Here is a 72,089-nt window from a genome sequence, read left to right on the forward strand (position 1 = left end):
CACTGCTATAGACTGAATATGTGTCTTCCCAAATTCATACATTAAAGCCCTAATCCCCAAAGTAATGGAATTTGCAAGTGGAGCCCTTTGGAAGGTAATTAGGTCACAAGGGTGTAGCCCTCATGAACGGGATTAGTGCCCTTATAAAAGAGACTGAGGAAAGATGATCTCTCTCCACCCCAAGTGGAGACACAGCAAGAAGTCAGCTGTCTGCAAACCAGAAAGAAGGCTCTCACTAGACATCAAATCTGCTGGCACCTCAATGGTGGGACTTATCATCCTACAGAACTATGAGAAAAGTTTGTTGTTTTAGCCACCCAGTCTATGATATTCTGGTATAGCAACCTAGGCTAAGGCAGACAGATTGTAGACACAGACACATACATGCTTTTCTTAAGAAATTACAAAGGTCCAAAAATATATCTACTAATTTTTTAAATGTTTATTTTATTATTTTTTAGAGATTTATTTATTTGAGAGGGAAATGGAGAGTCTCCCAAGCAGGCCCTGCACTGAGCGTGGAGCCCAACACGGGGCTCGATCTCACAACACTAAGATCCAAAACCAAGAGTCAGACACTCCACCAAATGCATCACCCAGGTGCCCCTCAGATGTTTATTTTAAAAGTGAAATTCATGTTGCACAAACACATCAACATCCTAAACACAATAATGGTACTCTAAAGTCATTAAAAAGCCTGAAGAAATAAAACTTCCATCCCATTTCACTTATGACTCTTTTCAGCACATAGATTGGTTAAAATCTATGATAAAAATAACAAAAAATAAGTAAAGATAAATAGGGAGCAAAAAAAATTATCCAAAGTTTGCCAAAGTATTGCCTTATTTATTTGACCTCCTCCTTTCTCTTCCATAGAAATACTTACACCCTTTGGGGATTCCGTTACAGGAATTTTCTTAGGCCTTACAAATTCTTTAACTCCTTAGCAACACGATTTACATCTTCAGTTTGTCTATGCTTCTGTTCACACTTTGAACTCGGGAAGTCTCAGCTATTATATGTTTAAGTAGGACATCTTTAGGCATCTATGGACTGTAATCAAATGGCTTTGTAATGAAGTACTGTATTCTCACCGCCAGAAGACCAGTCCTGGAGGCAGGAATAGTTGGTGGCCACTGAATATTAAGTCTATTCATAGATGCAAAACACAATGACCAAGAGCCCTAAGAGGTTTCCCGGAATATAAACATTCCCTTTTCACTCCCTTGTAAAACATACAAAATATTTTAAAGAACTTGGGACTTACCCTCAAATAAACCTTCCGGAACCTCCTCCTGAGTCATTTTCAGCTCTGAGTACTGAAGGTGAGCCTTCAGACCATTCCATCTAAAGGGCTTCCATGGTATGCTTTTCAATGAGTAGAATAATACTTGATCTATGTAGAATTCTAAGTAATTTGAAAATAAATTCAGTACTCTGACTCCAAACTAAAGTGCTAAACTACTAAGATGATTCTAAGTGTTTTCAGCCGAAAACAGGTATTAATTTTGACTTTGAGAGTTCAATGCCTAAAAACAACTAATAACCAATACTAAACTATGCTAAATATTGAGAACATTCACCACAGCCACCTAAATATCCAGATAAGGGGACAGGATAATACCTATTACTAGTTACCATTTCCCATAGTCTTTCTAAACAAATAAAAATAACCTTTTTATTATTATATTACTCTAGTTAACAAAAATAAAAACCAAATATTGTTATATTGAGATAAAGCAGGGAGGATCTAGAAATGTGGTTCTTTTTCTTGTCTCTCCCTAACTCAAAGACAATGTAGGAAGATAGAATAGATGCAGATTTATCTGATTGATGTGAGAAGAATTTAAATGCTGTAGGTAAAATACTTAGGGTAGAGGTGACAGAGCTAGAATATTTAAAACATTCATCTCAAGATACATATTTAGTTTCTAAAATAATAGGCTCATCCTTGAATTTATATTAATATGTGATGGTATTTTGCCTACATAGTGTATAGCTAAGATGCAGCAATACTAATACATATAAAACATCCCATTTTTATGAAAGAAATTATTTCATGTACTTTGAATATGCTTTATAGTGTTCTAACATAAGTGATAAAATTTTTTCTTATACTACCAACTTGTCTTTATTTTGGAATAAAATAATTTCTGAAAGAAGAAAATCTGCATAAGTTCTCTTCCTTATTTTCAGTTAAAAAATTTTGCCCAATTTTTCTAAATTAAACCAAAAACTATGTGAGTTTATGTTTCAAAAACATTTTAGTAAATAAAAAGTTATTTACCCATTTCTGTCATTCAAATGTACTATTCAGAAGAATTTTGCAAAGCTTTAACATGATCCAGAATAAGATTAAGAGCAAAAAAGAAGTATAATCTTTAATTCTGGGGAGAAAAAGTTTATAACTGCTCAAAGAATTTTCTTTTTCAAAATTACGTATATGTTCAGTTATAATAAAATATTCACCTGTGTTAAGTTATATCGTGATAGTTAGCACTCTTATTATTTGAAGGAGTATTTGTTCACATTTATTTATATTACCCTGACAAAATGGTAGTTCTATAATTTAATAAAACACTGAAGTTCAAAAGTTGGGATAAATACAAAAATATATCACTTGATATCTTAGGTGTGCATCTTCCTTTATGATAACAAATACCAGGCCAGGGACTAATTTAACCTTGGATATGTAATACTTGTTAACACTCAAATGGGTTTGAAAATATAAACATCTCTGCTCCAGCATAAGCTTGAGGGGAGGATGCAAATATGTGCAAATGAGTAGTAGAAGGGAATGATTTTTATTATGGAAAGATGGGAAAAGGAATGGATCCCTTTTTTAAAAGGAACAGATCACATTTATTAAACAATTCCTTTATAAACTTTAGATCTTAGACCTAGTCGCAAAGAAATTTTGGAATTATATTCAACAGTCTTACTTCTTTTTGTTTAACATCTAGATACTAAGTCACCCAATTTAATCATCTTTAAGGGAACAATAAGGAACCAAATCTACAAACAGATGGGAGTATTCTGATGCAGACTACCTGCAGTCTAACTCTATCACTTCACTGGCCAGTCAAACCATAAAAGAGAATTTAAGCTAACTCAAATATTAGGGAAAAGCTGGGGGAGGGGAGAGCCTAAAACATGTCAAATATGCTTTCTAAGAAATTATGCCTCACTGCATAAGTTAAACATGAGAATTTCTACCTCAGTAAATTTCTCATACAAAAATAACGTAACACTTATATATGTTTTAGTATATAAAAGGACATAATAGAAAAGTAGAGATTTGGTGTGTTTCTTAAATCTTATTTACCAGGAGTTCTAAAAATGAAATTATCACCCTGAATCAGAAATACTATCATTTTAAATTTCACTACATAGGTTTCTCAATAGCTCACCAAAACAAATACCAATAATTCCCCTCACAAAAGCACAAACACATAGGACCAGTAAGTTGGAAAGCTGAAAAATATTAACTTCAAGGAGTTCATTTTAATTATGAAAAGCACTGCACTTCTAGAAACTGGTGATACTGAAACAAAATACCAATATCCATGACCAATATGTAAACTTATAATGATCCAGGCAAAATGTGCATCTCGCTGGTTAAGCAGAAATACTTCTTTTTACAAATGTCTGAAAAACAATGCTTAAAATTATACAAGGTTTGAGAAACCTAATTTAACAAAGTTTTCATGAAAAGAGAAAACACCAAAGTTGGTAATAGTAAAAGTCTTTTGGCTTTCTACAAATGATAGCTTCAGAGCCACAGACCTTTGAAAGCACAGAGTATTTTTCTAGGAAAAATAGAATGATTGTATGCTGTGTTTCCTCTACAATCTTATGTATTCGAGTCGCTCCCAGACCCTGGCTCACTGTTATCCGCACCATCACTTTCTTTGTCCCAGTCTTTCATGGACGCTCCCATCATGAAATCATCACGTAAGATTGTCCATCCAGGGCCCTCTTCTGATTTCATTTCAGTCTGAGGACAATTACAGAAAAAAACATCAAAAGGCAATTTAATCATAAGGAAATAAAAAAGCCCAAGCTACAAAACAAACTTATCAACACTTAGTTTCATAAAAGGAATGAAAACAAGATAAATCATAGTTTAATTTATACACTATGATATAGGCACAAATATGTATTAGAGCTATATGTTAATAAACTACTTTTAACCCCATAAAAGAATCATGGAAGCAAAAGAAAAAAAAATTTTTTTTTTTTGGCAGGGGGAGGGAATATAGTAAAGTCTAGGTTTGCTATCAATTTTCAAAATCTGGAAATCAATACAGACTTAAATATAACATTTAGTGATGATTTATTAGAAAAATTCTGGCAAATTATTTTAAAACAAGTAAATATTTAACAAAGGCTTATCACACAAAATAAAAGAGAGAAAAGGAGACTAACTTGGTACTGTGCTAGGTTTTTATAGATGTTATCTCATTTCACATTTGATAAAAATGTGAACCAAATGTTCTTTATTTAGGTTATGATCTCACTGCCTGACCTAATCATGTAATCAAAAGACTAAGCACATGTTAAAACGATAAATAACTGAAGGAGGCAATAAACATACTAGGTAGTCAATTCATTTTGCTTATCTATAGGATTTACATAAAACTATATGACAGCCTAAGAATTACAGCCTTGCATTTCATGGTACAACAGCACCACCTTGTGGTATTAAGTAATACAATATATGCAGAACTCTTAAGCTCCGGGATTTCTTTCCTTCATTCCACAAATATGAGAACTGTGTATCAAGCACGGTTCTTAGTGTTGGAAATACATTCATGAACAAAACAAAGTCCCTGTCTTCCTGGAGCTAACAGTCTATGCCTTCCTATTTATATCGTTCATAAAAGACAATGTTGGAAAACTCCCTAATTATGCAAGAACCCATGATATTTGGCCAGAAAAGTGTTATCTTTATGGGAACTATTAACCATATAAAAAGCAATTTTAAAGAGAAAAGATATTAAAGACATTTTCTAAGTTACAAGAGATTATTTATCTAATTCTGCTGAAGGTACCTTTTATTTTTAAAAAACATAGCCCTGAAACAGTCATTCCATTTAGAAAAAAAAGGACACTACTACAAAACAGAAAAAATATCCCCTTGGATTACCCCTGTCTTCCTGGGATCAAAGAATCAAGCAAAGCTTGTACCTAAATATAATCTAAAGACTGGAGAGTATATAAATGTGAGCAAAGATTTCAGAATTGACTTAAGTCAAACAGCACACTTTGTACTATAATTTAACCAACGTGAAGAAAGAAAAAATATCTGTTAGTTAAAAACCAACAGTAAAACAATTGCAAAGCTTCTCATCAGCCACACTGATATGGGAGTAAGCAAGTAAGAAGGGAATTTATAACTCTCCTCATGGAGTATGCTAACACCTTCTCCCCTCATTTCTACACTATCAAACCTACCTTCCTAAAACTATTCTTGCTTCTGTTAGATTTAGTTACGTAACTGGATAAAAGGCTGTTTTCTTTGATTCAACTCAAGTTTTCTTTGCCAATCTCCTCACCTTAAGTAAGAGAACCACTTAGATGCAATAATGAAAACACCTCTCCTGCCAAATTAATCAAAGTTTTCAAGTAAATTCTAAAAAGTGTATGCTTCCTGGTATAGTCATATGCAAGTTACTGACTAGTAAAGACTTAACCCTGACATTAATGTTTGTGTTTACATATGAATATGCACAATCTCAGTGGTAAGCTTCCATGTTCAGACACCTGCACCCAAAGCGCTATCAACATGCCGCCAACCACAAGAAGGCAGACCTCTCATGCCTGAGCTCAATGCAGACTGTTTCCACATGAGAGCACATCCTGACAGCCCACTTCTGCGGGACTCTGAGTTACTCCTTTACCAGGCAGCACCAAAAGAAAGGAGGGAGGGAAGAAGGGTAGAACAGGAACAAAGCCTTCAACAGGTAGTTCAGAAAGAAAGAAAAGATCCATAGTGGACCAAAGAAAAGGACTCATTAATTAAAATGTTGAGACCAACTGCCCGGCCCGCTTGTCTTGAAAGACAATTATGATGTTTACATGTTTAGTATCTCAGGCAAAGAGAAGCATCTCTCAACGGTCTGATTTGAAGAGTAACAATGAAGTAAAGCTTTGTTGGGGGATTCTGGTGGTACCATTTTTGTTTTTTCAGCAATCGACTGTCTGTATCAGTAATTTTCCAAGTGTGGTCCCCAGACCAGCAGCGCGAGCGTTAGTATCACTTGTTAGAAAATGAAAATCTCAGGCCCCATTCCAGACCTCCTAAATCAGAAACGCTGGGGGCTAGAGCCCAGAAATCTCTTTTAATAAGCCATCCAGTGCTTCTCATACTGGCCGCAGCCTGAGAACCACCAGTCTATAAAAGAACAAATATTTCTTAGTGAGTTTCATTCACTGCTACAAGACCAAGTACACATTATGGCTGAGAGAGGAAAGATTTTAGATTCTGGAAATCCAATGTTAAGACACCTCACGGGATGTTTTATCAATTGCCATCATCCAAGCTCTCACATTACAGTGGTATTTTTTTTAATTTTTTAAAATTTTATTATGTTATGTTAATCACCATACATTAGTAGTGTTCCATGATTCATTGTTTGCGTATAACACCCAGTGCTCCATGCAGAATGTGCCCTCTTTAATACCCCATCACCAGACTAACCCATCCTCCCACCCCCTCCCCTCTAGAACCCTCAGTTTGTTTCTCAGAGTCCATCGTCTCTCATGGTTCATCTCCCCCTCTGATTTCCCCCCCTTCACTTCTCCCTTCCTACTATCTTCTTTTTTTTTAAACATAAAATGTATTATTTGTTTCAGAGGTACAGGTCTGTGATTCAACAATCTTACACAATTCACCATAGCACATACCCTCCCCAATGTCTATCACCCAGCCACCCCATCCCTCCCACCCCCCACCACTCCAGCAACCCTCAGTTTGTTTCCTGAGATTAAGATACAGTGGTATTTTTATACTGTGAAGCAACAATATGGAGATTAAAAAACAATAGAAAACTTAGTACAAACAAGTATGGGTTAATATATTTTAAAAACAGGTATTTTTTATAATATTTGTCCTGATGGCAGCTCAAGAAAAACTCTGTTTTAAAGGCAACAGGATGACCCTTTACGTTCTATGCCTACACTTGCTAAAGAAATACACAGCCAAAAAAAAAGGCGGGGGGAAGGGGGAGAGTGCACATAAGGTGGCAGTTTGAACATAAACAACTAGTCTTGCTCAACTGCAAAACTCAATAAAACAACAGAAAAGTGACTTATTATTTTAAAGATATAATCCACAAGGAAAAGATCCAACATCAACAGTGTGGAAGCAAGATGGACTAGAAGAGATTGTCTTGGCAAACCCGAGAAAGCTGACTCCTAAGACTGCAACTGTCAAGCTGTAACCAACCCAATTTACACGGCAGAATCTTCAAGAAACCAACCAACAAACCAAACCCCCAGGAACTAGCATTCACTGGGTACTTTTGGAAGTGAGGGTAGGAATAGAAGGATCAAAATAAAGAGAACTGGGTGAACCTTATGTTGAGAAACAATCAGATCTCTGGATCCCCTTCCCCATTCCACACTAGCTGGGTGGAAGACTGAAGGTTTAACCTCTGGAGAGGTAGTGGGCTAAGCACCAATGAAGGCACAGGTATAGTACCAGAAACAGAAGGTTAAGTCACACCCCCCCAACCCCCGCCCCGATAATGAGTCCCAACCCTCTTCTCACTTTGGGCTCCCCAAAATGCTGGGAGGCAGACCTTTTCCTTCAGGCAGGAGATCAGGAATACTCTAGAGAAAATCTGGCCAGTCGCTAATAACCCATGGAGAGAATGCTACATTAAAGCTCCTGTCACATGGACAACATCCACATGCTCACAACTTCATGGTCTCTTTGGGATTATTTGTTCTAAATCATGAACAGACAACTAAGGACTATCAGAAAGAAAAGAGAGAATAACAAACACAAAATTATATTAGAAATTATATATTAGAAAGCACCTTATAGGAAAACAAAACTGTCCAAAGAGGCGAAAATACCATTAATATCCTCAAAGAGTTAGGAGATTATAGTGCATCCACAAAACAAAAGCAGTTGCTATTTAAAAAGAAACATTAAAAGAATAACAAGGAGCTTGAAATTAAAAACATGATGGCAGAAATAAAACATCAATACAAGAGTGAGAAGATAAAGCTGAGGAAATCACCCAGAAAATAGAGTAAAAAGAAACAAGTGATGGAAAATAGAAGTAAGGTAACTGGAGGACCAGTCCAGGAGGTTCAACATACAATAACAATTATGCAGAGAGAATGCAAATATGGAGGGGAGGAAAATCAATGAAATACTTTAAGAAAATTTCCCAAAAGTAAAGGATACACACTTCCAGAATAAAAAGAGCCCTCTTGAATGTCCAAAACACAAAAGAAAAACCGAGTCACATCAAGGACATCATGTAAAATTTCAGAATAATAGGTACTAAAAAAATATCCTAAGCTTTCAGAAAGAGAAGAAACAAGTCACATACTTAGAGATGGCCAGGAATCAAAACAGATACGGATTTTCCTATGAGCAACCCTAGAAGCAAGAAAGCATGAGACCCATTCTTTCAAAACTCTGAAGAAAAATAATTTCCAGTTTAAAATTCAATACTCAGATACACCATTATTCAAGTACGAGGACAGAACAGAGGTACTTTCATACATATAAGGTACCCAAAAGTTTACTTCTAATTAAGCCTATCTTGGGAAACTACTGAGAATGTCCTCCACAAAAACGAAGAATAAACCAAGAAGAGAAAGACACAGGATAGACAAAGTAGGCAATCCACACAAGAAAGAGAAGGGGATTTCCAGGATGAGAGTAAATGGAGACTCCAGCATGGTAACTGAGCATTGGGCTTATAGACATTCTGGAACATGGCACCATCGTTTTAACCTGAGAAAAACACTGGAAGATATGCTTTACCAAAACAGTGGGAATAAACCAAGAAAGAAGAAATGAGATCCAGTAAATATGAAATCCAATCCAGGAGAAATTCCAAGGATCACAAAAAATATAAATCCCAGGATGACAACTGTGAAGCAGGCCAAGAGAGCAATCAGCCCAGAAAAAGGAGAATGGGGGCCTCTAGGAGAGAATTTCTCAAAAATATATTACCTGAGGTAATTTGATTTTGAAAAACTAAATAAACTAAGGAAGTTACATATGAAAATCAAGGCAATTATTAACTCAAGGAAAAACAAATAGAAAGGAAACAAGTTAAGAATACAGAGATGCATAAATGCCAATATAACCAGCTAAAGGAGTAAAAAGTGGTTGTCCTGGGGTAGGAGCCACGAAGAATAGGCAGAATAAGGCAGAAAACCATTTACTAATAATCCTTTTGGCAAAATCTGGCCTTTTAAACCACATGGATAAGTAAAAATTGATTTAAATAGGGAAAAGGAGGACAGCAAGTAATGAGAAAACAAACTATTCCTTGATCATTTCCACAAATTCTAAGTTTTATAAGCCTCCTCTAAGATCTTCCCAAAAAATCTCCCCCAAGATACCCTTCCGGTTTTATTAACTATGATTCTGTTTCCCTTTCCAATTTATTCAAATGAAAAAAATGTTAAAAACATGAATTATAATATGAAACTATTATGTACCAGAGTTTACATAATACTGCCTTATTTCTAATTCTCTCAAGATTCCTAGCCAGAAAGCAACAGTCTTTCTCATCTTATAGAAGGAAACTAAGGCTCAAAGAAGTGAAGCAACTTACTCAACTTCAGTTAATAAATGGCTGAGTCAATACTCAAACCCAAATCCATGATCCCAATGTCTTAAGTTCTTTCCATAATACGATACTGCTCTAAAACTTAGTAAGAATACTATATATTACTACATCACCTGTTATAACCTATAAATTACACAGTAGAATGAGTACTAAAATACACTGAAAATGACTGAATATGTTTAAGATAATTTCTATAAAAGTCAGAACTTGGGGGGTGGGGTGCCTGGGTGGCTCAGTCGGTTAAGTGTCTGCCTTCATCTCAGGTCATGATTCTAGGGTCCTGGGCTCCCATACTGGGCTCCCTGCTCAGCAGGGAGTCTGCTTCTCCCTCTCCCTCTGCTCATGCTCTCTCTCACTCTCTCTCAAATAAATAAATAAAACTTAAAAATAAATAAAAGTCAGAACTTGGGAAAATTATATTAAACAGATTTACATAATATCAATTTACTGTATCTTTTCCATAAAGATGATTTATCATTAAGTATAAAAATTTTCTGAATACTTGGACCATCCACAAAGAAAAGGTGGATCAGAAATTAATATAAGAAAAGAAGAAGGCTGAGGGAAATTCCAAATGTGTCATTCACTGGAAACACTTGCCTAGGGTGATTCCTAAATAGATTTCATTACATGTTAAGACATCGTGAGAATTAGGATTTTTTGTTTTGCTTGTAAAATGGAGGTAGTGGTAATTTGATGCATTACTTTTATAAAAGGAATGAAAACCAATAGAGTTCTGGATTTGAATCACAGTTAACTATTGATTACAACACTGAAAATCAGAAAGTTCAGAGGTCCAGGTCTTGAAAGAATAAATTAAAGCTACTTCCCTTAACCTTGGTACAGATATATTGCAAGATACAGTTAACCATACTACACAGGTTAGGCACAGATATTTACCATCATCAGATGGAAGTTGTATTAACGTTAAGCATAGATTGGAACGATCAAAATTGAGCAGCTTGTGAAGCCTGTCAGTGTTGTTCAAAGCAGTACTAATTCAATGACCTAAAGCAACCTACAAGATAACTCTCTGGGCCTACATCAACTGAAAAGTAAAACTGATTAAATGCAAAAACTTAATGAAAACCACATGATGCAAGGAAATAATATAGTCCCTACCCTCATTGGCCTGGTTTTATACAAATATTTAATCAAGATCATACAGAAGCAGTCTGTGTCAATTCTGAAGATGAAGACAACCCTTAAAAATGTTAATCAGCTTCCATTTCAAGGTTCAAACATACATTGGCAGCTATTGAAAAGAAAACTGAAAACAGAGGTTTGGAATTATTCATTAGTCTAATACCAAATAATTAAGAGCTTAACCTCATTTCAATTCTGAAGGGGAAAATTAAAGTCAAATCCTAAAACAATAAACAGTATAATCACATCTATATTTAGCAATCAGCAATAGTTGTGATTTCATTGCTTTCCCTAAGAACGTTCAGTTTTCATTTTAATTTAGTTTCACCTAAATTAAAAAAGGTTCTTAACACACTGGCTAAATTCATCTTAATACCTTTATTGTCGCAAATTTTTTATAACGCTATTTATAGTTGTAGTTAGTAATCTCCCCTCCAACTGATTAAAGCCTATCTGAAAGTTCTGCCGGAGAAATGAAGGATGTATGGGAAATCCCTTTATAAAAAGATTTATTCTGGTAGAAAGCAACAGAACTGAACTACAGCCCCATATTTTTAGAATTTGAATAAGAACATCTATGATTTTGTCATCATGCCAGACATTAAAGCATCCCACTAACCATAAAGGATTGAAATTTATTTATTTATTTATTTATTTATTTATTTATTTATTTATTTATTTTCGTTTGTTTGTTTGTTTGAAAGAGAAAGCAGAGAGAGCAGGTAGATGCTTATTCTTTTCACCTTTCTGTAACTCTGTAGGAGTTTTTATATTTATTTATTTTTTAAAGATTTTATTTATTCATTTGAGAGAGAGGGGGTGGAAAGGCAGAGGAAGAGGGAGAAGTAGATTCCCCACTCAGCAGGGAGCCTGATGCAGGACTCGATACCAGGACGCTGGGATCATGACCTAAGCCAAAGCAGACGCTTAACCAATTGAGCCACTCAGGCGCCCCATGGATTGAAAATTTAATCAGAAAGGGTTGAAATTTTCAATCTGGAATGTACAAGAGTTCTAATGAAGAACGTACAGATTCAAGGTTATATGGAAGATCCCATATCAGTACAAATTCAACTTCTCTCTGATTCTCAACGAATTCTTAATAAGCAATTCCTAATTGTCTCGATCAATTTGTGCCTTCTTCATTTCTTCACACACTTGTTTTAGTTCGTTATAACTGTTTTACTAGGACAGTATTCCAGGCAACAAGCCCATTTGGACTTTGTTTTTGTTAACTATTGTATAGTATCCAGATTCCTGTACAGTTTACAAACTTAAATGGGTAACTTATAAGATCCAAACAAGCTAGAAAAGCATTTAGTAGGCTATCCAAGGAAAAAAGATTAAGATGCTGAAATTTTGTCACCTTTAGTTATAGTCCAAGCACTTGTTAAATGTAGAGAGTTCTCTAAGAAAACCTAATTCTGCGTAGCTTTCCAAGAATTCAGGCCTAACACTCCTAAAAAATATGCTTCTTTGATGTTTTTTTTATCTGCACTATTTTTTGTTTTAATTTCAATGCTGCCCTGGATTTTACCATGTACTAAATACTTATGCCTTTGCTCAACGTGGATCTATCTGGCGGCTTCCATTCTAACTTGCTATCTATACATCTAACTTCACAGAGTTAAGTTTGAGGAAACATTCAAGCAATCCAGATGTTCCTCATTGTTTATAATCTCTTATGAATTGTTAGTAAGTTAAAGTTGACTAAACTGCCTAAAAGACAAATGTAACACCTCAAGGAGCCTTTTGACCCAAGTGCTCTATATATTTTTAGACTCAATTAGGAGCTTGAAACATTGAGAATACACTCTGCCAGTTCGACTCTTAAAGCATATCTTTGTTCTTTTATCAACCTCGTTATATAGTACACAGATGAGAATTCAGACTTATAAACGAATTAGTAGAGCTGTGTATTCATCTAGAAAATAGACACTGATGTTTTAATATAAATTTGTTAAAAAGCTTAAGTGAGAAAACATGTAAAAGTTCTCTGTAAAACCATGAAATGTTATATAAACAAAATTGTTATATCTAGTAAAAATATGCATACCATCAATCTACCTATGAAAATCAACAAAAGATTTAAAAATAAATGGACTGTCCTCACTAGAGTTCCCTGGAAAAATGGGTGAATCCAGGTCTGGGCCACAGAAAGTACAAGGTTCAGTCTGAAAGCTTGTGTCCCAGAAAGCAAGAAAGTACCCCAAGAAAAATGAGGTCATGTCAAAAGGGCACAAGAAGCTACTTTGCATTGGTTCCTGTCGTCACATTTGTGAATTTAAGCATCAAAAAAAAAAGCACAATGACTCTAAAATATTGAACAACTAGACATTCCTATGTCCATGATATTAAACAAAGACAAAGACAAAAAGGTGGGGGTGGGCAGGGGGAAGGTTCACTTGCCAGCACTGGAGATGACTGTTAAGACAACTCCTTACTCTGGAAAGTGGTAATTAAAAGAAAAGGTACATTAACCCCCATCTTTTGGAACTTAAATTTAATCTTAGAAAAATAGAAAATAAATGAGAAAAACACCATTCTGTAAATTCCAATAACATTTAACTGTTTTAAACAAGGATCATCAATTGATGCTAAAAGGCAAAAGATAGATGAGGAAAGGTGTATTTGCTCCTTTCAAATTATTCATCCCAGGAAATTACTTCCTAACTGTAGAGGGGAAAAATGCACCTTTACTAAGGAAACATTTATTACCACTTTAACCAAATGAAAAACCCCCATCAGTAACATGGGACATTCTGATAATGTGTTTCCTGATGTGATAGCATACAAGTATTATACCTATGAAACAGTTTATGCCAAAAAAGTTTAACCTAAATCCTAACCTTTCATCCTAACTTTCCACTTACAGTAAAAGGGCACAGAGGAGCAAGTTGAAAATCATGATGAAACAATCAGGCAGATTCAGAACTGGACTCATTCTTCACGACAACTGGTTTAGTTATAAATGAATGTTCGGAACTGTATGATATGTGAATTTTATCTCAATAAAGCTGTTTTAAAAAAGAGAATTTCCTGGACAGTATGGGTATTAGCACCTTCAAATCATCACCCCCAAACAAACAAAAACTAGATGGAGATGAAGACAGGCAGACTGCTCTGTAAAACAAACACATGGACAAGTGTCAACAATTTTAGAACCTAGGTGATAGAAATACTGGTCTTTCATACTTTCTTCCTGTTCAAAAATTCCTATAAAGTAACGGGGGGAAAAAAAACAAGGATTCTAAAATTTCTATTAGGCAAGCATGATTAAATACAGGATGCAATTGATATCCAATAAATTTTAATTAAGTCCTTGATAAAAGAATAGAAAGACAATTCTAACAGTGAACTTATAAAGAATTCCTTAAATGACTTTAATGAGTTTGTTTCATGATTCTGAAATGTTTTACTATGGTAATATTTTATCTTCCTTAACAGTTTTGAGAAATGAGATTCAAAAATTTATCAGTCTCCATGCACTGCTACACCTCCAGTGAAGGGGCTGTGAGACCCAGGGAAACTCAGACTGCAAGCCACCTCTCTCACCATTCTCCTTTGAGCCTCAGAGGGTGACACTGTGGCTCATTAGCCAGCCCCACCTCTTCTAGCTCAGAGGTGAGAGAAGGGAAACCCAGTTTTCAGTTCTGCTTCTCATGAAGGATCTTTTTAAGTAGCAGGCCCAAATGGCTGATAGTGATTTTGGAGCAATGTGGATTGGGTTTTAATCCAGATTCCACCAACTACTATCAATGTGACCTGGGGCAAGTCACTTAGTATTTCTGATTTGGGGTTTCTCACCTCTAAAATGAGAATTCTAGTATTTCTTAAAATGGTAAAATATAAAAACACCTCTCAGAGTACCTGGCACAAAGCAAACACTAGTAAGGCCCCTCCCAGTCCCTCTACCACCATTCCTACTTACTAACGCCCCGAGTCGTCACGTATATGCACAGAATCCCCAACTAGGGACATCTGGAATCTTCTAAAGATGTTTCTACACACTATCACAAAGATGAGAACATTCAAATATTATAGTATGAAAGCAACCATTTAGAAACCAAACTTTCCTTGGTAAGTAAAATCTTGTAAGTAACAAGAGTTAGCTTAAGCATAGCTTAAAATAGGGAAGAGAAAGTGGACAAATTTCTAGGTCCTCAAAATCTAGGTTCATTATTGTGTGATAATTTGCATCACTAGGCTAGATGCACCTAAAATGAGAATTTTCTAAATCTAAGTGTAATTTTTATTAAATTATTGGATATTTTTTGGATTATCCAGTAATTCATAAATAGTAACAGGTTCTTTTCAAATTGGTTTCCAACTTTAGATTCATCTTTGACTACTATCTGTTAGGAAAAATAGAACTAAATATAAGGAACACAAAATAAAAATAACTGCAAACATTTATAGAGCACTGTGCCAAGCACTGTTCTAAGTACTTTACCTGTACTAACTCCCTTGACTCTTACAGTTGTCTCTGTGAGGTGGTTATTGCTACCAGAATGATTATCTTAAACACTAAGAAACCTGAGGCACGGTGTGGGTAAGTAACCCAAATGCAGTAAATGGCAGACCAAGCGTTTTCAACCTAGGCAGTCTGGTTCCAGAGTCTGTGGCCTTTTCTAACTATATAATATTTCATATATCCCCCATCAACATTCTCATCTGCCCACAACTCAAACAAGAAAGACCAACCAACTCATATTCTTTCAATTTTTAAAAATGCACCACCTAAGTGTAAGCATGCAGTATAAGACTCTGCGAAGAAAAAAAAAAAAAAAAAAAAGCCTGAGCCTCACTGATGAAAATCCTATACACACATACACTTCAGCAACTTCAAATAGAACATTTCTTCAGATAGAGCCAGGAGACCTATGGCACCATCAGTAATTATTTTAACAGTAACTAAGATTTCTACAGAAGCTCCGTAATTAGTTCTTATGCTTCCCTTACACCCATATCTCCCCCATGTCAAAATGGTGCATGCACCACAGTGCCAAACATAAGTTTGCTTTGATTACAACTGCTGTCCAAATCCAAAACCACGCGACATTAAAGCTAAACAGCCTATTTTAAAAGGAGTTGAGAAACGGACTTTAAGCTGTTCCCATCAATAGCAATGTGTAGAATCACGCTCATTCTCATTTCAAACTTTGGAGTCTCTCTTTTGTCTAAACTCTAATCTATTTAGGCCTTTTCAGTAAACAAACATTAAGCTGAATTATTTACAAAGTTAGAATTCCACACATTCCAGCCAGAGCCGCTTTTATGTGAGAGTAAAACACTGTTGGCGTGCAATGCAGGGGCAATTTAAGGACAGTATCGTTCTCTACCCCGTTGCCTGCCTTCCATTTCCCCAACACCAGCTAAAAACTAAATCCTAAAAACTGCCAGGGGACCACCTAGGGAGCTGTGTGCGGAGTCCCTCCATTCCTAGGTTTCCTTCTTCAGGAGCAGGAATTCAGTAGGTTTCTGAGCCCTACGGAACGTACAGTTTTAACAGAAGACAGCAGTGCAGAGTCTAGGTCTAAGTTACTAACATACCAAAGAAGCCACGTATTTCAAAAGTATGTCCACCACTAAATACCCAGCTATAAAGGAATTGTGTGATGGCCATTAATGAAAAAGTATATGAGAAACAAAGCCCCCTAACTTACCTCTATGTTTGACATTTCAAGTAAGTGCTCATTATCACAAAAATCAGGAAAAAAAAATATACCTTTCTCCCCCAGTAACTTGTTCTCCTGAGGATTTTTCACTAAATTTGTTGTCCAGCAATCACTAAGAAAATTACTTTCTAACAGAAACTAGCTAACATTTTCCCTTACTACAAAATTATTATTGTGGCTTCATTATAACCGAAGGTGAATGTGATACACTGGCAATTTCAAATCAATGAAAACCGTGCAAGTCTGTAATTCAAGAGTTTGCGTAACATATAGTCAATGCTTTCCTAACAGCAGTTAATATAGTCTCTTTTGAGATTCAGATTTAAAATGCATCATATGCATCATATTTGCTTCAGTCTCACCTTTAAGGAAACAGACTCTTAAATTCCAAGAAGTTTGACTGGATTTAGTCAACTTTTCAAGAAAAGAGCAAAAGGAATAACCACAACTTTGGAAAGTAAGGGGAAAAAATAATGGCTCTACATTAAATCCTGATTATTCAACATATCGGGAAAATATCTCTCTCTACGTGTTCTGAATGGGGTAAGGAAAGAACTATTCCTGAGGGATTAAAACTGAAATTTTTTATGAGAACCTTTCTTATATAAAATATAAATTGTTGTTGCTTCCTTAAACAAAGTGTCCTAAATACAATTTAATCTTTTTAAAAACCACTCAGGGTCAACATCACAGAATCCGTCAATGTGCCTTCTTACATGTTGGTATGTAGCCGATATGGGCCTTCCATTTATTTGGCCCAGGAGTGGGATTTACAAGTTCTGGATTATAGAATTCTCTCCAAATAACTGAAAATTAATTCTTTAAACTTAGAAACATTTAAATTTAATTACGTGAAAAAAACTCTAAAATACACTATGCACCTTCCCTGACTAGGTAAACAAGTAAATTGTTTTAGGTTCCTACAAAGACATACAGGACTCATGAGCTTCAGCAACAAGGGGCTTCATACACACTGCTATTCTGGGAGCCCGCTCCTCTGTGTCATGTCTCCCGCACTGACCAAGTGCCTCACCCCACACTTGCTGTGTTTAACCTGCTCTTTACGGTCATTCTCATTTCTGATTACAACTTCATCTTATACAAGTCTTCATCTCTCGAAGGGAGGTAGGTGAAATAGGAGATGGGGATTAAGAAGTGCACTTGTGATGAGCACTGGGTGATGTATAGATGTGCACCTGAAGCTAATATCATACTGTAGTTTAACTATACTGGGATATAAAATAAAATAAGCCTTTATCTCCCAAACATGTTCCACCTTTTACAGTTTCAATTTTGTGAAAGCTGTCACCATTTCTGCATCTCCTAAGCTGTAAACCTCGCAGTCATCACAATTCCCCTCTCTCCAACCCCTCCGAGTCGTATTAGTTCCAAATTAAATCAATCTATACCTTAAAACTACCTCTCCAACATGGTTCTTCTTTTCCATCAATCCCCACCCCCCCACACCTTAGTTCAGGTTTTCCCCTCTTGCTTTATGGCAACAGCCTCCCACTGGTTGGTCTTCTGATAGCCTCTCCATCCTTCAGCCTTCTTTTCCTTAAAAATAATCAAATCTGATCATGTCACTTACCTGATGAAAAATTACAACTGGCTCCCAAATGCCTAAGGAGTAAGGTCCAAATGCCTTAACAGAAAACTGAAGACTTAAAAATGTGAGCCCAACCTACTTCCTCAGGATCCCTTTTGCCAGACTCCCACCCATCAGCAAACACCCGATATCCCAACCTCTATGAAAGAAGAAAAAGGAAAGGAAATTATAAAGGATGCGAAAAATTGAGAACTGGTAGGCTTTCTTCCCCTATGCACAATGACTGCCCATTGCTTTCCCTTGGATTACTACTTGTGAAAATGCCTACTTATTATGACTTCATTCTCTGACACTTATTTCATTTTTTTAAGTGTTTTCAAAGATTCTATTTCAAAATAGGCTAGTTTCAATAGCACTGAACACTTTTTCTAATTTGTGACTTTCTTCATGAAATTTTTTAGCTTGAAGGTAAACATTTCAACAGAAATGTCACTCAGAAAGGGTCCTTCTTTTCCTGTTTATCATCAGAATTCATATTATAAAATGAAAATGCTTCTTTAGATACTCAAAGCACCTTTACCCACAGACTGGGTTAGTCCAGTGAATGAACAAGTGCCTTCACTATGTTTGCTTCATGACTTTTTAAAACTAAAGCTAAGTGTCTTGTATTCTCCTGAAGCACATTCCTCTTGAGAGTCATGTTTTCTATGAACATCCTCCCATCATAATTTTTCCAACCTCACTACCTTCTAATTTCATAAGCAACATACCATCTATACTACCTGGAACACTTGCTTAAACAATTGTCAAGTGGTTTCTCTTTTTGTTTCCATATGAAATATTTAGTGGACTGCTTTATTCCCAAGAACCAAACCTCTACTGAATTTAACATTTAATACTTTAACCCAAATTTCTATTTTTTGGATAAGAATCACTCTTTTCTTAGGCTTTCTCACTTCCACTAACAGCATTCTTTGTCATGGCCCTATTTCACAAAAATATACATCAAATAAAAAAACAAAAATTAACTAAGTCTCTAATATTGATTTAATAAGATTTATTGTGACATGACATGTTCGTGAATTGAGAAAACAATGGGCATTATTGAGAAGTAGATATTGGGCAGTGAACTCACAAATAAATGACTTACTTCTGCACATAAGCTTTGCAATATAAGGAATTTAAAAGAAAAAACCAGATCGTTAAATTTGTGAATGACAGAGGTATAATTTGTACATTTATTAAAGTGATGTACATCCACTGTACAAATGACCTGATTTCCCATGATGAGAGATGTGCAACTGCTGTTAAGAAAAAAAGTTAACCCTTACCTATGTAACAGAAGAAACAGCTCATTTTTTAATGGACAAAAATACTTAGAATACTACTCCCCCTAAGTTCTAGTGAAGGCTTTTTGATTTACAAATATTAGCTATTATCTCTTCTGAAATGAGCCCATCAAGTACTTTTTTGTTTTTGTTTTACTTTGCAGTATTTGGGTTCAGCTCCAAAAAATAAAGTATAGTAATTAATGATTCAAATGTAATTTAATATATCAGTCTGACAAATACTTACGTCTTTTCAAAAATCTCTTGCCCTAAAAATGATCTTTAAAAAGCAATTATACCTTTTTTGCCTCTAAGGAAGGGTTTCCCAACTACTTTACTCCAGAAATAATGATTGCATACAATAAAATTAAGACAAAACAGATAAAACAAATTCTAAGGGCAACAATATTATCCAAGTCAGCAGAATCAGAAAGTTAAAAACACTTTGATAAACAGCTAATGATGTGAAAGGCAGTCTTTGGAACATACAAAAACTTTGCTCCAATCCAGGCACCAAAAGCCTTTGAAGAAGATTATGGTTTTTAAATGGAACCAGCAGACTTTGAACAGCTGAAATTGTAGCTCACAAAAATAGTAAATACAGAAATATAAAATGAAATAAATCAAATATAGATATGTAGGGCACAATATATATGACCCTTAAAACAGACTTAGAAATCATAGCTACGTGTTGCATAAAGAAATGATTTAGTAATTCTGCTTATCTATGATATTAAAAATAAATCAACATGCTAGACAAATTTTTAAAAGATCATGTACTCCCTTTTCTTCTTTACTTTCTAAGAAACAATGTTAATCACAGATATGCCAGAACATGAATCTAAATATCTAAAGATCCTTAAAGGATATAGATGATCACAAAGCTGGTTTCCAAGAAGACACAAATCCAGATAAATACAGGAGGGGCGTATATCTGCTTTCAGTGGACATATTCCTCTTTATATTTTAGAAAAATGTTTATAAACAAGTATTTTTTTAAATAATCCACTTCAAAACATTAAAAATGTCCACTTTCAAATACTTAAAGATTGACTGTTTGTGAAATACCTTATAATTAAAGACTCCCAATAATTCCATCAAAGCAATAAGAAGTTACAATAAGATTAACCTTATTGCTTTTAAAATAAAAAGGAAGTCTTCCAATTAAACAGCAGACATGCATTTATCTCTAATTCTTATGGAAAGCTCACTGAAATTAAAAGTATCAAAAGTTAAAAACAAGGGCGCCTGGGTGGCTCAGGTGGTTAAGCGTCTGCCTTCGGCTCAGGTCATGATCCCAGGGTCCTGGGATCGAGTCCGCATCGGGCTCCTTGCTCAGCCAGGAGTCTGCTTCTCCCTCTCCCTCTGCCTCTCCCCCTGCTTGTCCTCTCTCTGTCTCTCTCGCAAATGAATAAATAAAATCTTAAAAAAAAAAAAAAAAGTTAAAAACAAACAAGGAAAAAATCAGATGGGAAAATAACTACAGATACAATATGCCAACAAGTTTGGGGAGATAAATGAACACTGGATAGAGCAGTGAAAACCAATTGGAGAGAAGGAAAGCTAATGTTTACGTGAGAAACTGGGTCCATGCTCAGGAACTGGAGGCAAGGGGGGAGGTGGACGTGAGGGGTGGGATAAAAATACAGATTGGCTGACAGTCTGTGTAAGAAGCACGTAGACTTTTAATTTCCCTTTCTGGCTTATGGAGTCAGGTGACAGACATTACCATGGACACTAGTTTAGTCTCTGAAGACATTAAACCAGAAAAGTCTTGAACTCAGGAACGCTGATTAATACATAGAGACTGTATTGAGTAAGCCTACATACTGAACACTGACTTGTGGCCATATCACCCCAACCTCTGCCTCTGTGGCTACTTTGCCTTTCCACTTCTGTCGAATCTCCCCTGTGCGTCTCTTGTGAGGATACTGAACACTGGATTTAGAACCCACCCAGATAATCCGGGATAATCTCTTCACCTCAAAATCCTTAAGTTAATTATATCTGCAAAGACCCCTTCTCTAACTAAGGTACTTTTTATAGGTTCTAGGAATTAGAACACAAACTCAGGATTTTAGGGGCCACTGTTCCATCTACTACATGTAATTCAGCCAACACATCAACTAAAAATGAAGATATCCTATACCCTTTTCCAGAGAGCAACTGGTAAATGTGACCTTATCAAAATGAGAGTGAAAGCCAAGAGATAATAAGACAGTCCAAGAAACAGAGGCTACTGCAAAGTGAAGAAGCAAAGGGAATTCCCAGGACAGTGATAAAGCAAAGTCTAAGTGCATACCAGGGTAAAGAACCACCAGTCTAGATTGTAGCACGATGACCGCGGAGAAAACAGTACTGAGAAGGGTTTAAAAAAGAGGCAACTGTTACCTCCAGGAAAACAAAAACTGTAAGGAAGCTAAGTTGAAGAATAAAGAAGTATTATCTTACATTACTTTGTTCAGGAGTAAATGATGTTTACACTGAATACTGATTTAGCTAAAAGCATTAATATGCTTACATTGGAAGGACACAGTATGGGAGGTATGGCAGCAAAGGAAAGAATGACAATTCTTTGTCTTCCATAAAAGGTATCTAATATTGATTTAAAAAATAGTCTAAATATTATTTAAGATACAGAGGTAAATACCACAACAAAGATCTAAGAACTGAAAATGGTTATCTTGGAAGGGAGCATAGCAAGGGGCAGAGAGGGATGGGGAAGAGTACTGGCAATTTTTTTTAGTCACAAGTTCCCTTGTGAAACCATGCTCCTATTGCTTTGAAAATAAAATGCATTTAAAGCCAAAAAAAAGAAAAGAAAAGGTTCTCAGAAAAGTATCTTGTTCAGGATTATGACATAGTTAAGAAATATCTGTCACAATGCCTTAAAACTTCTTATATCTTGCAGGAGTATAGAAATTCTTGAAAACGGGCTCTTAAAAATAAATTTCCAAGTTCTGAGTGTTCCTAAGGAATAAAAAAACAAAAACAAAAACCAGACACAACCAAAAGCACCCCTAATGTATGTTCATATAATGGATCCAACCTCTAGTTTATATTACTACAATTTTATCCAGCTTTCTTAATATAAAACTAACGGTTCTTTTTTGTTTTTGAACATAAGACATTAATGTCACAACTACAAATAACAGGTGCAACGGGGTAAAGGAGCTGAAGACATAATGAAGGTATCTCCAGATTGGAATCCTGATAGACAGCTGCCAGTGGATCCAGTTCGTATGTGGATGGACTCTAATTGTAAAGATTTCATAATATTAGGAATACAGGATAAAAAGGCTGTGTTCTGACCCTTTATGCCCAGGAAAGGGACAAGAATTTCCCTAAAGCTCTTCTCTCTGATTGTCTGAGAGGGAAGGAGCATGGAAAAGGTGTGCAATGGTGCTAGGAAAAGGTAAAATATGAGAAAAAGAGAAAATTTTATTTTTGTACTTAATTACTATCCTTCTCTATCCATTTCATTAATCTTTTTTTTTAAAGATTTTATTTATTTATTTGAGAGAGAGAGAATGAGAGAGAGCACATAAGAGGGGGGAGGGTCAGAGGGAGAAGCAGACTCCCTGCCGAGCAGGGAGCCCGATGCGGGACTGGATCCCGGGACTCCAGGATCATGACCTGAGCCGAAGGCAGTCACTTAACCAACTGAGCCACCCAGGCGCCCCATTTCATTAATCTATGTCTCATTTCTGAATCACGTTTTGGCATACTACTCCCAACTTTCCCTTCCCTCCTTCTCTTCAACTGCTTTAAAAGTCTACCTAGTCCCAGTAACTTACACCGGTTTACTGATCTATGTCCTAAACGAATATGACAGTCACATCACAATCCCCCCACAAATAGGGCAGCCACTTAATCTATCTCTTATTGTACCTAATGTAACTGATGATAACGTGCAGTCTAGACATACTAATTTAGAATTTTTTAATCTTACTTATTTAATTGAAGTCATCTCTCTATCTGAATTGCAAGACTCTTTTAAAAGATACAAGGATAGCACCAGGTACAACTAGGCAGATATTTCTGACATTAATAACTGACCCAATTACAAATATTATAGTACTTTTATATTATTCAGATGTGAAATCAAGTCCAATAAAAAAAGAGTCTGGTGGTTTTTCTATAAATATGAAATCAAAGTGAAAGCAACGTTTTTAAAAGAAATGTAGCAAAATGTTGTTAAGTATGGGGTAAGAAGTTCTAGAAATAAATTACTTTTAGAGCAAAGCCACTTCGGTTTGACAGTGAAGTAGAAAAAAAGAAAGTCAAGGGCAAAAGTGCAAATGGTAAGAAAAAAAGGCAACAATGGTACTGGAAAGAACCCTTCATATATTTTCATAACTCATGAAAAAAATAATACCAAAGCAAAAACAAATGCTTCTATTAAAGTCATTCTGAAATGAATAGAAAAAAGAAAAAAATAAGTCTTGCTTTTTCCATCTTCCTACTAACTCTCTCATTTATTTTTATTTATTTTTTTTTTTACAGAGAGAGACAGTGAGAGAAGGAACACAAGCAGGCAGAGTAGGAGAGGGAGAAGCAGGCTCCCCGCTGAGCAGAGAGCCCGATGCGGGGCTCGATCCCAGGACCCTGGGATCATGACCTGAGCCGAAGGCAGACGCCTAACGACTGAGCCACCCAGGCGCCCCCTAACTCTCTCATTTAATGCTGCTAGATCTTTCTCCAATTTTTAGAGTAAAATGTCCCTCATGAGAACACAGCAGGTTAGATTTTTTAAATAAAAAGTAATGACCCCCAAACATAGTATTCATGTGTATTCATAATTAATTCTAACACTTTAAAATAGCTGCACCAGTGAGCAGCAGTATTATGTAGATAATTAAAAAATAATTTGAGGGGGCACTGGGTGGCTCAGTCAGTTAAGCATCTGCCTTTGGCTCAGGTCATGATCCCAGGGTCCTGGGATCGAGCCCCCCATTGGGCTCCCTTCGGGTGGGGAGCCCGCATTTCCCTCTCTTCCCTGCTCGTGCTCTCTCTGTCGCCATCTCTCTCTCTCAAATAAATAAATAAAATCTTTGAATAAATAAATAAATAAATACATAACAATTTGGGTCCTTTAATATGCAAGAGATAGACAAAGTAGCTTAGAAACCTTTTGTCAAATTTAGGTAAAATGGCAACTCGATCAAAGAACTCGAAAAATACTTCAGCTCTAGGTTAGCATGAAATTCCTAAATGCTCTTCTTGCCAGAGTTTCAACTGGCAAACCAAAAGACAAACAAAAAACTTACAACAGAGACTCCTGATTGAAGTACTTTTTGTTGGCAATAGAAATTAAGCCATCAAACACACGAGTACTGTACTTTAATTAAAAAACAAAACCAAACAGCCCTTTTGAGAATAAAGCACATTTCAAAACCTTTTACCTGGTACCTTTAGAAAGGCAACTACTGGAGTCCACAGGTCAAAAGGACTGCAGAAGCAAAGTGATCATGCCAAAGATCATGAAGAGTATTTATACTCTTCATCTTCCAACTAGTCAAACATCACCAAGCAAGCTCATGCAAGAATGACCTTCCATTATGTTCCCCAAAGCTCTGATGCTTCACATTTTAGAAGTTATATGCCATCACAATTACCTCTGTGGGTCAAAGTCGCAAACTGAAGCTGTCTCCCTCACTTAGGTTTCTAGTTTCCAAAATGCACAAAAGGCAGGATTTCAGATGGGAGAGACCTAGTATCTCTAAAAGATTTACCCGAATCCATTGGTTCCTGAGTTCTAACAGCAGGGGTATGTATGTCACCTATAACTAGCAACTTCCATACTGAATAAATCATCATGAAACTTAAGAATACAAATTTTTAAATTTATAGTGTGCTTTTTCACCCCAAAACTTTATTTTAAGAACTAAAAGTCTGATGCACTGAATCCTATATAAAAGTCTCACCTGTTTGGCTTTCAAGTTCTTTCCAGTCGAACTTTTCTCACTTGTACTTGCATCCACCCCTCTCAGAACACTGATGAAATCTTTCTTGGAAACAGTCGATATCAACTTAGCACGTTTTCTGATAGAGCTTCCAGCTTCTTTAACCTTTTCATCAACGTTCTTTTGGTGCTTCTGAACAGCATTAAATAACTGTACCACACCTCTATAGAATATAAAATGACCAGAATAACACAGTTAAGTAACAGTTACACTAGGATACAAACTGTGAGGATAAGAACAATGTAGTTTTACTGCTTAGGAAAGAGGCAAGCATTTAATAGGCACTCAAATGAAAAGAGTTGAATCGAAAAAATGAATATACATTTCAATGAATGAATACAAATTTCTGACTAGAAAATAAATATATGTGGACTGATAATGTGATTTTTCTTTTCAGTTTTCATCTTTCTAAATCAACTTTTGTGCAATTAGAACTAAAAAGTACCTTTTTTTTTTTTAAGATTTTATTTATTTGACAGAGAGAAACACAGCAAGAAAGGGAACACAAGCAGGGGGAGTGGGAGAGGGAGCAGCAGGCTTCCCGCAGTAATTGAAGACATCACAATGCAATGGAAAGAGAACAGCCTCTACAGTTAGCTGTCTAACCATTTGACCCTAGGAAAGGTTTTCTAGATTTCAGTTTCATCTATAAATGGAAATAATACTCAAGTAGCTTAAAAAATATTGTTATATTATCTGCAACTCCTATGATATAAAACTAACTTAAAAAAAAATTATTTCTTGGGCGCCTGGGTGGCTCAGTTGGTTAAGCGACTGCCTTCGGCTCAGGTCATGATCCTGGAGTCCCAGGATCGAGTCCCGCATCGGGCTCCCTGCTCGGCAGGGAGTCTGCTTCTCCCTCTGACCCTCCCCTGTCTCATGCTCTCTCTCTCTATCTCATTCTCTCTCTCAAATAAATAAATAAAATCTTTAAAAAAATTATTTCTTTATTTGACAGAGAGAGCGTGCGCAAGCACAAGCCGGGGGAGCAGCAGGCAGAGGGCGAAGCAGGCTCCCCACCGAGGGGGCAGCCCGATATGGGGCTCTCAATCCCAGGACCCTGGGGTCATGATCCAAGCCAAAGGCAGACACCTAACTGACTGAGCCACCCAGGCGCCCCAATATAAAATGAATTTTAAAATCCTATTTTAAAATGAAATACTTATTTAAATATTTTGGTCTATAGTTAAGTTCGTTCCAAGAAGAATTCTGAAGATTAAGACCTGCAGTGTACATCACAGTTGCCATGAGCCACATGTAGCTAGTGAGCCATGAAATGTGGCTGGCTAGTCCAAACTGCAATATGCTCCACATTTAAAATACAGACTGAATACATTGAAGATTTAATATGAAAAAAGAGAATTTTAAAATCTCATTGGTAATTGTTTTATACTGATTATATGATAAAATAAAAAATAATTTGAATATTTTAGGCTCAATAAAACATATTAGTACAATTAATTTTATCTTTTTTTTTTTTGACTGTATTCAATGTGGCTACAAAAAAGTTTTACATTATATATGTAGCTCCCATTATATTTCTACTGGACAATACTGATATAAACCATTACCATCCTTCCCAGCTCTAAAATTCTATCACTGGGAGAGGCACTCTGCCATGGACCCTGAGTATCCCTGCACGTTCTTGCTAGGTTTTTCAAGGATGCAAGGCCCTGACTGTTCTTTACACAGGTCATTTCTGAGAGCTGAGTTTGTAGGATGCAACCTTGAGAGATGAGGTAACGTCTGCCCCCAGGCAAAGAGCAGGCTTGCTACCATTCACCAAAAAAGCAATAGATTCCCAAGTAGAGTGTTCTTCTGTAACACAACCCACTGCATGCTCAAGCATCCATACGGGGCACCTGTGTTACCACTGAGGGATAAAGGGAACCAGTGGAAATGTGACGCTATGGCTACTGCTTTGCCAAGAGTAATAAAGTCCTTTGTCTCTGACCCAAAAGTCTCTTGTCTTCTGGCAGTATCCAGGAAACTAACAGACTAGCTTATTAGCTTATACGGAGGGTAAAATTCCATACCCTTCAGAGCAGGGCTGGGACCAAAGTGACGAAAGGGAGGTGCCTCAGGTATAAAATTTAAGGAGGCACTTACTCTCATGCACCAACCATGTACTTTTCTAAATTCTTTATATGTTTTTAATTTATTTAATTCTCAGAGAAATCCTGCAGGGTAGATATAATATTCTGCTGTTTTTATATGTAAATAAACTGAAACGGAAAAATTAGGTAGCATGCCCAAGGACACACACGTAATAAGTCAGTGCTGAGATTTGAACCTAGCAGTCTGGCTCTATGTATCTCACTATAGAACACCCATATGGATTAAAAAATGACCCAAATAATGTATGTAACTAGAAAATAAAAAATAATTCCACTAAGCAGAACTGCTATATTCTTGAAGTAGCAGCATAAATGTTCTCTCCTCTGTGAAATCTTCCCCAACTCCCCTGACAATCTCCTGCTTTAAGTTCCCAACACACAGGACGTACCTCTAATCTCAAAGAGACTGTAATTCCTACCGGTGAGTAGGCAAGGACCACCTGGCAGCCACCAGATTCTATTTATCTTTGGACACAGAGGGCATCAAATAAACATTTGGTGCCAATGATAAAAAAAAAAAAAAATGCAGGGCGCCTGGGTGGCTCAGTTGGTTAAGCGACTGCCTTCGGCTCAGGTCATGATCCTGGAGTCCCGGGATCGAGTCCCGCATTGGGCTCCCTGCTCGGCAGGGAGTCTGCTTCTCCCTCTCCCACTCCCCGTTTGTGTTCCCTCTCTCGCTGTGTCTTTCTCTGTCAAATAAATAAATAAAATCTTTAAAAAAAAAAAATGCAGAGTGAAAGGACAGCATAAAGCTACTGTAATGCAAAACTGGTTATGTCCTAAGTACAATGTAAGATAACAAAAATAATCTATTGCCATAAACTCAGACAACCATGATAAGAGAAATGCATGTCTAATTACACTGTTTTCCTGACTACAGAAACAATATGGTTTGCAATAGGTTCAAACCAAATATACACTGAGGACGTTATATTCTTGCCTCCTGAGATCTGTAAAATCTTTGGTTGAATTCAGGATTAAATAGGCAGGTTTTGATCTAAATCACTTGGCTCTGGGAAGGCAGAGTTTAAGAATCAGGTCAAGTCAGAAATGGATCACTATCAAAGCTTTAATATACTTATTTTTTAAAGGGCAAAAACAATCTTACCTTGTTGCAATTCTCTGAAGATTTCTCTCTGTTTCTTTGTCTTTGACAACATCTGGCTTTACTCTGCACATCATTTCCCATTCCCGCTTCTTATCAAGCTGTGTTATAAATATTGTTATGTGAAAGAATATTAGGCATTTTTGAAAGTGCAGCATACTTTGATATGATACTCTGTGAAAGGACAAAGGTAATAAATCATTCTGGCTTAGTTTGTCACAGGGACTGAAAAAACCCCACACTTTTAGGGGTTCAGCTCAGGAGGCCTGTGGTTAGCACTCAGCATGTCATGTGAGAAGCACAAAGTGAGTTTCCGTCAGGCTCTCTGACAGCAGGGGCCTGGAGGGCTGCCAGGATACTGAGGCAAGCAGGACAAGGTAAGGTGTGAGAGAGCCACATGCTGGCCTGCCACCACCAGATCAGAGGTAAGCATCAGGAAGATCCCAAACTACTGTCTTTAATAACCACAAGTTTAAACTGTTTATTTTTCAGAAACTGTCTTTCTCAGCAGTCAGAATATTAAAAATTTGTATCCGCTTTTAAAATCATAGCATTGTATCCAGTAGTACTCTGGTCCTAGGCACCTGACTTGACACACCAATACACCGCATCAGTATATACTGCCGTCTCAGGCCAAAATATCACCTAAGATCAAATATACTGAATATGATGAACTGATCGCCAGGAAGCTAGTGAGCATCAAAGGCAGTAATAAGAATCAGTGGGGGAAAAAAAAATCACCTTTTATCTATTCCTTTTCTGCATCCATCTAATCTCTTATTTTTGTATTAATGAAAATGTTTAATCACAGTAAAATCAAATTCCTGCTCACTATAAAGATTAGCCTGATTCCTTTCTAAAAAGAATAGACTCCTCCCCAAATCAGATAATTTACTTTGTAAATTAGTGATAGTGATGAAATTCACTATCAGATTATGCCAGAAATTTAGAAATCTTACTTTTAAGTTTAAAACAGTTGATTCTTCATTATCTGTAGTACCCAAGGCATGCACAATCCCAAAATAATTTTTAACTTTGAAGTATATTTTTATACTTATGATCAGAAATAAGTACTTGATATTCTGGAAACTGATAATATTTAACAGTAAAAAAACAATGATAATTTACACAGACTCTACTCAGGAATATATAATAGCATTTGTAGTGACTGTGTCCTGTTTCTGGTATCAACATGTGTGTTTTCATGCATTATGTGAACAGTATCATCCCCAGCACTCAAAGGACTGCCCTAGAGTTACAGACTCATTTTTCTTGGCTTCAAAGTGTTCTTACTTTGACTAGAACACTGGGACTAGAAGTAATTAAGGATTCTGATATTTTTAAAGCTTCTGTCAGCTTTTGCCAGATGATGAAGATTCAAATTTTCAGTTGAAAAGCTATCAGTAAGATTTATCTTAAAGTAAAATGAGAATAACTGAGTAGTACAGTATGTTCTGTTTCTAAAAGCAACACTTAAAAAGTTCCATCTTCATACAGCCTTTTGCACAGAGTACTAGTATTTGGAACAAAGAAAATAATTCACCTTGAAACAAGATAAGGGGATGATGAAATTAAAAGGAAATATATGCCTCATATATAAAAAGGAAATATATTCCTTAAAAGGAAATATATGTCAATCTAAATCTATTTTCCTTTCATTTTACCTAGAAAGTACCTCTTGGAAATCAGTACTTTTATATTGTCAGTATGATCATAGAAAGTTATTTTTCTTTCATTAAAAAATGGTATTTATTTCACTAACCAAGTATTTTATTTTATTTTTATTTATTTATTTTTTTTAGACAGAAATGCTTCATCAAGTATAAGGGATTTAAAAACCTTATTACTGTTTCTTTATTCTTATGAAACACAACAGCAAACTGAAGTCCAACTTTTGGCCTTGAAGCCGCAGACTGTCCTAGTCTAACTTCTACCCATGATTTAAAAGGTATAATGAATTCGACTTTATCCAGCAGTGAAACAGTCCATTTTCAGAACTGCAACCAATCCCTGACATCTTCACAGATTTGTATTACAAAATAGGTTGTTAGTAAAAAGTAACTAACATGATTCTATTGGTTCAGAATCTAATAATGTTAGCATATGGACAGCTAAATTGAATATTTAGACCCAGGAGTCACGGCCACATGTATAATTTACTTGATTTTAAAAGGCTAAATTTTTCAGTAGTTTAATTTCTATTTCTTTGCTTAGATGATTAAAAAGTGAACATGCTCAATGAAGTAATTTAGACTAGGCCTCTGTACAAAAGCTTGGTTATTCACCCCTACGTAAAAAAGCAAGTTAAAAACTGGAATGATAATTGGACAAACATTGCCAGGAACAATTTGGTACAGATAGGAACTTGACTAGACTAGGCAAACAATCTAATCTACAAAACAACTGGTAAGACACACCTGTTTTCTCTTCTCTAGTCTCTCTTGCTTTAACTTTTCTTTTTCCTTTTCCAGCTCTCTGTTTTTGACCAGAATAGTGGGTTTACTTTTAGGAGTTTTTTTGTTAAGAATTTTAGCCATGGCATCCGCCCAGCCCACGTTAGTTCCAACACTAGCTTCAGCTGCATGTTCATTTCCATTGCCACACGGTTCAACTTCATCTTCATTGTCAGCTTCCACTGCTTCATCATCTGAAGAAAAGTCATCCTTTTCTGATCCACAGCTTCTTACAGAACCTAAGAGTAGAAACAAATTAAACTTTAACACTGGAGGAAGAGGCTGTCAAGGCCATGCCAGACCCCCAGGACCCGTCAAAAAGCTAACAGTTCTCCATCTGTCTTCATTTTCACAAGAGGGGAACTTTGTGAATTCCACAGCTACAGTAATAGCAGAGAGCAAGACGGCCCTCCATTCTACTGCCATCAGCCCCCAGAGACCTGGCCCAGCCATGCTGGGCTTCAGCACCCAGGACCCAAGCAGCAGAAACAAATCCAACAGCCCACACAACCTCCTATTGTCAAGGGGGCAGCAGATGCCAACATGGGAGCAGTGTAGGGTGTGTTCAAGTCCATGGGCCTTACTTGTGCCATTAAACTACTTAATAAGAGACTAATGAAAATTATTTTTAAAACGATTAACAAAAAACTTTAATCCATCAAGAAAACGTTTCCATGGTACAGAGAAGTCAGAATAACCTCTCTAGGGATTTGACCCAGATATTTAAAACTCTGAATTTGTGTACAGAAAAGTCTAAAAAACAAAACAAACAAAAAACCCAGCCTCCTTTTATAGAATTTGTATATAACATTATAAAATTAGGTATTGACCATTCTTGAAAAATAATCAGGTAATATCTGCCCAAGATACTAAAGATTCAATTGCACAGCTGGGTGACCAAATGACACTATCAAGCTCTGAGTTGCAGATACAAAAGTGTACTGTTGGAATTGCATCCTGCACAACCTCCGAAAAAAAGCATATACAGGTTATTTGCCAGCTAGTTCATCTTATGAGGTTCAAATAGCTGGGGTCAGCGGCTTGGCAGAAATAAGAGTCCAGTCAGTGGCCTTGCTTGAAAATCAACTCGTTGAGAAGCTTTTGTAGTTTAAGTTTTGTGGCTTTTCTCAACTTCTGAAGTTCACTGTACTTTACCAACAAGACCACAAGCAGCCAGCACAGTTCGCATACATCTATATGGTCCAGAGCCTTTTGGACAGCTTCTGTTTTGTTCTTCAGAAGCTGATGGAACTTATTAGGAACTACTTCAAAGGAGAAAATCGCCCAAGAGCTTAGTAACTTGGAATGTTTCTTAATGAGCAACAGAGGAGCTAACAAAGCACTGCCCTTCAGGGAGCCTATGTTGGGTCCAGCTGCGCATACCAAAGCTAAGCATTATAACCACAACCTCTGCTTCTACTTCTAAGAAGTCTGACGGTTTTTTGTTGTTACTTCAGAATAATGTACCTGCTCGTCAGCTCTAAGGCCCCCTTTCTTCTTTAAATAATTTCAATGAAATGTACATATTCTGCTTTCAAATAACATTTCAGCCTTTTTTTCCCCTTAATTCAGCTTACTGCCATGACCAAAATGAAAGGAGCTGAATGTACAGTCGGCTGTTAATGTCTGAGTGATCCTCTCTAGTCTCTCAACTGTAAATCATGAAGTAAGAGAGAACTGCCAGAAAGATCTGACTTAGCTAATCATTATAATACCTGCAATTTCGCTATTACTTTTGCACGATACCTTTAAGTGTTGGAAATTCATGAAATGAAAAATATGTAAAACTTAATATTTAATACATTTAAGATAAAAATTTATAACCTTAGAAAACAGCAAATAAAAACATATAAAACATTTTATAGATATAGAAAAAATGAACCTCAAGCAAATAAGTAAAAATAAAGTATCTTCAAAGTGTGATAAAAGTGTGTCAGTGTTATCAAAAAGTAAAGGAAATTGCTAATAATTCCACTGCTCTAATGTGCTGCACATTTCTCAGTAAAGAGAAAAAAGTTTTAAACAGAAACTCATTTGCCACATATTTAATTTGAAGCCTTCTCTATATCCTGCATGCTGGGTAAATTTAAGAAATCTGAGGACACATGATTCTAGGCTTTGACATGCAAATATAGGTGATTTAAGAACTTTATTATTTACAAAGTATTTTTTAAAAGTATCTAGATTTTGGGGTGCCTGGGTGGGGCTCAGTCCTTAAGTGTCTGCCTTCGGCTCAGGTCATAATCCCAGGGTCCCACATCAGGCTCCCTGCTCCACGGGAAGTCTGCCTCTCCCTCTCCCACTCACCCTGTTTGTGTTCCCTCTCTCTCTCTGTCTCTGTCAAATAAATAAATAAAATCTTAAAAAAAAAATCCAGATTTTGCCAAACAAAAGCTGTTAGCACTATCATTCAATTCAATGAATCTGAGTGTCTACTATATACCAGATTTCAGAGTCACACAATTTTTCCCTCAGAAGCACCTCCTCAGACCAAGGTTTCTGGAAAATACACTGAGAAGCAAAGTTTGGAGAATGTAATTATCTGAAAAATAAAGATGTTAATATTATACATCTTATTTCTCAGAGTCAGCAGCATTGCACACGTATTAATAACAAAATAAACAATTATTTGACAAGTGCTTCTTGTAGTAAGAATTTTTCTAAATGTAAAGAGGCATAACAGCTTAAATGTTTGTGTGAATGAAGAATACCTGGCTGATCAAAAACAGAAGGTTTCACCAGTCCCTGGTAAAATGTCAGAACTACAATACTGACATCTAGTGTTCTGTCCTGATGCATTCGCACACAAACGGCAACAATTTCACTTTCTCGGTTGCACTGTAGAGGCAGCCACGAGACTTTACAACTGTATGAGCTACCCCAATTCTCCACTTCCAGACGTTGGGTCTTTTTCTTGGTATGTTTCTTACCCAGACTGACTACCACAGTATGCATATTATAGACACATAATAAATCTGTGAAAAGTCTTAGAATACCTTTTTATACAACCTGCATAAACCAATTCAACAAATTCGAAAAGAATCCACTAAATTCATAATTTTTATTTGACTTTTTTAAAGACGTTCTAGCTCAGAGGAGTCTGACATTCACTGCAAATGGAAATGATCACATTTTATATAAATAAAAAATGCCAATGTAATGAGGTCCTCCAGCGTACTAAAAACCAGGATTTACTTCTAGGATACCAAAGATAAAACCAATCAGAAAGCAGAACTGGTTCTTAAAATTTTACTGTATCCTATGAAGATGAGATTTTTTTTAAATTTTCTACTAACTGATCTTTAACAACAGAAGTTAAGTGCATATATCCAGGGCACCAGATAAGTAAAAGATTCCTTTGAAGCCTTCTGTGTTATCTTAAACATTAACTCGAAGTTTGCATTCTATTTTTGGAATCTGGAAATTAAGGAAGGGCTACAAAGAACACTTACTGGAAGCAATAACTAATGGTTCCAATATAACTTTCCGCATTCATGGAAATGTTCTATTATCAAAGCTGCCCACTAGCCATTGGGTATCAGAGCCTACTGAACACTTCAAATGCAGCCAGTACAACCAGGAACTGAATTTTTCACTTTAATTACTTTAAATTTAAAAAGCTCCATGTGGGGGCACGTGGATGGCTCAGTCGGTTAAGAGTCTGACTTTTAATCTCAGGGTCTTGAGTTTAAGCCCCGCATTGGACTCCACGCTGGTTGTGGAGCCTACTTAAAAAAAAAAAAAAAAAAAAAGCCACATGTGGCTAGTGCTACCAGCTACCATACTGGCAGGGCAGGGCTAGACTTCTAAGATTCTGTGGTAGACGTAGGCATTTCCCATCTCCCGCTGCCTTTTCCCCAAACTTCCAGCTCCCTTTCAAATTTATTATTTGTCCCAGATATAGTTAGCTGTTGGCTAGAAAGTGGGATAAAGTTTTAAGAAGACTCACAGTCCTTCAATATTTACTGAGCACTCATGAATGATGGGGAAGGGGAAAACAAAAAATCTAAGTCTAGGTTTCTCTCCTTGAAGATGGTCCTATGTTTAGTAGGGTAGATAAATCAGTTAACCAACCACAAAATTTGGTTTTACAATATGCAAAATTTGTCAGTGCTCTTCTAAAAAAAAAAAAAGGCAACGAAGAAAGGGTGACTGTTTGGGGGTATCTTTTACAAAGATGATATTAAAGTTGTTTCTTAGGTAAAGCAGGGATTTGAATGACAAGAAAAGGGAGGAGGCCAAAGAAGTAAGATACCACAACCCAAGTGAATTGAAAGACACAGGTGGGGATGATCACTAAATCTACAACCAAAAACTCTCTAGATCTGACTGAGTCAATGCCCTGTATAAAAATTAAAATTATGATAATCATCATTATGATGGGCATTCCAGGCAGAATAAACCAGTACGTCCAAAGGCATGGGAATATGAAAGAAGGTGAGATGTTTATGAAATGACAAGAAGTTCAGACTGGCTGAAACCGGATCTGGAAACTGGATAGTAAGAACTGAGTTTAAAAAGCTGGCTGGTTTATAAAAATGCTGGTCTGATTTACGATCCAAGAAATAAAATATGCACATTAACCCCCAAATTAAAACCAAGCGGTTTAAAATTACAGCACTATAGGTGTGTTTTTCCAGTAAGAGGCCAAACTGCTAGTGCTTTTCTCTTACCTTAGGCCCTTACTTTTAAAAAGTTTCTCTACTGGATTAAGAAGGTTGTTCTTTTAAAATACAAATACCATCTGGGAGCATTAAGGTTATTGGTTAACATTTAACTTATTTCACACCTTTAGAATAACTCTAACTCAAACAGAATTCCTCATAAAAACTTGGTAGAGATCAGCTAGTAGTAAAGAGTATGAACACAGAAGTCAGGCTGCCTGAATCCAATCTCACCTCCAGATACAAAATCCCCATCTGTAAAAATGGCAATAAAATAGTATTAACTTCACTCTGGTTTTGTGACAATTAAATGAGTTAATATATATTAAAGTTCTTAAAAGAGTGCCTAGCCCATAGTAAACATTTAAGTGCTGATTACATACCACACACAGAGACACACACGATAAGAATTTTAATGTCATTGTGGAGGCGAAATGAATAAGGAATACCTCTGGTAGTTGGAATCTGCAAGAAGTGTGAGGTGCTGTATGGGAAGCTTTGGTTGACCAGCTAGTTAGAGCAGAAGGGTGAAGAGCTCAGATTATAAAATCAGACAGACTTGGCATTACATCCTGATTCCACTACTTTCCAATAGTATTAGCTTGGGTGAGTTACCTAATTCTGCTTTGTCTCAGTTTCTTTGTAGCAAAATAGGCATGAAAATAGTTATCTACCTCACTGGGTTGTTACGATGATTAAATCAGATAACACATGAAAAGAACTTAACACAGACTTGGTACATATTAGACATGAAATAAATGACAGACAAGGATGCTGAGAACCCAGATGACAGACCAGGGATGGGAGATCACAAAAGACTAAAAAAGGATGCCAAAATAAAGGTGGTAAAAGGAATTTCACTTCCATTGTAATTCTATCTACAGTCTTGGTTATAGCCTACAACGCATGTCCAGGGACTCATCAAGTGCAGGTAGGCTACCTTTGACTTTAGTGATCAATGATACTGCACCACAATTTTTTTTTTTTTAAAGTAAGCTCCTCACCCAATGTGGGGCTTGAACTCATGATGCCAAGATCAAGAGTCACATGCTCTACCAACTGAGCCAGCGAGGTGCTCTGTGTCCCACAACTTTTCAAAGTACTCTAAAATATTGACAATACTAACTAGCTAACATGTAGTTAGAGCAAGCTACTATATAAAACACTTTTTATGCATTATCATTTAATCCTCACAACACTCTATGAGTTGCTCTTATTTATTTACACAGGTAACAGTTCTAAAGCTTAAAAAAGTTAAAGAAATATGCCCAAAGTCACAAAGTTAACAGAGCAGAGCAATAAGGCTGTCTGACCTCTGAGGCACTAGAAAGCTTTGAATCAAGGATTCAACTAAGATTAACATGTACTGAATGAATGCAGAAAATAGTCATTAATAGTTTAAGAAAGCTTGAATTAAAAAGAAATTTCTATGTAAGCCTCAGTTAACCAGAAGAGCCCATTCCTCAACCCCATTCTGGATTTTGCCTAAGAATGCACATTGCCCTAGTTATCAAGAGCTCTGAAACTACTGTTCCCCATTCCAGTTATAAATCACTTGTTCTGCTCAAGCCACATGATCTTTCCTGCCCATTACTACTAAATTTAGAATATTCTGGGGTGTCTGAATGTCACAGTAGATTGAACGTCCAACTCTTAGTTTCAGCCGAGGTTGTGATTTCAGGGTTGTAAGATCAAGCCCCATGTCACACTCCACACTCAATGCAGAGTCTGCTTGAGATTCTCTCTCCCTCTCCCTCTGCCCCTCCTGCTTGTGCTCCCTCCCTCTCTCTCTCTTAAATAAAGGTATCTTTTTTTTTTTAAGATTTTATTTGACAGAGAAAGAGCGCATGCGCACACCAGCAGGGGGAGCGGCAGGCAGAGGGAGAGGGAGAAGCAGGCTCTGTACTGAGCAGAGAGCCTGACATGAGGCTTGATCCCAGAAGCCTGGGATCACAACCTGAACCGAAGGCAGATGCTTAACCGACTGAGCCACCCAGGTGCCCCTAAATAAATACATCTTTAAAAAAATAAAAATAAAAAAAAATTTAGAATAATCAAAATTGATGTTCTAAATTTTATTTAAAAGCACTTACCTTTGAAAAAAATGAAGTTATCCCAGCTTTCCATAAAAATACTCACAATGAAAATTAAAGTGCTACTATGAGACAAATTAAAAGATGTGACTACATGTGCCATCTAGGCAAGCCAAAGCACAGAGCCTGAAAGTAGTCTGTCTCCTGAGTCTGTCCTATAAATTGCTAAACCAATCAAGTAGGACTATGATATATTTCATTTCTTAGACATGTTCCTTTGCTATTTTAAGTAACTTAAATGATGAAAGAGGCTATAAGCTACAGTTTGATGAAAAGCACATTTATCTGCTGCATTATTATATCTAAAACACAGCTTTGTAGTTTATCAAAAACTAAGTGATAGCTCATAGGACCTTCTAAACTGGATTGTTATCAAGTCTTATGTTAGAAGCATATGGCCATTTTTCATGTACGTGAAAAGAACGATTCAGAAAACATGAAATTACCATTCTTCTCTACCAGTTTATAGTCAGATGGGCACAAGCTATGAGGAAAGGGTTGGTCACACCATGGCACTGGATAATGACCAAGGCTTTTTCCATCTGGGTTGATTTACTGACTACAGATTTTTTTTTAAGACTACAAGCTTAAGAATAAAGTCAGCATTGTGTCTAAACCTTCAACACTGCATCAGTTCAATAAATCTGAGTAGTTCAAGGATAACTCAGAGGTAGAGGTTATCAGCCTCTCTTTCATAATACTTGATACCATCAACCACTGTTTACTTCCTCACCTGAGTTGATTTACTGACCAGGGAGGCTATGTGTGCCTGTGTATGCTTTAAGAATACAAACTTAAGGGGCACCTGGGTGGCTCAGTCGGTTAAGTTCCGGCTCAGGTCATGATCCCAGGGTCCTAGGATAGAGCCCTGCATCTGGCTCCTGCTCACTGGGGAGCCTGCTTCTCCCTCTCCCTCTGCCTGCTTCCCCTGCTTGTGCTCTCTCTCTGTGTCAAATAAATAAATAAAATCTTAAAAAAAATACAAACTTAAGAACCAATTACACATTGTATCAAAACCTGCAACAAGGTATCAATTCAATAAATCTGAGCAGTTCAAGGTTAACTCAAATAGGGGTGTCATCATCCTCTTCATAACACCTGATATTTATCTGTTACTTAAAATGCTAACTGTAGGGGCGCCTGGGTGGCTCAGTCATTGAGCATCTGCCTTCGGCTCAGGTCATGGTCCCAGGGTCCTGGGATCAAGCCCCGCATCGGGCTCCCTGCTCGGCGGGAAGCCTGCTCCTCCCTCTCCCACTCCCGCTGCCTGTGTTCCTTCTCTCGCTGTGTCTCTCTCTTGTCAAATAAATAAATAAAATCTTTAAAGAAAAAAATAAAATGCTAACTGTAGCATTTTACCTTCCACGTATCTCTGATCTGTGATCACTTGTGATATTACTATGACCAAATTTCAAATCCTACTGAAGAGTATTACAATTTACTAAAATTCAGTCTGAACCATTTCACTATCATGTAAGTTTACATTATATACAAGTTCTGTTGATTTTACCCTCAACAATACCTAGTACATGAGAAAAGTGTAAAAATCACATTAAGAGCAATTTCCAATTTATTCAGTGACTAAATGGATAGAGTACTATACCATGTATCAGGTTCTATGCCAAATTCTGATACAGCTGTTAGCAAAGCTGACAAAGTCTTTCTTAACAGAACTAGGAAATTTCTTTTTTTTTTAAGATTTTATTTATTTGCCAGAGAGACAGAGAGAGCGTGCGCACAAGCAGGGGGAGTGGGAGGCAGAGGGAGAAGCAGGCCCCCCGCTGAGCAAGGAGCCTGATGCGGGACTGGATCCCAGGACCCCGGGACCATGACCTAAGCTGAAGGTAGACACTTAACTGACTGAGCCACCCAGACGTCCTAAGAACTAGGAAATTTCTGCAAAGTCTGACAAACAGTAATTGAGAGTTTTACACTCGTAAAAGCATCATTTTTTACACCTTTCTTACATAATGTATCAAAATAAAAATTAAAGCCAAGAGGAAAAGTTCAAACAATGCATGGGTTTAACCTGTGTGTTTTCTATGAAATTTAAGTAATATTTTGCTAAAAGAATTTGCTTTCAAATGATCATATGATAAGGCACATCCCTATCCATTTTTAGGATCCAATTAAAATTCAAAGAGAAACCTCTGATTCAATTTCCGGATAAAACGAGCCAGTACACTTCACTTTAATAATAAGCCTGTAATTTGCACACTGATTCACTGATGTGTCTGAACCAGATTTAATCTTCTGCCTTTATAGTTTCTCAGCATCCATTCTCTGAAATTCTCTGCAAATGTATTAGTTCTGTCAAGGCCACATATACACAAATTCTGAAATACAAACGCTGTTTCCATCGGTCACGTTTCAAATAACTGATTTCGTAAGAGGAAAACAGCAGATTCTTATATTAAATAACAAATTCTGAATTAGATAAAAGGACGATGTCCCGTCTTATAACCAACGGACCTACATTATTGAATTTATTAAATAAAAGGCCCTTTATAATTTATCTCTCGCAGAGCTACAGTCTAAATCCTGCAGGAAAAAGTGGCTGGAGACAACTAAGTCAGAACCTAAAGGATACAGAAAAGAAAGTGAACAGAAGAAGGGTAGTGGTCAAGAGTACAGGTGCTACTGGGCGCCTGTGGGTGGCCCAGGAGCCTGCTTCTCCCTCTGACCCTCCCCCACTCTCTCTCTCTCTAAAATAAGTAAATAAATCTTTTAAAAATTAAAAAAAATAGGGGCGCCTGGGTGGCCCAGTCGGTTGGGCGACTGCCTTCGGCTCAGGTCATGATCCCAAGGTCCTGGGATGGAGTCCCGCATCGGGCTCCCTGCTTGGCGGGGAGTCTGCTTCTCCCTCTGACCCTCCCCCCACCATGCTCTCTCTCTCTCATTCTGTCTCAAATAAATAAATAAAATCTTTAAAAAAAAAAAAAAGAGTACAGGTGCTACAGCCAAACTTCAATAATGGCTGTGTCATTTATCAACCTGCTGAGCAGCAAGTTATAACCTTTTTGGACCTCAGCTTCCCATAAGTAAAATGAGAATAACAGAATCTATCTCATAGGGTTGTTGTCAGCATTGAAATGGCACACATATGAGGAGCTTAGAACAGCACACAGTACATACAAAAGCTCAAAAAATATAGCTCTTATTATCGAACTCCTCTAACAGTAGAGCACACCCAAAATTTATGGTGCTATGAGTTTTTTTCTAAGTTGGTTATTTGGAAAACTGAATGTTTTTCTTCTGAAAAACATTTCAGGTGGAGCCCTGTGCCCCCCCCCCCCCAGTCCTGCACTGGTGCTGGCGCGGACACAGGTTTGCCAGGGCCCACCAGGAGTTCTGGCACCGTGCGCCAGCCGCCATACAGCCGCCAGCGGTATGAATAAACACGTGTCTCTCTCTTCCTTAAAAGTTCTCAACTGTTCCCTACTGTCTACAAATGGAGACGCCGATCTCTTTCATACGGCACACAAGACTCTTCACAATCTGGCTTTACCCTCTGTTCCCGGTTTCATGTCAGTAACTTCTCTGGAAGCTAGAGCCACAGCAGATAATTCACGGTGTCCTAAATAGCCCATGCCTTTTAAGAGGCTGCATGCCATTGTAGGTGCTTTTCTCTGGACGTCTGAGGAACCTGTCTTCTCGAACCCCCAGACTTAGAAAATTATTCACCCTTCTAAGGCCTAGATGAAATGCCACCTCATTCGTTTATTCAGCAAGAAAATGTACTTAATACTAAAATGTGCAAGGAAGGCCCTATGGAAATAAATAAGACACAGTTCCAGCATTTGGGGAATCTATAAGGAGAAAGGTATGTTAAAATAAAATAATAACATAGCATACTATGAGTAATATGTGTAAGACAGAAGAAAGCAATGCCTAAGCTGGGTTCTACAGGATACGGATTTCTGTTTCCATTTGTACCATTTTAATTGGACCATGATTGTAATAACTACTTTTACAGTCCTGTGCTGAATATCTATCTTCCCTAAGACTATAATTCTAGGGCAGAAATTTATTTATCCTTTGTTCCTCAACACAGGGTAAATTATCCACCTAAAGGATAATTAGGTTTCCATAGTACCCAAAACCCTTAATCCGCAATGTAACTTATCTATAATAGCAAGAGAACCTTAGAACCTGGTCAGCATTGACAATACTGCATTGAAAAGTCAGAACAGCTCTAACTTGGAATTATTCGGTACTTAAAGAGAGAAATCTAATTTCCACTTAAATTTGTAAGCAGTACTGGTGTTTTGCTTCAAATGTAGTACTGCTTCTTTCCCTGACAACCCCACATGAACTAGTCTATTGAGTTCAGGAAATAGCAGAATCAGAAGTTCTAATTCCTGCTCAACAAACTGACTGTGTTTCTTAATTACTCTGGAAGCGGATGAGGACTGTAATTACCTAGGGACTGCAGTAGCTAGCACATGACAGTTTCTTCTTGGTTCTGGAAGTCCAGATTTACCCATTCATTTACTTAAATTTCTGTGAAAAATCCACTATGCAGCAGGAACTGTTTTAGATACTGGGATACAGCCATCTCTACTCTTACGTAACTTACATTTCAGCTGGGAGAAACACACAGCAATTATATAACATGCCAGATGATTTGGGAAACACTGAGAAAAATACAGCAGGATTAGTCAAAAGTGAAGGTAGGGAGGCAAGAAGAGTAGTGATGGTACATTACATAGGGTGATGAGGGTCAAGTCTTGCAGATAAAGCACTAGATCCGAGATGGAAGGAAGTCAGGAAGAGAGAGCCATGCAAGTATTTGAAAAATACTCTAGGCAGTGAAGCCAGCAAGTGACGAAACCCTGGTGTGGGAGCCTGTTTGATGTGTTAAACCCCAAGGATATCAATGTGGTTAGATTACAGTTAGTAGTTAGTAGGGGGCAGAGTAGAAAACTATGAGAGAAAAAACGGCCTGAGCTACCTCATACAGTCTAAGGATTCTGGATGTTAGTCTGAGATGGGAAGCCACTGGACCATCTTGAGCAGATAACTCTCATGATCTGAGGTCCATTATAAAAGAATAGTTCTGGCTGTTACAAAGCTCTAGCTAGTATTAAGGAGCAATAACTGGAACATTAGAAGGTCAGGGGCCATCTCAAATTCCTTATAACCTAAGAAGCTAATGCCAAGAATGATGGTAAAGAGGAGCAGCATGGTCACATCATGGCTGAAGGCCTCAAAATATCTTTCCTTCCTTTAACAAGCGTCTCTGAGAGATCAACTGATACTTTTATTTATTCTACTTTAACCACGTCCTCTTCTTTCATTCACTGCTATCAGGTCTCTGACTCCCAGAGTCACGAACGTACCACACAAGAAAAGTCAAGTATACCATTCATCTTCCTCTCAGCTCTTTTGGCCTTTTGCTCCTCGTTCCCTAAGAAACTTTTCCCACTCTTGTAATTTTAAATATACCCTCTCATTTTGCCTTCTATCATTGTAACCTTTTTGCTGCTTTCATCCCTTTTAATCAGTAACAGTGACGGTGACAATGTCTAGTAAAAGAATGTGGAAGTTCAAAGCGTCCCTTCCCTAAACACCACCTCCAAGCCTTCTCACTGGGCCAAAGTCGCCCCTTGGATGCCACCCGAGATAAAACTGCAGCAAAGCCAATCGCATTCCCTGCTTCCCGCGGATTCAACCCGGCCTTTCTTTTCAGCTCAACCCTAGTACGTTACCTCCACTGTTGGCAGCGTCTTTGCCCTCATCTTCCAACTCCGAAGATACTGCTCTGGCTACCATTTTCATCTTCTTCTTCTTCTTCAGTGAATTTTTCAGCTTTTTCCCTGCACCCACACGTGAGTCCCGAACGGCCGCGGCCATGTTTCCTCACCGGAAGCGACCAGTAAGAGCTGCGACCGGTGGTAACAAAAGGAACTTCGGCATTTAGTTCCGGTGACACAAGGTTCCGGGGCGGGGCCGTCTAGCCCGGAGTTCCGGGCCCGGAGCCTCAGATTGTGAATTGGAGGGAGGTCGGAGTGGTCGGTGTCTCCACCTGAAATCCGCTCCAGTGCGGGGGTGGGAATTAGTGAACTTACGCTCTCAGCAGACTCCTCGGCCCGCTCGCTCTTGCCCCTGGACCACTGCCGCAACCCGGAGCGGTCCACTTCGGTTTCCTCCCTACGGCCGCTTCCCTTTTGTGCTGCCTTATTGAATGTGGGTTTGGGGTGTTCCTCCAAGAGCCCTTACTGGCCCACAGCCGCACCTGCAGCCGGGAGGCCAGGAAAGCGAGTGCGGCGTCTCTAATGAGAATACGAGAATGTCATCCTCTCTCCCCAAAGTACCAAAGCATCAGAGATTCACAACGTAACACACAAGATCTTTCTCAAAAATTTTATCACATAATCTCCCTCTGATTAACCCTTTCCGTGGCTTCCAATCGCAAAACGAATAGAATGTCGCTTTCTTCCTCTGGGTTCGGGGTGTAACGGGTCCGGCCCCGCGGCTTCTATAGCACCGCGGACCTAGCTCTGGGCCCTGCGGCGCGGGGCCGACCTGGCGGGCGGATCTCTGGCTTCCACGCGGTGCTCCTGCCTCCCTCCGCCGCAGCCCCTCCAGGCAGCTACCGCAATCTGCCCCTTGCATTTTCCTCCTAAATTGCTGACTCCTTGAAAGTAGGGACCAGATCTCATTCACCTTTCCACCCCTAAGGCTGGCAAAGCTGGCCCGGAGTAGGAAATCAAAAAATATTTTGCAAGGAGTGAATTAAGGAACAGTACAACTATTGACAAATTTAGTAAGTCAGACTCAGCAAACCTTTATATCATATTCTGTCGGCCAGAAGTATTCTAAAGGCTTTCCCTAAGCTTGGTGTTTTCCTGGTAGAATGTTTCTTGGGTTTTTTTTGTTTTTTTTTTTTTTAAGATTTTATTTATTTATTTATTAGAGAGCGAGCGAGCAACAGCATGAGAGAGGAGAGGATCAGAGGGAGAAGCAGGCTCCCCGCTGAGCCAGGAGCCCGATGTGGGACTCGATCCCAGGACCCTGGGATCATGACCTGAGCCGAAGGCAGTCGCCCAACCAACTGAGCCATCCAGGCGCCCCTGTTTCTTGGTTTTTAATATCTAAAATCTGTAAAGGAGTACGGATTTCTCAATCCCACACATTCCAGCTGCTGGGGGCGGGGGTGGGGGGTGATTATATTTACATAAACCAAACTCAATACATTTTAAAACAAAACAACTGTTTTGTTTGTTAACAGTTCAGGAAAAGTTACATTCCAAATTCAATTGGTAAAGATCAAATGCCAGCATAAATCTTTTGAAAAGTGCGGTTATTGTCAACACAAGAAGTGTGTCTAGAAATGCCCCTTAGGATATTGGGGGAGGGGGGCGGGCGGGGTTAGAAGGTCTCACAATCCTGCTCAGTGTTCATTCTCCCCTGCCACTTAGTGTTGAACCTGTGTCCTGCTGACTTTCATACTTAACCCTTGTTTTGGCCTAGTGTTATACACTGAGTTCAAAACAAAGTTGGGAAAGCATTGAAGAAAATTGTAGAGAAGGAAGCAAAAGTGAGAGAGAAATATGACAGTGTAAGGAGGGCTTCTGGCATAGGAGGTACCATTTGTTAAGATTATTGAAGATCAGAAGCGGTGTTCTGAGCATTTTACATCTTAATACTGTGGTTTATTTTGGAGAGTCTGGGTGGCTCAGTCGGTTAAGCGTAGGACTCTTGATAGGGACTCAGATCTTGACCCAGGGTGGTGAGATCCAGCCCAGCCTCAGGCTCTTCACTGGGCGTTGGAGCCTGCTTAAGGTACTCTCTCTCCCTCTGTCTCTCCCTCAATCCGCCCCCCTCCTTAAAAAAAATGGTTTATTTATAAGTAGAGACTTACTATGTTTAGCTGCAATTTAAGAAATTGCTGGAGGGGTAGAATTGGTTGATTATTATTCATTCAAATTTTTCCTTTTCAAAGTAACATAAAATAGGCTCCAGATTTTCCTGCAGAAATCTGATTTTCCTAAAGGGATTGCTACTATTAAGTGGGAGATTCCTGTATTAACGCATTTAATCTTCCCAATAAGCCAGTGAATTAGGTACTATTGTTCCTATTATAAAGATGAGGAAGCTGAGGCACACAAGAGATGGAATCCTTGCTCAAGGTCATAGCCAGTAAGTGGCAGTAGCCAGTAACCCTGTTTGAACTACGTTTAAACCTAAGTAGTCTGCTCCAGGGTCTGTTCAACCACTGAGCTATATTGCCTACTCAGACCGTTGCCCTTGAGCATTTAACATGTATGTGCTGAGAACAGACAATGGAAATTTCTGGCAAGCACTAGAATACATAAATTAGAAAAAAAAAAAATCTTTGCCCTTGCAATGAACTAAGATAATTGAAAGGTTTGCAAGTAGAATGTCCGGGTATGGTGGAAATAACCAAAGTCATCTAGATATTTATGAGTATTTTTTTAAGAGAGGGAGGGGGAGGGGCAGAGGGGGAGAGAGAGACAGAGAGAGAGAATCTTTTTTTTTTTTTAAAGATTTTATTTATTTATTTGACACACAGAGAGAGACAGCAAGAGAGGGAACACAAGCAGGGGGAGTGGGAGAGGGAGAAGCAGGCTTCCCGCCGAGCAGGGAGCCCGATGCGGGGCTCGATCCCAGGACCCTGGGATCATGACCTGAGCCGAAGGCAGATGCTTAACAACTGAGCCACCCAGGCACCCCGAGAGAATCTTAAGCAGGCTCCACAGCCAGCATGGAACCCGATATGGGGTTTGATGTCATGACCCTGAGATGATAACCTGAGCTGAAATCAAGAGTCAGATGCTTAACTGACTGAGCCATCCAGGCGCCCTTATTTGAGCATGTGTAGAAACATACCCATGATAGCTGTCAGCTTATTACCTCTCAGTTCCACCTTCACCCTTTTTGGCTGCTCTGTGGAAAAACAGGTGGATCCTTTAAATACTTATCTTTTGCCTACCAACAGGTTGTTAAGCTTTGTCAGTAGAGGGCACTAGAATGACATCGTAAGAAGGAGGAGCTGTCTTCCTGGTTCTAGTGTGCGTCTCCCTACAGACTCCTGCCATAGCTTCTCCAGCCCCAAACTCGTCTAGTACAAGTAGCTTCTCCAGCCTCTGCTATCTGCAATGCACAGTGGTCAGTAGCACCCAGCGGCCAACAGCTGTCCCTGGCCAACCCCCTTATGCAAGGTCATAGCAGAGGACTGCTAGCAGGACACCTGCCCACGAACAGCTTTCTCTGGCACCTTAAAGGCCATCAATATCCAGAAAGTTCTGGAGGGTAGATTTCCAGCAAGTTTTGCTGGCTCAGCAGCAGTGAGCCATTGCTATGCCCTTTCCAACAAGGTCTGGACCTCAGTTATGTGTGTGAGATTGGTGAGGGACTCCTTCCTTGGGCACTTTATTGCAGTTCCGGGGGTGTTCTCTGTTCCTTTTAACTGCTATTACTATATTCCCTAGAGTTCTCTTTGTTTCTGACTAGCCAATCCCTTGTTACTGCAATGCTCTGTTATAGTTAACCATTCTTTATATTAAACTTTCCAAATATTCCAATTATTAAGTAGTTTCCATCTCCTGACTGGCCCCGACTGGTACAGAGCTAGAATGAGTGATGTGATGAAAATATTATCAGCACCCACATCCTGTCCCTGCCTACCTACAGCACTATTAGAAAGTTCCATGGAGGGTTACTCAATTTTGGAAGAGTCAGGGGAAGTAAAACAAGGATTCCTTGTTAAAACACCGATATTTATAGGAAGATAACAAATAAAATAATTTCTTCTGGATGGTTTGTTGCAGCCTAGCTGATGTGAGTACATTGAAGAGCTCTAAATTAATGGACATGGGAACAGATAAGAGGGAAGGGTAATTGCACAGTGTATCCAGAGCAGGGATGCTGCTGTTTGGCAAGGTCTGAATGTAAAAATGTTTGGACAGGGGCTCTGGAAAGAGATTCTGGTTGATAGTTCATGGTTCTCTGCATAGGGAAAAATCTATGAAGGGAGCCATAAAGAGAAAGAAGATACCTTAATGAATATCAGAGTTGCTACTTGAGAAGACATAAGAAAGAGGGATCAGGGGGCGCCTGGGTGGCTCAGTCAGTTAAGTGGCTGCCTTCCGCTCAGGTCATGATCCCAGGGTCCTGGGATCGAGCCTCATGTCAGGCTCCCTGCTTCTCTCTCTCTCTCTCCCTCTGCTTGCCTCTCTGCCTACTTGTGCTCTCTCTCTATCAAAAAAATAAATAAAATCTTAAAAAAAAAAAAGAGGGATCAGGATAGAGTTATGAGAAGAGCAGTGGTGGGATAAATTTCCCCAAAGACGAGAGTGTCACCGATGTTAAATTCTGTTGTGGTCTCAGAGGAAAAGAAATCATAAACATTTAATTGATGTGTCACTTTAATGAGAGATATAAAGGAAAACTTTAAAAATTGAAATGATATACCATACTCCTAAAAGAGAGATCAAGTATTCTGAAGTTATTTATTTATGCCAACCAAAATCCCATTGGAATTAACTTTGGGAGAGGAGAGGCAGAGAGTGAAATCTAGATAAAATAATTCTTTTTTAAAAGATTTATTTACCTATTTGAGAGAGAGAGAGTGGGGGAGGGCCAGAGGGGGAGAATCTCAAGCAGACTCCCCACTGAGCACAGAGCCCTAGGGCGGGGTGGGGGTGTGTGTGCTCAATCCCATGACCCTGAGATCACCACCTGAGCCAAAACCAAGAGTTGGACACTTAACCGACTGAGCCACCCAGGTGCCCCAGATAAAATAATTCTAAGGTTCAGAATAAGTAAATGAGAATAATATTTTTTTAAAAAGAGAAGTCTTGAGGCAAAGCTTCCCTGTTCAGATATTAGAATATATTATAAAGTTACAGTAATTAAAATTTACAAATCAAAAGAAAAAGTAAGTATAAATGAAACAAATTCTAGAATATATAAAAATGCAAAATATTATACAGGAAGTATCAAGAATAAAAAAGGGGTATTATGCAACACTATTTCAGCAAAATTAACAATTTGCAGAGAAAAATCAGAGGCTCATATCTTACACTAAAATTAATTCCATAATTAAATATGAAACAAAATGTAAAAAAAAAGAAAAATATCTAATTTATTGGGATTGTAAAACCAACTGTCCAAATTTAAAAATCAATAAGGATGAGTTCTGAAAACAAAAACAATAGATCTAATACATAAAAACCAAAAACTATATATCTTAACAAATAGCCAGAATTTAAAAGTAAATAGAATGTGAATGAGAGAGAAAATCAATTTTAAGGCGATTACATAAAAGAATTCATATGCTTTCTGCATCTGGTGAAGATGGAGTAACAGGAATCAAATTTATCCTCCCATTTGAAACAACCAAACAAGAGACAAAATAAAGAGAGCAATGGTTTGCAAGAACTGGACATCGGATAATGAAAGGCAATGATCACTGAGAGATGGGAAACAACCTAGGTGAGCCCCATGATGACCCCAGCATACTGCTTTGAGAAAGTTCCCAAACCATGCCACCAGGAGGGAAAATTTAAGCTCTTCTTGGAAGATTTTCCAAGTTGAACAGATGTAGCTAAGAGTCAGGCAGTCAAGGCAACTGAAGTTGGCAGGGCAGGGTACCAGAAAGAAGAGAGAGAACTCAGGAGATCTGAGAGGAGCCTCCCTCAAGAATCCTGGTGACTACTGATCAATGCATGCATGTGATAAACTACCCACGACCAGGGGAAGAACCACCCCAAAGTAGTAGAGGCAACAGTTACCTGTGCACACATAGGTCGGGAATAGTGCATATGTCCACCAACCAGATTCGAAAAACCTCATGGTTCACAGAGCGTTTGTTGCAGTACATGTCAAAATCTGTGAAGGATATGAGATTTTATTTTATTTGCAAACTAACAAGTAGCCTGCCAAAGTTTCATGAATGCTGGTAAAAGACACAAGACTCCTGAGTACAAGAGGAAGGACAGTGTATTGATTATCCAGAAGAATCACAGTAGCAAGAGTATCTGCTATTTTTCCTGACAATTCTCTGAGCCCCAGTTCCCACACGGTGACTCAAGGAAGACTATGGGACACTTGCACATACAGCGGGCTGCCTTACAGGAGAGGAACTTAAGCTATTTGCAATAACATCAAGAAATATTAAATATTTAGGTATAAAAGATGTGGAAGACCTCTGTGCTGAAGACTACTGAGCATTGCTGAGCAAATTTAAAGAAGACCCCCAAACTGGAAACTTATACCACATTCATGGGTCAGAAGACTCAATATTGTTATCAGTTCTTCCCAAATTGGTATACAGATTCAGTGCAATCCCAATCAAAATTCTAGTGAACTCTTATGTAGAAATTGACAAGTTGATCTTAAAATTCATATGAAAATTCAAAGGACCTAGAATAGGAAAATAAAAAACTATGAAAAGCAGAGCAAAGTTGAAGGGCTAGCACTATCTGATTTCAAAACTTATTACCATAACCCTATAATAATCAAAACAGTATAGTATTGCCGTCAAGATAGACAAATAGATGAAATGAACAGGACAGAAAGTCAAGAAATAGACACAGACATATATGGAAAACTGATTTTCAACAAAGATACAAAGTCAATTTGGCAGAGAAAGAGTAGTATTTCCAGCCAATGTTTTTAGATCAATTGGATATCCATATGCAAAAAACTGTAATTCAATTCATACCTCACACCATATATAAAAACAGACTCAAAATGAAATAGATCTAAACATAGAACATACAACCATAAAGTTTCTATCAGAAAGCAGAAGAGCAAACCATTGTGAAAAAGCTACATACTGTATGATTCTAACTTCATGATTTTCTGGAAAACGCAAAACTATGAAGACAGTGGTCACCAGGGTTTGGGGGATGGGCATGGTAGAGGGAGATGAATAGAACACAGGGGAGATTTTTAGGGCAGTGAGAATACTCTGTCTGATGCCATAAAGACATATACATGTCATTATACATTTGTCCAAATCCATACACTGTATAACATCAAAAATGAAGAACCATAATGTGAACTATGGCCTTTGGGTGATTTTGATGTGTCAGTGTAGTTTATCAATTGCAACAAATGTAGCTCTCTGTTGCCAGCTAGTTGATGATAGGGGAGGCTCTACATGTGTGGGGAAGAGGGTATATGGGAACTCTCTGTACCTTCTCATGTTTGCTGTGAACCCAGAACTGCTCTAAAAATAAAGTTAATTTGACAAAAAGAAAGAAAGAAAGAAAGAAAGAAAGAAAGAAAGAAAGAAAGAAAGAAAGAAAGAAAGAAAGAAAGAAGGAAGGAAGGAAGGAAGGAAGAAAGAAAGAAAGAAAGAAAGAAAGAAAGAAAGAAAGAAAGAAACGAAACGAAAGAAAGAAACGAAAGAAAGAAACGAAAGAGAAGAAAGAAAGAAAGAAAGAAAGAAAGAAAGAAAGAAAGAAAGGAAGGAAGGAAGGAAGGAAGGAAGGAAGGAAGGAAGGAAGGAAGGAAGGAAGGGGGGAGGATGAAAGGAAGGAAGGGAGAAAGAGGCAAGCCACTTGGAGAAAATATTTAAAAAGCATATATCTGATAAAGGATTGTGCCCAGAATATATAAAGAATTCTCAAAACTCCATCTTAAAAAACAACAACAGCCACCAATTTTAAAATGGGGTAAGATTTAAACTGACACTTCATCAAAGAAGATATACCAATAACTAATAAACACATGATGTTCAGCATCATTAGTCACTAAAGAAATAAATATAAATTAAAGCCCCAATGAGCACACACCTTTCAGAGAAAACATTAAGAAGACTGACCATACCAAATATTGGTGAAAATGTGGAGCAACTGGAACTCTCATACACTGCTTAGGAGAATGTAAAATGATCAAACCACTGGGCAATTTCTTAAACTTTTTTTTTTTTTTAGATTTTATTTATTTATTTGACAGAAAGAGACACAGCGAGAGAGCAAACACAAGCAGGGGGAGTGGGAGAAGGAGAAGCAGTCTTCCTGCTGAGCAGGGAGCCCCATGCAGGGCTCAATGTGGGGCTCAATGTGGGGCTGGATGAGGGGCTCCATTCCAGGATCCTGGATCATGACCTGAGCCGAAGGCAGACGCTTAACGACTGAGCCACCCAGGCACCCCAACAAGTTGGCAGTTTCTTAAACTTTAATAATATCATTGAGCTGCCAAATAACCAGAGGCTAAAAACCACGTTATGGACTGAATTGTGCTCCTCTAAGTTCTTATGTTGAAGCCCTAACTGCAGTGTGACTCTATTTGGAGATAGGGCCTTAAAAGAGATATTTAAAGTTAAATGAGATCCTATGGGTGGGTCTCAATCCAATAGGACTGGTGTTTTTAAAAGAAGAGGAAGAGACACCAGAGAGGCAAGTACATGGAGAAAAGACCCCATGAGGACAAATGAGAAGGTGGCCATCCATGAGCCAAAGAGAAGCCTCAGGAGAAACCCACCCTCCTGGCACTTTGCAGCCTCCAGAACTATGAGAAAATAAATTTATGTTGTCTAAGCCACCCAATCTGTGGTATTTTGTCATGACAGACTTAGAAAACTAGTACTCCCATCCTATATCTGTCCTTCCTCTTACTATTAGTAACATAACTTAGATCATCATTTCGGTCAGTTTGTAATAAGTCAGGTTTTCTGTTCCTTGCATCCAAAAATCTTTGCACGCAATACACTATGTGACTTTTGCCAACTTGCTTTACTTTTAAAAAGGTAAAGGTGTTTCCGTTTTCTCAGACTTAAAGATGAGGGGGCTGGACTAAATAAACCTAAAAAATATTTTCAGCCTACATTTCTAGGCTATTGTGGAATCAATTTCCAAGTAGACTTTGTTTTTCCAAATCATTCCCCCTTGATCTGAAATCCGTGATTCAAGATTAAAATGCAAAGCTATCTAGTAGCATTAATAATCTAAAATTAATAATACTAATGCTAATAATATAATGTGTTTTTTTTCTTAACTCTGCTATTTTTTTAAAGTAGTAACAGAGTGGGGAGAATATAAAGATGAACATAAATTTTTATGTGTCGATAGGTTATGAACACAGCAAGGTTGATAAACCTTCCTTTGTGGGAAATGAGGACTCAGAGATTTTAGATGCTTGTGAGTGCATGGCATTTGCGTCTTCTCCAGAAATTGACCCTTAGGACAGAAGAAATTACTAGTAATAATCTTTCATGTGTGTCTTAAGACTTTTGAAATTCATTAGAGAGCAAGTAACTAGAACTCCATTTTCTCACAGACCAGGGAATTTTGCTCTCTTAAGGAAATGTGGAACTACCTCCAAAGTTCAAGTATTCTAGACTCCTTTTGTTCCTATAGCTGCTTCTGAATCTTACAATCTGTATTTTTAAGGATACATGTTTTTGAATCCTTTGGAACATCCTTCAAAAGAGGACAGCTTTCCTCTTTATCTTTACTCTCCTCTAGCACTGAATGTCTGCTTATGATACAATTAAGACCAGGCAGTAACCTTTTTATTTCTAACCAGACTGAGGCAATGTTTGATCGCCTTTTTAGAAACATCCCTGTAAACAAGAAAGGGACAGATTACATCATCTGGTTGGTGTTAAACAACAGAACAGGTGAGTACTGGCAAGAGTAATACACTTTATTTCATTTGAACAAATTGCTCTTGAACTCTTGGTCTCAGAGCTTGCATTAGTGAGACAGGTACTATCATACATCAAGGAGACATATTCTACCTTGCATAAAACCTTTCCATTAAAAATTCACCTCACTATGGGAGTTAACAGTTTCTTAGGCAGTATTCATCAACAGTGACAAGATCTGCCCAGCATTTCTGAATGATCAAGCAAACAGAAGAGAAAAGTGGGCTACTTTGATCTTTCCAGACTTTTAGATTCTCATTTCTGCTAAGAAAGTGCATCCTAATTGTATCCTAACTTCCTTCCCATTATGTGACAGTTGAACTTGGCCTGTATCCCTAGTAGACCAGTGACACAGCTGAAAGAGGCCCTAAGAGCTGGGCCTTTTTCTTTCATCCTTCCAAAGTTGGACAGCCACATCATCCAAGATAGGTGATTATTTGTGCAATCGTAAAGTCCTAGGGTTAAGGCTTCCTAGACATATTATTTATTCACCAAATATTTAATGAGGACTTACTATGTGCCACATTCTGCATTAGGCACTAGGGATTCCTAATAAGGTGGACAAGTTCCTTGTTCTTATGATGCTTACCTTCTGTGTGAATGAAACATAAGTAATAGGTAAATGAAAAATAAAATAAATAGCTGCAGCTAGTGAAAAGTATCAGGAAGATAATAAAATGTGGTAATGTAATAGAGAATGGTTTGGAATAAGGGGATGGCTAAAGTGAGATACTTTAGAGGTCAGAGAAACTCTCAGAAGATGACATTTGAGCTGGGATATGAATGCTGTGATTGAGATGGTAACAATCTGGGGGAAATATTTTCATAAGAAGGCAACAAGCTCCTTTGAGAAACAAATCCAGCAGGAGTAGAGCATAGTGAACCAGAGAGGTGTAGCATATACTAAGGTAACAGCGGTAAGAAGGGGCCAGATCAAGCATATCCATGTAGGTCATGGCAAATATTCAACTTTATCCCTAGAGAAATGGGGAGCCATGGTACCATTTTTTTAAATTTTATTTTATTATGTTATGTTAGTCACCATACGATACATCATTAATTTTTGATGTGGTGATCCACGATTCATTGTTTTCGTATAACACCCAGTGTTCCATGCAGTACGTGCCCTCCTTAATACCCATTACTGGGCTAACCCATCACCCCACCCCCCTCCCCTCTAAAACCCTCAGTTTGTTTCTCAGAGTCCATAGTCTCTCATGGTTCATCTCTCCTTCCGATTTCTCCCCCTTCATTTTTCCCTTCCTTCTCCTAATGTCCTCCATGCTATTCCTTATGTTCCACAAATAAGTGAAACCATATGATAATTGACTTTCTCTGCTTGACTTATTTCACTTAGCATAGTCTCCTCCAGTCCCATCCATGTTGATGCAAAAGTTGGGTACTCATCCTTTCTGATGGCTGAGTAATACTCCATTGTATATATGGACCACATCTTCTTTATCCATTCATCTGTTGAAGGGCATCTCGGCTCTTTCCACAGTTTGGCTATTGCGGACATTGCTGCTATGAACATTGGGGTGCATATGGGCCTTTACATCTGTGTCTTTGGGGTAAATGCCCAGTAGTGCAATTGCTGGGTCATAGGGTAGCTTTATTTTTAATTTTCTGAGGCACCTCCACATTGTTTTCTAAAGTGGCTGTACCAACTTGCATTCCCACGAACAGTGTAAGAGGGTTCCCCTTTCTCCACAACCTCTCCAACATTTGTTGTTTCTTGCCTTGTCAATTTTTGCCGTTCTAACTGGTGTAAGGTGTTACCTCAGTGTGGTTTTGATTTGAATTTCCCCGATGGCTAATGATGATGAACATTTTTTCATGTGTCTGTTAGCCTTTTGTATGTCTTCTTTGGAGAAGTGTCTGTTCATGTCTTCTGCCCATTTTTTGACTTGATTATTTGTTTTTTTGGGTGTTGAGTTTGAGTAGTTCTTTGTAGATCTTGGCTACCAGCCCTTTATCTGTAGTGCCATTTGCAAATACCTTCTCCCATTCTGTGGGTTGCCTCTTTGTTTTGTTGACTGTTTCCTTTGCTGTGCAGAAGCTTTTTATCTTGATGAAGTCCCAGAAGTTCATTTTTGCTTTTGTTTCACTAGCCTTTGGAGACACAGAAAGATGGGAAAACATTCCATGCTCATGGATCGGAAGAAGAAACATTGTTAAAATGTCTATGCTACCCAGAGCAATCTATACCTTCAATGCCATCGTGATCAAAATTCCAATGACATTTTTCAAAGTGCTGGAACAAACAATCCTAAAATTTGTATGGAATAAGAAAAGACCCCGAATTGCCAAGGAAATGTTGAAAAAGAAAAACAAAGCTGGGGGCATCACGCTGCCCAATTTCAAGCTATATTACAAAGCACTGATGACTAAGACAGCATGGTACCGACACAAAAACAGACATATAGACCAATGGAACAGAATAGAGAACCCAGATATGGACCCTCAACTCTATGGTCAAATAATCTTCGACAAAGTGGGAAAAAATATGCATTGGATAAAAGACCGTCTCTTCAAAAATGGTGCTGGGAAGATTGGACAACCACATGCAGAAGAATGAAACTTGACCATTCTCTAACACCATACACAAAGATAAACTCAAAATGGATGAAAGACCTCAGTGTGAGACAGGAATCCATCAAAATCCTAGAGGAGAACATAGGCAGTAACCTCTTTGACATTGGCCACAGCAATTTCTTTCAAGATACATCTCCATGGTACCATTTTTTAAAAGATTTTATTTATTTATTTGAGAGAGAGAGAGAGCAGGAGCAGGGGGAATGGCAAAGGCAGGGAGACAAACAGACTTCCCACTAAGCAGGGAGCCCCACATGGGGCTCAATCCCAGGACCCTGAGATCATGACCTGAGCCAAAGGCAGACACTTAACCAATGTAGCCATCCAGGCACCCCATCATGGTACCATTTGACACTGTAATAACAGGATCAGAGCTCATTTCTCAATGACCCTTTTAGTTCTTTGGAAACTGTCAGGGTCAGAGTATAAATGCTCAGACCAGTTAGGAGGTTACTGTAAATTCTATGTGAGAGATCATGGTGGCTTAGAATGGGGTGGAGATAAATTTAAATGGATATATTAAGAGTATATTTTAGATGTGGAAACAAACAGTTGTTGATGGATTGGATGAACACATGAAGTAAGGGAATAAAATATTATGCCTAGATTTTTTTATTTAACAGCTGGGTGGATGATGATGCCATTTGCTGATATGGGGAAGGCTGGGGAAGACCAGCTTTGTGAGAAAGATTGTTTCTATTTGGACTTGTTAGGTTTAAGATCTAGACATCTAGGTAAAAATGTTGACTAAATAGCTGGATCTCAAAAGAGAGGCCAGGGCTCGAGATTTGGGGTATAAAATTTGACAACATCATCTTGGTGGTTTTTAATGCTCAGGAATGAATAAGGTTTTCCAGGAAGAGGAGAAAAAAGAGGCCCACTCCAGTTGGCAGGAACTCTGGTATTTAGAGGTAAGTAGGGAATGCATGAAAATGAATAGCCAGAAAGTAGAAAGAATTAGGAAATTGGGAAAGCAAGAGAAGAAAGTATTTCAAAAAGGAAGCAAGCATCATCTTTGTTAGATACTTTTGTGAGGTCAAGCTAGGTGAGGTCAGGAATGTGTCTATTAGATATTTTCAAAGAGGTGATTACGAGGGAATTTGTCAAGAGGTCAGTGGAATGACTAGGAAAAAAGCCCTGGCAGAGGAAGGGCTAGCAAATAAACAAAGACTCCAGTTTCCAGCAGTATGGCAGATCATATGTGCAGAGAAATGCCTCCCAGTATGGAGAACCTAAAAATAATTGCATAGGTTTTTTTTTTTTTTTTTTTAAGATGCTTCATAACTACTTATTAAGTGAATAAATGAATGCTCCAGGCTCCCCCAATGTCTCCAAATAAACATACCATCTAATGTTCTAGCTCCTTTTTGGCAACCCTCATGATTTCATTAAAAGCTCAGGTCTAGAGTTAAATCTGTTTTCCATCTCTTTGGGCAGGGGAGTTGGAGCACTTTTGCCTCCTTCTGTGGGGTGGATAGGAGTGGGCTGAGATGGAAGATCTGCTTCCTACTAAGAGTCAAATCTTATTACAGAGTTACTACATCCCAATCTCTGGGGATAGGGTGTCAGCACCGGTATTTTTTAAAAGCCCAACGTGTCCCCCGCCCCCTCCCCCACCCGCCGGTTGATTCTGATACACAGTGAAAGTGAGAGCCACAGTTTGATGTGGAGGCTGAAGTAACCAATAAGGTGCTGATACTGGGGGGTGGGGTTGACACAGTAAGGTGAGTAGGGAGCAGACATTTCAGGAAGATGTATTTTTAAAAGAGGAAAAGCAAGGGTGGCAAAGAGGAACATGAAGAACTCTTGGGCTACTTTAGGTATAGATGGAGAAAGAAAAACCAGCATTCCTGAGAAACTTCTCAGGTCAGCCAAGTTCCAGTTAAACAGCATGTGGAAAGAATCCTGAGAGAAGAGGTTAAAGATGTAGAGAGTTTGCTGATGACAGCTAATGGTTAATACAGAGCAGAGTAAAAGAGTTTGAAAGGACAGGGAATAGAGAGACTGGATCAGTTAAGGGATCTTCCAAGAAGCACTGGACAAGTGTGTGGGTGAAAATGGATGATCTGGAGGTGGTAACTGAGGGAAACAAGGAGATGAATAATGATGGAATTCATCTGATCATCAGTTATGGAAGGTGAGCAAAAGTCAGATACAACCCAGTTGTGTCTGTACAAAGACTGCTTTGGTAGATCTGAGATCACTGTACAAGTATGACATCCCATGGCAGTCGAGGAGGGATGATCCCAACGGGGAAAGTTGGTCTGATGGTCTGATGTTGACTGTTTTCCACACGGTATGGCCTTCCTGTGCTGCTGTCTTGGAGTAACCCACGTCCCCTGCTCCCGGTTCCCAGGATATTCCTCTTCCCTCCTTTGTTATTCTTAGAAATATTCCCTACTTTTGCCAACACCCCTGGGACACAAAATCTCTTAGAATAAACGCATGATTTTACAAAGACTTGAGGAGCAACAGATTTCAAACATCTTGTTTACCATCCTGCAAGAGTCCCAGGGTGAATATAAATACAAAAGCCTAGTTGTCTGCCCACAACTGGAAAACAAGGAGGGAGTAGAGAGCAAAACACAAATTAATGTCTCAAAATTATTCTCCATACTCAACTTACAAGAAATACTTAGTTCAGACAAACGTTACCTGAAAACCATAGTTATCATAAGGAATCTCCATAGCCCAACTGGGACCTGAAATTATCTTATATATTCATTTATTTTATTCAGTCAGAAAATACTTTGGGCTACCTTTTTTATGCCAGACAGTATTCTATATATTTAAGATATTTAAGATACAACTAAGAACAAGACAAATGAAGGCATTCTTCTTATAGAGATTATATTTTTGTGGGAATGGATAGACAAAAAATCCTATTGACCAACCAAGAAATAAACCAGAAAAATGTCAGGTAACGATCCTCTTAGGTGTCCTCTTATGGAACTCTTACCATGTATAGTAAATGCTGCCATTTGCCTTCTTTCTAGAACCTTACTAAGGTCTTGCCTCAAATGAATAGGTCTAGGCAAGCCTTGCCCATTCTCTCCCTCTTTCATGTTTATTAAAATATTATTTACATACACTACACTATGACCAATTCTAGATGCACCCATTCTAGTTTTTGAATGCTTGTAATTTTATAAACCTGTATTACCACCACAATCATCAGGATATAGAATAATCTCCTCACCCTAAAGCTTCTTTGTGACCCTTTGTATTAGACTCCTTCAGCCCACCACCAGCCCCTGGCAACAACTGATACACCTTCTGACAGAGAGTGTTGCCTTTTCTAGAATTTCTTATCGATAGAATTGTACCGTACATAGACTTTTATATTTGTTCTGCTTTTATTGACTCTGTAGTTGTCATTTCATTAACACCATCCCATTGATTCAGGAATGATAACCATGTTCAGCTTTATCTGCAAAGACATAATGTTTGTAAACTAGTTATTTCAAAGCCACGCCCCCCCATTTTTGTTAATTGCACAATAAAGCGCTATAGATGAACGCTCAAATAATGCTAAGTACTATGAAACTGATGGTAGGGATACTGAGGTTCTTGCTTCTAATTAGCCCTATTGTGTCACAAAATCCCTCGCTCCCCACCAAAATGAAGAGAGGGACCATTCGAAAACAATAATACCCATCTCTTCTGTACTTAGCTAAAGTATGTAAATTTTTGGCACAACAAGATAAAGTCATCAATATACGGATATAATTTTAAAATAAATAAATAAATAAAATAAAAATACAAATTAAAACTGAAATCACTTCTCAACTTACCCAGATTTGCTAAATATTTCTGTTTTTCAAAATCAAATTTGTTGTATTCTCTTTTAATTTTCATTTTTCTAATTTGTTGTATTCTTTACAATGAATTAATAAATTTTCACTGTAAGAATTTTGAAAAAGATACATTTAAAGAAAAAATACCGAGGCTCCTGGGTGACTCAATCAGTTAAACCTCTGTCTTCAGCTCAGGCCACGATCTCTGGGTCCTGGAATCGAGCCCTGCATCAAGCTCCTTGCTCAGCAGGGAGCCTGCTTCTCCCTCTCCCTCTGCACCCCTGCCCATGCTCATGCTCTCTCTCTTTCTTAAATAAATAAAATCTTAAAAAAAAAACATTTATTTATATTTAAATATAATTTGGATCATAGCTGTGTGTACCCTTCTCTACTAAACATTATGACATGAGGATTTTGGTCATGAGATTTTCTGCCATTTCACTGCACTCTGCTAGCACTGAAACCTTCTTTCCCCTCAGCACCTGGGGATGCTAAGCACTCAACACCAAAGCTGTTACCCTACAGAGTTTTCAGTGATTTATTTCTTATTGAATTTACGGGTATTGTTTACGCTTGCTGGGATCAAAACATGGGCTCAGCATGTAGCCCAATGCACCGTTCCACCCTCAGGCTTTTTTGTCTAAGAAAACAGGGATTCTGTTTTCTGAATCTCTGCTTCACGGATGGGTAATAACAGGCAGCTTGAAGTTTAGACAGTGGAGAGATTTGTCCAGCCTACCAATCTTGGTCTCAATACTTGGTGCCTAGTGGTGTGAGAAAAACATTTCCATTTTCAGAATGATCCTGGATCTGGACAGAAAATGATCACTAGGGGTGCCTGGGTGGTTTAGCGGTTAACCGTCTGCCTTCGGCTCACCCGCCCCGATGCGGGCTCCCTGTTCAGCAGGAATCCTGCTTCTCCTTCTCCCACTCCCCGGGCTTGTGTTCCTTCTCTCGCTGTGTCTCTCTCTGTCAAAAAATAAAAATCTTGAAAAAAATAAAGAAAGAAAAGAAAATGATCATCATATGTAGTGAGTCAGGTGAGGGAGCTCCCAAGTTGAGAAAGAGATTAAGGAACAAATCAACCAAAAGACAAATGGTTCATTTGTGGCAAAAGAGTTTATTTTTCTGTTGCCTCTCACAACCATATGAAGTCATAGGGGGTTAAAAAAAACAACAGGCAATCTTGGGATTCTATTTCTTTTTAATCATAGAATTTTTTTCTTTTTTTCAAATTTTATTACGTTATGTTAATAACATAATACATTACATCATTAGTTTTTGAGGTAGTGTTCCATGATTCATTGTTTGCGTATAACACCCAGTGCTCCATGCAGTACGTGCCCTCTTTAATACCCATCACCAGGCTAACCCATCCCCCCACCCCCCTCCCCTCTAGAACCCTCAGTTTGTTTCTCAGAGTCCATAGTCTCTCATGGTTCATCTCCCCCTCTGATCCCCCCCCTTCATTTTTCCTTTCCTACTATCTTCCTTTTTTTTTTTTTTTTAACATATAATGTATTATTTGTGTCAGAGGTACAGGTCTGTGATTCAACAGTCTTACACAATTCACAGCGCTCACCATAGTCATAGAATTTTAATGCTTGACAAGGCCTTCAATAAAAGAGACTCAGGTTGATTGAGATACTCCCAAGGCCACTCAGGAGGAGGAACTGTCCCGCACTCATGTGCTTGACTGACTTCTAGCTCTGTGTTCTTCCTTCTGTGCTCTGTTGCTTCCCCATGGCTAACAAGGTCGCCTTTTTCAGTCTCTAATTAAATGTTAACTTTCCAGTTCCTTGTACTCCACTACCTTGGGGAGTTGTTGTGGTATTAATAGAACTTTTCTTTTTAAAAAAAATGGGTATGGTCATGTGTTCGATCAAACCCAGTTATAGTCATTATCACCAGAAATGAAAAAATGGCCATTATCATAACAAATACTTTTGAAGTAAGCTACAGCACATTGCCTCCTTGCTTTTCTAACTTTTCTTTCAAGCTTTTTCCATTTTGTCATTTCAAATGGACTTACTCATATCAATGTGGAAAACATGAAATTCAATTTTCTTAAGAAGGAAACTAGACAATATTGGGCTTTCACTTCACCAAATTCATTGCACTAGGGCCTTGTCATTCATCCATAAATGGATGAAAAATGTTAAGATCTGTAATAGAACTTAGCAGCTAGCTTCACCTCTGGAGTGGAGAGTGTCTCCATGAAGCAAGTGGTTCTTTCAGTGACTTGAGACCACATTCAGGTGTCTTAATCCAAATGTTCACATATAGCTCTAGGTTGAATTGGTACCACTGGTTTTGTTTTTTATTTTCACACAGACTTTTTTGAAAGGGTCTTATTAAGTTGTTCATGGAACACTGCTTGCTGGCTTTAACAACACTTTGATGACTTTCTGAAGGAAAGAGTTTTCCTCTGAGCATTAATATTATATCCTGAACTTGCCATTGAATAAGGTTCACAACTGTTAAAATAGATATTAGAATTGCTTTGGATCAGGAGAGGTCCCAAATGGCCACCTGTCCAATAGGTTCTTTAATATGAAGAATATTAATGGAATCCCTGGAGCTGGAATCTCACATTTGGAAAACCCATCAATAATATTCTCACTACCCTTTGACTATCCATTGATGATCTATGTCTCACAGGAAAACCAACAAGAATAAAATTGTATATTTTTTATTTTATAGTGGGATTCAGTAATAACCCAATTATGTTCAGCCTTACCTCGTAAAGTGTCTCTCTAATTAGTGTATAGAAGTTGCAGGTAAGCTATACCTTATGTTCATTCCTTTACTGATGGAAAGAGGCTTATGCTGTGTGAGGGTGGGCATAATGAGATTGTTAATGAAATCTACTAAATAGAGTAATACATATATTCTGACGACTGTTGATTTTTCTGTGAGATAGCTAGAAGATTATTCTGTGGCCTTCAGCAGATGTTCAGACCATGGTAGACTTAACAATTATATTTTTTCCTTTAAACATGAGATTCTTCCTGAGTTCTCCTTGTAAAATGGAGATCACTGTAAGGATGGAAACTACTTTGACAAGCTTCTAGTAATCCTACTTCCAGGACAAACAGATAATCAAAAAGGGCATGTGTTTCCCTTCAATAGGAAATCAAAAATGTTCTTCAGATCACAGCCAGGTCTAAGATCAACCTTGATAAAAATAATGTAGAGTTAGAAATTACAATGATAAACAATAAGTAATAGGCAAAAAATTGTCCTGAATCTGAAAAGGGATGTAACCGATTGAAACCAGATGGACAACGGAAAGCTCTGCTCTGCTGGTTCTTCCGTAGGCCTTGAACAGGGTCAAATAAAAAGGTGTGATGGTCATTAAAAAAATGCATGGCAAGATTATCAATACTACTCGCATTCTACTTCCTAACTCCTCTTGAATCTATCAGCTTCTTTCCATCCTACTGCCACAATCTGGTCAAAACCTCTATTATCCATCTTGTGGACTTCTCATAATGGCCTCCCAGTTGGTCTCCCTGCATACACTAGGCAGAGTAATTTTTTTTTTCAAAATGCAAGTCAATCATAGTGATCTCCTCTATTTGCTTATGTGGCCCATAAGGCCCTGCCATGTCACAGTGGCCCTTGGTTCTCAATCCCAGGGAGTATGTTCCCTAAGGGACCTTTTGGCAGTACTTGGAGACGTTTTCGGTTGTTACACTAGAGTATACTTTTGGCATCCAGTGATTATGCTGCTAAACATCCTGCAAGACAGAGGACAGACCTCCGCAACAAAGAATTATCTGGCGCCAAATGTCAATAGTGCTGTGGTTGAAAATCTTGGCCTTAGCCCCTGCTTACCTCTCATCCTCATCTTGGGCTACGCTTCCTCTCACTTATGATGCTTCAGGCATGCTGGATTTCTATTTGTTTTATAAATATGCTATCTTATCACCCATTTCTAGCCCTTTGTATACTCTCCCTTACCTTATAACTCCTACTCATTGTCCAAATATTCCTGGGAAAATCCCTTTTTCATGGAAATCTTGCCTGACGTTCATCCAGCCTCTTCTAGACTAGCAAGCATGGTTAGAATTATTTCAAAACCTGGGCAGAACAGAGTCTACGAATTTAAAAACCTCAGTGTTGGCAGCTGGCCAATGGGAAGGACGTGAGCTCTGGAAGGGTCGAAGCAGACATGTCTAAGTGCTGTTCTTCCTACCGTAAGTTTTCTGTTTGGAATGATTATTAACTGACAGACTTTTTACTCAAATAAATACCAAGTACTGCCTATGTTCCAGGGATCGTGTCAGGTAAGGGGCAGAGGAATACAAAGATGTCTATGATACACTCTCCCATTGTATGGTTTAATATTCAAAGTACTATGCCAATTGAATGAAGAAGAACAGGCCAGGATGTGACTAATTTGATCTGTATTGGTGTTCATAATCATACAATAAATATTTATTAAGTATCTGCTAAGTGCCGAGCATTGTGCAAGATACCTTTGTATCCCTATACAAAGGTAAATTGCAAACTGTTATTATTCTTAAGGAATTTCCAATCCAGTGGAAATAATAGCTAATATTACTGGGCTTTGCCGTTCCCTCACATGTATTATATCTCACCCATTCCTTTACTTTGCCCCATGAATTAGGTGTTATAATTAGCTCCAAATTAACAGAGGAGGAAACTGAGCTTTGGAGAAGGACAATAAAACTTCTTGAGGGTTATTTCTATGTCTGACTTGTAACTCCAGTATCCAACACAGAGTGGGTGGTCAATATATATTTGTGGAATGAATGAGCAAATTTCCTTCCCCAAGGTCATAGCTTATAAACTGATGAGCTATGACTCTCTGCCTTCAAAATTCACATTCATTCTTCCAATCAAGGAATTTATTCTTTCATCTTAGTGGAGACGCGAAGTTTCTAAAATCAAGGTGTCAGCAGGATTTGTTCCTTATGACGTTCTGAGGGAGACACGTGGTCCATGGCTCTCCGCTAGGTTCTGGCAGGTGCCAGCAATCTTTGGCTTGTGGATATATTGCTCCAGTCTCTGCCTCCGTCATACATGACAGTCTCTCTGTGTCCCAGAATCTATCTTTCTTTATAAGGACACCAGTTATTGGAGTTAGGGCCCACTCTAATCTAGTGTGTCCTCATCTTAACGTGTTTACATCTGCAAAGACCTTATTTCCAACTACGATCACATTCACAGGTATCAGAGATGAAGATTTCAACATTACATGTCTGGGAGAAACAAGTCAACTCACAACGACCTCCTCCCTCTCTGGTGCCAGTGTGTCTTCCATCTTTCTCTACCAGCTGGCAGCCATTCCTGATGTCAACCAGGGCTCACAAGCCTAGATGTTGCATGACTTGGCATACATCTGACCTGTCTCTCCTGTAACGGACACTGGGTGGATCGATGCTAGCCTGCACCAGGTTGGATTTGTGGTTTGGACTGCCGGCCCTTTCTTGGTGCAGGAGGTGAGAGTGGATGGAATGAGGGGACGTGGCTGCAGGGCCCCACTGGTGTAAGGATTCCCGGCTTCCTCAACGTCATCGTTGATGACCTCTGTGCTCGGGTCTGCTACCAGTAGGGAGGCCTGAGAATCTGAGCAGACTGGACTGAAAGCGAACACTAGCTGGCTCTGAGCGAAGACTCTGCCGTTTCTGAAAACTCTGGACTCATATCGTGCCCCCATTTACATGTCTTTCTTTGTTCTCTATCACACTCACATTCAGACAAAAGAAAGGACAAAACTAAGTACTTGCAACTAAACACAGATACTATCCTGCTTCAAGTCCCTGTTGCAATTCCCTGTATAAAACATTTTTTTTTTCTCTCAGCAATAATCATTTGGAGACCATGGGGTTCTTAAAGAAGGGAGAAAGGTTTTGGTCTTGATTGCTATCTAACTTTGAACTTAACACTATTCTTTTGAGTACAGAGATGATGAATTCAAATATAGATATTTATTTATTTTTTAAGATTTTATTTCTGTATTTGTCAGAGAGAGAGAGAGCACAAGCAGGGGGAGCGGCAGGCAGAGGGAGAAGCAGGCTCCCCACTGAGCAAGGAGCCCGATGTGGGACTCGATCCAGGACCCTGGGATCATGACCTGAGCTGAAGGCAGATGCTTAACTGACTGAGCCACCCAGGCGCCCCTCAAATATAGATATTTCTATTTATATGTATTTATATATATAGGCATATATATAAAAGTGTAGTTGACACAAAATGTTACATTAGTGTCTGGTTTGCAACATAGTGATTCAACAACCCTATACATCATGCTGCACGCCCCACAAGGGTAGCCATCTGTCACCATACCATGCTATAAAAGTGCCACTAACTCCATTCCCGATGCTGTACCTAATATTTGACAAACTTCAACATTAATGCACAGTTCCTGCCAAGGGGGACAGTACACCAAGATTCTGGTGTTTTCGTATTTTCAATATAATTGAAGGAGGGGACTCTACTGTAATAGAAACTGTACACATGAGTAACTATACCAGTCCCTTAAATTAAATGCTCTTTCTAATTGATTTAATTTAATAAAGCCATAGTTTATGGTTTACTATGTAATCTAGACTTCATTTTTAATAGAATAATAAAATCCAGATTTTTAGGAAAACTTTTTTCTGTTGACATAGGAATAATATGAACTAAAATAGCAAAAAAATTATACCCCCCAAACTGTATCTAAATAGCAAGAAGCAGATAAAGTCCTTTCAGCTTTGTTAGCACCTTCTCATTGTAACTACAGCTACAATATTTTCAAACAGAGTTATCGGTAAGACATTTTTTAATACAAAGTGAATTTCTAGGCATTGGAAATTCGTTCATCAACTCTTTTTGCTAAAATGGAGAACTTAAATGAGGAAAAAAACCCAGGAAGACCACCTAACCATTGACTTGGAAAGCACCAGATTCTATGAAAATAACTCCACCTTCCTTTTCTGTACTGTGTTAACAGTTCCTGCATGACAATCTTGTTACTGTTTTAACATACAGACACAAACATCTATTTACCTGACCAGGTTCAAATACTAAGGCCATTAAGTAGAAAGGAGTGGTCATTTCCAAATTAAGCACTAAACCACTCTCCGCCCCTGAAGACCATTCCGGGTTGCAGAAGAGCCCAGGCACATCTGAAATCTGGAAAAATGTTCTGTTTCCCTGTGGTCAGCTCTGCTTTGGGAGGAGGCGTTCTCTCCCTCTCTGGGGGAATGCCATCTGCTGGCCTCACTTTTGCATTCTTTATTTGCATGTGCTAGCCTTTTTATTGCAAATAGGGCTCTAAATCTTACTCTAGGAATGGATATTGCGCTATGTGTGAGTGCATGTGCGAAAGAAGCTATCAATAATGTTAGTTATGAAAACCTGATCATAAGTGTTTTTAGTCCATTAGCCATTTCACTTTATTTATGTCCCCTTTCAGGCAGGATTTGAAGCCAATATTCACAAGATGAAGTTTGGATGAAGAGCAACACAAGAGAGTATAAAACACTGTCACATTTTTTCATGCTAGAAAATATTTCTTCCTTATATTATTTCTTTAAATAGCTCTTCACAATAAGTAACCTCTGAGAATAAGAAGTGCAAAGAGAAGAACTGGGCCAAGCATAGGTATTATTTAATATCTATCCACCTACCCACCCAACAGGCCCTTTCCTAGCATTACATTTAATTATATTTTTATGAACATTACCAAATTTAAAAAAATTATTTATTATGCCCCCACTAAATGTACCCATAGGCGATTTTGGTGTATTTTGCTCCGTTTCAGCTCCTAACAGAGATTCAGCGCGTGATTTATTAATAAAAATCCCATTTGCTCTTATCTGCTGCTTTATCTCCCAAATAGTGTGTAGTAGGAAGAGTTGAACCTGCAAGGAGAGAGTGTTTCCTGTGCCTTTCCTGGTGTACGGTGGCTGTAGGCTGTTGAGAATACTGGCGTGTGGTTACCAGCGTAATGTGTCCCTGAAGTCATCGCCTGATCCTGCCACAGAGGGACGTGCACGGAAGTGTCAGCCCATGGCCGGAGGTAGCCGTGTCCCAGAGCTTTGCTCGTATTTCAAAATGCCCAAGGAGAGCAAGGAGAGAAAACAAGACTCAAGGAAAAGGATGCCTCGAATGATCTAACTTCTTGTTCTATCATATTAAAACCCATCATAATATAAATGCTAAGGACAATGCAATTTCTCCAGTAGATTAATAGGCATTTGAGGGTCTTTTAAGAAAAGAATAATGTTTGGTCTGATGTCTCAAAACAGTAGGCGATGTTGTAACTCCATGTTGGGCCAAATGCCTCATTTGAGCTCTGTACACTTCGCAGGGAGGCTCTGACTTTTCCATCCGTTTCCATGAATGATAATGCAGATACAATGTTTTAAATCTGAGCAGACTGGACTGAAAGCGAACACTAGCTGCTCGAGTCACCTAGTCCTTCTCTGTGGAATCATTTCTAATTGAATGTTAAGATCAAAGTTTAAGTTTATAAGAAAGAAAAACAAGTGCAGATAAATAGTTATTATCTGACATCCTTATGAAAATTCATGACCTGCAGTTTTATCAGAGACCTTATAAGAATTCTAATTGTGAAGTATGCAGAGCTATTAAATGGCGAGTACGCTTCAGTCTCTTGATAAGAAGTGAGTTAAATAATTGTCCTGTTTAACTTGTGCTTGTTAACCTTTAAGGTCAACTAGTTTGAACATACGTTTAATGAAATCCTGCAGCCAGAATTTATGATACTGCTGCTGAATGTTAAATTGGACAATTTACATAAGCAGGACATTAACCTTCTGAGCACTAAATAGCATTTTAGCACTTAGCCGCTGGGGACAATAAGGGACATGTTCTATATATTTGTGATTAGCTTGCCTGGAAACTCTCATGATGACCAATTGGCCTACCAAGTTTAGCAGCATAATTAAATGAATGGACTCAGCCTAAGTAAATTATCAGCGCTGTGTACAGTATATCATTATAGTCCAAAGGAAAAAAAAAGATATGAATAATTTAATAATACATTACTAATTTATCAATGCTAAGTGACTTTGAGGAGGCTCTTTGTAGTTCATTGTTTTAAATTTGATATTTGATTTACTGCCCGTGTGATTAAAATTGAGCCTATTTCATTTCTTACCAGAAGTAGATAGAAGCAGTCAATTTTATTTTATTTCATTTATTTATTTTTTATTTTATTGAGGTGAGACGTGTGGTGTTTCCCCATTTGGTGATATTACAAAATACCTACTACTGCGCACTGATTAGCAGGTAAATTAGCAATTTGTCCCAATCAGATGTGTGCGGTCCCTACAACTCGGTAGCCTTCCTGAAGGGAGGGCACTCACCCTTGAGTTGTTCATAAGCCCAGCTTGCGACACAGCAGCAATTATCATTATGGTTTGGAAGGGTCAAGCACCAGGGAAAGCAATTTGCACTTCACCTAGGAAGGTTGCTGCTGATTGCGGATAATCAGTCCTCTGGGCTGACTCTCCTGGAGCTGTGTTCTGTAAACTCAGTCTAACATTAGGACGTATTGAACTTTTCTGGCCAAGTACCTATTTGGGGAAATAGCGTGTCAGCCCGAAGTCGGCTGGGGCCCCTTCCCCTTTGTCTTCTAAGATGTACCTGGGCTGGATCTGTCCATGAGAGGCTTGGGGTTTTTATTTCCTTGTGCTTCTCCCTCTGAATCTTTCTCTAATTCTCCCTGTCTCTGTTGTCTCGAGAGAACCTGTGAATGTTGTACGTAGCCTTTTTACTGGCTTCCCCCAAACTCTGCTCACTTTCGCCATTCTGTGGTTTCAGTGACACGCCATGGGGTGGTGTCACATTGCCGAGCTGACCTTTCGTTGGTCTCAGCCTTCATCCCTCTCTCTCTCCTCTTCAACTTCTTCTTCAAAGGAGCAAGACTGTTTCTCTCTGTCTCACCAAGGTCCCTCTCAGGTTTGCTCCTACTCCGAAGAATCATTCACGTATTTCTCCAAACAAATATTTTCCTCTGTCTAAAAGGGAAATCATAAATATTTTTATATCTAGTTGCAAAACAATAGGAATATGTTACTAAGAGAAGTGGGTGTTTGGGCAAGTCTTTGGTTGATTCCTTGACGTAGCAAGTCAGACTACCCATGGTAGCTCTCATCTTTCTGACTGCATGGCTTCCTGATCAGGACCAGAGCCTGCACATAACCAGCACATAACCACAATGGCAGCAACAACCATAATAATGACATTTTTATACTTTGGAGAATGCTGTACTGTATATTATCTCATCTGATCCTCGTGAACCTATAGATACAGAGTAGATACTGTTATACCAATTTCTCATAAATGAAATTGTGGCTAAGAGATTAAGGACCTTTACAAAGGTACTTACAAAGTTACAAAGAAGCTCTGCCTTGCCAGTTTATGACAGAGCCAAATTTAAAATTTTTGTCTGTTTTCAGACCAGTGTTTCTGGATTAACTGGCCCATGTGTTCTAATCATTTTTCAGGTCAATAAACATTGATTGAGCACCTGCTATTTTTTATTAATGCTAAAATACTTTTAAGTGATTCATGCATACTATAAAAAATAATTGGAACAATACAAATAATTATACAGTAAAAAACAGGCTTTCTCTTTTCTCTGAATCCGTTACCCCCTCCAGAGACAATTAATATCAGAATCTTGTAGATCCTTCTAGTGATATTATATTTTGTGTAAATTTGTACATCAATCTTTAAAAAAATATTTGGTAACATACCAGACATTACAAGTCAACACCTTGATTTTTTACTTAACAATACACATTAGTAATTGATCCGTATTAACACATGTGAATCTATTTAATTTATTTTAATGGTTGTATATACTCCATTGTATGTGTTTGTCAGAATTTATTTATTCCTTTGGTTCCATCTATTTTTTCTTTTGCTATTATAATTTTAAATATTCAATATTTTAATATTTAATTTTATTTAATATTTAATAATAATTACAATATTAAAATCTTTGTAATATATCTTGGTATACAAATTCAAGTATATCTAGAGGATTAATTTATTTGAAGAGGACAGCTTCTGGTGCTATTCTTGGCTCTGCGCCGGTTACTTAGCTTGGCACCAACCTTCCCCATTGATAAGAAAGTAGACTTTTTAAATTAATAGATATTCCATTTTGCTCCCAGTTGATTCAACTTCATTCCATCTTTCCAAACTAAGCTATCTTTGGGTTAGATAACTAGAATTAGTAATAGAGCAAAATATTACAAAGTTAATTGAGAAACAGGACCTGGCCAAAGTAAAGTCAAGCCAGCATAGTGAAGGGTCTGGACTCTGGAGTAATCAGACGTGGATTCAAGTGGTGGTTCTGCTGATTTCTAGCTGTGCAACATGGACAAAGTACCTAGGCTTTCAGTCTGCATTTTGCATCTTCTCTGTGGGCCTAATAACAACACTGACCATTTGGGAGGATGAAATTACATCATGCTTGTAAGTGCACAATTTTTAGCTCATAGTAAGTAGTCAAAAAATCTCAGCTATGATCAGCTATTAGTGTTATTGAAACTTTCCAAAATAATTGATTAGATAACTGAATCAATGCTGTATGAAATTTGGTTGTTTACTTTTAATTTTAAAACTATTTACGTTAAGCTATTATTTGACAGTTGAGTCTCACTTGGTCAGAGTAACAGCCAGAATAGCCCTTTTAGCCTAAAACTATTTAGAACCATATTATAAGTAGATATGGCCCAAGATTTAGCAACTACTATGTACACATTGTTGGGTGAGAAAAGTATTATTGTTTAAGTCAGTGTTTTCAACTAAAACCTTTTACTATAATATTTTATAGGTGTGAATTCTAAATTATTTTCTTTCTCTGTTGCTAGTCTGTCTTTATTTTGATTTCGTATTGTGCTGTAAAATGAAAGAACTCAAAAAGAATGGCCTTTGCTACATTGGAAATTACCCCTTCTCCATTTTTTATATAGTTGGGGAAAAATAAAAGAAAGATAGAATCAAGTTGCCTGGGTGTAGAGAGCTGAAATCCTTTCTCTAGAATTCTCTATGAGGACTGCTCTATGAGGACTGCTCCAGGATATTTGATTTCCATTTGGGTTGTATCAGCCGTCATCAGAGCCTGCAAATTTGCCTCTGGATGG

The 72,089-nt window shown here is 38.1% G+C and overlaps 1 protein-coding gene across 1 annotated transcript; it reads right to left on the reverse strand.

Annotated features, from left to right (window-relative positions):
* Positions 1–588: 588 nt before the first annotated feature.
* On the reverse strand, positions 589–43,821 carry RRP15 (ribosomal RNA processing 15 homolog). Its single transcript, XM_045876882.3, has 5 exons — positions 43,638–43,821; positions 31,134–31,408; positions 28,720–28,817; positions 25,456–25,657; positions 589–3,997 (listed from the first exon to the last, which is right to left on the reverse strand). The coding sequence occupies exons 1-5, from the start codon at positions 43,780–43,782 to the stop codon at positions 3,854–3,856; spliced, it is 864 nt and encodes a 287-aa protein (XP_045732838.1). The 5' UTR covers positions 43,783–43,821; the 3' UTR covers positions 589–3,853.
* Between the last annotated feature and the right edge of the window lie 28,268 nt (positions 43,822–72,089).

Source organism: Mirounga angustirostris, unplaced genomic scaffold (genome assembly GCF_029215605.1).
Source record: "Mirounga angustirostris isolate CCGP_5_RB_7025 unplaced genomic scaffold, mMirAng1.0.hap1 SCAF_6, whole genome shotgun sequence".
Lineage (NCBI taxonomy): Eukaryota > Metazoa > Chordata > Mammalia > Carnivora > Phocidae > Mirounga > Mirounga angustirostris.

What these genes read in the sequence shown, in the direction of transcription:
- RRP15 (XM_045876882.3), bottom strand. Translation starts at nt 43,782, where the DNA reads ATGGCCGCGGCCGTTCGGGACTCACGTGTGGGTGCAGGGAAAAAGCTG. An exon ending in AGACGCTGCCAACAGTGGAG is followed by an intron (nt 31,409 to 43,637) that starts GTAACGTACTAG and finishes TTCTACTCTTAG; the next exon opens with GTTCTGTAAGAAGCTGTGGA. An exon ending in CTTCAGAGAATTGCAACAAG is followed by an intron (nt 25,658 to 28,719) that starts GTAAGATTGTTT and finishes TATATTCTATAG; the next exon opens with AGGTGTGGTACAGTTATTTA.